Raw genomic sequence first — 60,679 nt, 5'->3', positions numbered from 1 at the left:
ATTCAATTTTGCTTTTAAGCTCTGATAATAATTATTGCGCAAAATGAATTTAATTAACCTGGATAGAACTTAGGGGGAGCTTACAAACCTCACCTTAAAGACTATCAGACTCAGGGGGAGTTGAGCTTACAAACCTCAGAACCCCAAAGTCAACTTGTTAATTAGATTAACAACAATTGATCAATTTTAAATACTTTTGTTTGTCATCATCAAAAAGGGGGAGATTGTTGGAACAAAATGTGTTTAACAATAAACCTTAAAGAGTTTTGATGATAACAAGGTATTAAAAATTGTAAATTGGATTAGCTAATATTTGTTCAAGTGTACAGGACCATAAGTATAAAGTTACATCATCATTGGTTCTGAATGAGCAAATAAAGAGCTATGGAAACAACAAAAATTTGAAGCTTGGACGCTCCTGAAGGCAACTTGCTCCTGAAGAAAAAGCGCTCCTGAAGTCAAGCTGCTCCTGAAGAAATAGCGCTCCTGAAGTAAGCTGCTCCTGAAGAATAGTGCTCCTGAAGACAAGAGGTCCAGAAGTCACATCATCAGAAGCTGCATCATCAGAAGCTGCAGAAGTCATCTCATCAGAAGCTGCATCATCAGAAGCTGCATCATCAGAAGCTGCCTCATCAGAAGTCATTTCACCAGAAGCTGAATATCAACTGGATTTGCAAAGAATCAAGAATTGAAGAATCATCAATGCAAAAGCTGTCTATTGGATTCGAAAACACAAACAAAGGATTAGTGGAGCTTGCAACGGTCATTTCAAAGGTGTTTGAAGGTATGTGTTTGCAATTTGGACGAAAGCGTTGACATTGTACTTTGTACGAATTGTACAACCACGTTCTCCACTACTCTGTTTTGTGTCTGCACTTCAAGACAAGAAAACAGCTCCAGAATACGGTCTCGCCTGCATAGATGTTCCTTTGGATAAGGAATGGATTTCAAATTTGTTCTTCATAGGACAACAACCAAATCAGGCAAAAGATCATTGGTGAAAGATCAAGCTTCAACAACGACTCTTTGGTGTGCTGGCAATTTCACAACGTCTCTTTCACACCTCTATATAAAGGAGTGAAGACCTAGAGATTTGGTAATGCAAGAACGCTGAACGAAAGACTCACAAGATTTTCACAAGTACCAAACCTCTGCTGAAATTGTTCTGCATTCACTTAGAATTTCTGTGTCTCAAAGTCATATCTTAGAAATTCTTAAGTCCATTGAGTCTGTATCTGATTTGTATTGCGAGCACCTCTGATTGTATATCAAGTGTTCAACCTTAAACAATTTTCTGTGTAATTTTGTTTAGTTAGGAAGTCTCTTGCAGTTGTGCTTGAGCAGGAAGTCTCTTGATTGTGTTCTTGAGCAAAGGAAGTCTCTTGCTTGTGTGCTTGAGCATTGGAAGTCTCTTGCTTGTGTGCTTGAGCATTTGTAATCAGATATTACTCATAGTGAAATCTCCTTGGAAGTGCAAGGGGGACTGGACTACTTCCGGATTGTGGAAGGAACCAGTATAATTGCTTTGTGTCGTTCTTCTTCTCTCTCTCTGTTTTATTCCGCTGCATTTAGATTCTGATCATCACTTCAGAAGCTGTCTCACTTAGCTTCTGATCAGTGTATTCAGTTGTTTAGAGAAACGAAGAATTTTTCAAAACACAATTCAACCCCCCTTCTTGTGTTTTTTTCTCACCTTCAGAGTGGTATGAAGTTAACTTTAGCATTAGCTAAGCCGACTCTAAACGGTTTAGTTAGGGTCGGTTAGGCTGACTCTACATAATTTAGTTGACTTTATGGATGCTGGATTTATTAACTCAACTGAGTGTAGAGTTGTGCTTAAACTCATCCTAACCGATGTTATAATATCCTCAGATGCCCTAAACCCGACACTACCTATTAGCGTTAACTTTATTAGCCTTGCCCCAACCCGAAGCGAATGCGACGCTAAATCTCGGTTAGCGTTCGTTTTAACCCTATTAGCATGGGTTTTCGACTGACACTAGAATGCAGTTTACTTGTAGTGATATATATAAATATAAAAATTGGAAAGTTTATTTTCATCATTCATAATTTTTAGAAACAACTCCTTATCGAATCTACTCATATGAACTAGAAAAACACCATACATTTATTTAGTTTTATCTTTCCGAATATAAGAAAAAATTATTTTATTTCTCTGACCAGATTGATAATTCTGAAGGGTGTAGTGTTTAAGAAATAAGTGGGGTGGAGACTAGGGTTAAGAGTAGTTCTTTTAAGATTGTTGGCCCTAAAAACCTAAGTGATACATATATGCACAACTACATAAGTTTTTTTTTAAGAAGTCAAACTAATCTATCGAAATTGACATCAGGTAAAATTGAATCTGAGACCTTGAGAGGATAACACTCCAAGGTCTCAAGCCAACACCGCCAGACGAACTCCAATGAGTTCAATTACGTAAGGGTTATGAAGTTCTAATGGGAGATAATGAAACATCGATATATTGTTCCATACATGTGTCATTGGAGACTTCTATCTGTGCATAGTGATTATTGTATAATAGATTGCCAACAAAAGATAATTTGGTAAAATAAGATTTCTTGGTGAATGAATCACATCTTTGAGTTGGTGGGTATACGGTAGTGAAGAAACTATTCGTCATCTCTTTTTCTTATGTCCAATTTTTAGTGGCTTGTGGAGTAATGTCATGTTGTGGTTGAGTTTAATTTGTATTGTTTTGCTTGATACTTCCTCCGTCCTAAATTATATGATGTTTTGAACATTTCACATGTATTAAGAAATGTAATTAGTTTTGTTTGGGAAAGAGATATTATGAGTTGTTTTGTTAAATTATCCTTAATATGATACTCCCTCTGTTTCAAAATGATTGTCGCTTTAGTCAATTGCACACGGATTAAGGAATGGAATAAAGTAGTCAAATGTCTTAGCAATTTTACCAAATTATCCTAATCAACTATTGGTTTTTTTTCATTAAAGAAAAAATAATATTTTGGAAGTAGTGTAACATAATATTAATTGAAGGGTACAATTGAAAAGAAAAAGTTATTATTGCATTGAAAACCGAAAGTGACATTCATTTTGAAACAATTTTTTTTTACTAAAGCGACACTCATTTTGAAACGGAGGGAGTATGAAAAATATAAATGAAAGAATTGAAAGAAGAGAGAGTAATAAATAGTCAATGATATAATAGGAAAAGTAACATTAATGTTTCATTGGTATTGTAAAGCGACATATAATTTGAGACAAATATTTCTTCCAAAGCGACCTATAATTTGGGACGGAGGGGGCAATTCTTTAAATTGTGTGTTTAATTCCACACACCTATGTCATAATAGAAATGGCATGATGAATATTTTTCCTGTTATTTGGTTAACTTCACTTAGAGCATCCACAATAATGAGGGTATTAATTGAAAATGTACATGTTGAAAAACATTGCTTAAATTTGTAAGGAAGAGATAGAACAAGACAATCAATGTTGTTTTTAGACGGCTATTGGTGAGTATGAATTGGTAATATTTTTTTAAAGGAAAATGTTAACGAGTGCCCAGGACACTGATTAAGGAAGTTAAAAGAAGAAAGTGAATGTCAAAAAAGACACTTTTTAATCTTTTAATGCATTGATTACACATCTTTCAAGACAAATATTATTATATTTGCTTCCTTAACCAGTACCCCAGAGGCACTGGTTAACAAGACCCTTTTTTAAATGCTCTGTTGAAGGAATTGAATATTTATTAAATTAACTTTAGGAATTAAAAGTTGAATGATGTGTACATGTAGTCTATATTTAGACATTCAAATGAAGAATGTGTTCTAGATGATTCTAGGCTATTTGAAAATTTCATAATGACATTAGTATTTTCGCCAAGAAGAATTCAATGCTTCTCTCTTATTAGAAAGAAAATGTTAAATCGTTCTTTGACAATGGTTGAAAGTTAAAGGCAAAAGATACCTCCTATGATTTGAATCAATGGTGCATTCAATCTTTAGTTTGTTTTTTCCTTTTTGTGCGTGTGCTTTGCGCCTATTTATTTGGTTTTTTGTGTAGGTACGTAGTATGATTTATCTACCACAATATCTTTTGTATTTTTTTTTTCAAGACTTTTGTATTTTTTTAATATATTATCCTCGGATTTTTCAAAAATAAAAAATAAATTATTCATTTGGTTTGAAATAGTCATAAAATATAATTATTTTAAAAGTGAGAGGTTCATTTTAGAGAAGAAAAAAAACAGGAATTGCAACCATGTACTCAGGATGGTTCGGGGAGGGAAGGAGACGGATTTTAACGAAGGGGAGGAGAGATATTTTAATTAAAAATGTGTTTGGTTCGCAAGGAGAGGGAAGAGATTTTAAAATTATTTTATTGTTCTACACTTAAATTTAATTAAATAAGGATAATAAACTAACGAAACAACAACGATGTAATCGATAACAACACGATATAGAGGACGAAATAATGGATTAGTAATAGGGTTGTTACAACTAGTAATAAAAGTTGTTACACGGATGATATAACCAAATAATAATAATAGTTGTTACAGGATATATAATATAACCTATAACATAATAATAATAATAATAATAATAATAATAATAATAATAATAATAATAATAATAATAATAATAATAATAATAATAATAATAATAATAATAATAATAATAATAATAATAATAAGTTGTTTCAAGGATAATCTTTATCTTTATCTTTATATAATACAAAAGGATACTTCTATGAGCATAAGTACACGTGGCGCCTCATTTTGCTTATAGCATTTAATGCTCCTCAAACAATTTTTTTGCAATGCATAAGACCTTTGATTACACCTTTGATCAAGATAGTTGCCTTAATTATGTATTATGTAAATATTTGATTAAAAAATGGTATCAAATATACAATATTGTTTTATGTACATGTGCATTTTACCTTAACAATATGTATTATATACATTTTAATCCAACCGTATTTTATGTTTATGGAGGAATCCAACCGTATTGTATACGTATGATATTATTATATACGTTCATTCCAGACTAAAGTTTTTTTTTCTTTTCCACTCTAATTTCGACTCTAAATGACCGATCAATTTTACATATTAGTTACCGATATTTGTTGTAATTACTCGGGGATAACTTAATTATTGTGTACTTTCTTTTTTGAAGGAATTAATTATTGTATACTCTTTCTGAAATTTTTTTAATCTTCGGAAATAAGATTTATCTTAAATTGGATCAACGTTATGTACATCGTATCAAAACAGAGTACCACTTTTATATATATCGTATCAAACTAATTTTTTAAGTCTCCGAAAAAAATGTCGTCCGTATATACGATAAACTGTTTTCTATAATTTGGTACCATTTTTTTCATGTAAGGTACGGATACACTGTTTTTAATCAGAAAAAAATAACAATTGGCAGTACCATTTTTTTTTTAGCAATTACTCTGTTTGGACTCCAATGTTTTTTATTTTTTCCATATTGTTTTTTTTGTTTCCGTTTTTTTATGTTATGATATCATGCTATTGCTGTAATCAATACATAATTAATTTGGTTTACAAATATGGTAACTTCTTTCTTAAAAAAATATATATATGGTAACTTCTTTACCATTTCATTACCGATTTTTCTACACCATATGGTGTTGCCCACTCAAAGCAATAATGATTTGGTCAAATGATCAGTGTTGCCGCACTCAAGGAGTTTGTTTTCTTATTTGGAAATAGTTGATTGATATCATGTAGTAGTAGAGTGTATATAAGGAAATAGTTGATTAATGGTTAACTTGCAATCAAGTGCTACAATAATGTATTAACATCTTTATCTTTATATTTATCTTTATATCTTTATATCTAATACAAAAGCTTACATCTTTGAGCAAAAGTACATGTGGCATCTTCATACTTCCCATTTCATTTAATGTTTTTCCATCAACCAATCAAAATGGATCTTGACTCATTCATTTTCTATTAGCCAATCAAAATTGAATCATGACTCACTTATTTTTCACCAACCAATCAAAATTGATCATGATATGATTTTTTTCCTTATATATAGACAATTTGGTTTTTTATTATTTTCATCTACCTCTTCCTCCCATAAAAAATCACTGCTTTCAACCTCATTATATTTTTGTTTTATTTTTTATTGTTTTATTGTTTATTTAACATTTCTTATTGTTATGTTCCTTTTTATGTGATTTCTTAGGTTGATGTTTCTTATTCATATTCTCTTTTCAATTTTCTTTTGGTGTTTATATGTTCTTTGTTTTTGTTCGGATCTTTATTTTGGACATGGAAGCCAATCAAGAGAAAAGAAGAAATGCATCACATATAAATTAGAATATATACGAAGGATTTCTATTACCACGTTCTATTACCACGTTCAAATATAATCACTTTCATCCCCCTTTTGTTTTATTTTAATCCCTCAATACTCACAACTTTTTCTATCTATCTATTCTTTTTTGTTTAATTTTTCTTATGTTTCTTATGTTGTTATTTTACTTTTAATATCTTGCTCTTTTATGTTATTTTGGTTTTTTTTTTTTTTGCTACTTTATGCTTGAGATGGAAACCAGTCAATAGACAAGAAGAAATGCATCCTATTTTCAAAAAATTGATTGAATCGATAACTTTGGAGTGAAAAAGATAAGAAATACATAATAGAAAATCGATTTTATGGCACCTTTGATTTTTGTTTTTTGAGTCAAAAAGTTCATTTTTCTTTAACTAAAAGGGAGCAAGGTGCTACCCTAAAATTTTAAGTGCATTTTCAAAAAAATAGTAAACCATACAATCATTTATATTTTATTTCCTTCATCCTAATTAAATATTTAAATGAGTTTATACTATTTTTAAAATTAATATCCTAATTAAAGATTATTAAATTATTATGTTTTTTAAGTGAAAAAATATTATGTTTTATTCAACGTCATATTTTTGTATCCATCATTCATTCTATTATTAAAATTAATAATCACCTATGCTTTAAAACTGCATTAATATTTTTATTAATTACCTTATTTATAAGTGGAAAGTTGTAAAAGTCTTATAATGACAAAACTAAATGAATTTTTGATTTCTTATTAATATCTTTCAATGACACTTTGCCCCCTAAAAAAAAAAAGTGTTTCAATGACAACCATCAAATTATTATCATTGTTTGATTTCTCAACCAATCAAATGGATTCATCCACCCTTTGTCTTAATTTTTGACCAATTAGATTTAACAATATCATGAAAGGTTTCAATCATACACATATTTTTTAACAATAAGCTAAATATAATTTTTTTTTTCCAACAAATATAATTCTTATAACAAGCAAATTATATGTTTTTCCACTCAACTTTCAACCATAACATAGCATGTTGACATGACATTTTTTTCTTTTATTTTTCTACAAAAGATGCAAAACCATGCAAGAATTTAATGTTATATCAATTGTCTAATTCAATGTATTTATTGGTTTGGTTTGAATGTGTTTTTTCATGATGTTATAGGTTTTTGGAACAAAATTGGATGAAGAAGAAAATAATTAATTTTGTTTCAGGAAAGAAAAAAAAATCTAACAACTAATTACTAACATTTGACATTAAAAAAGCATTTGTTTTATAGGATATCTTTTTTCTTTATTAAATATAAAACTTTTAAACTATGATAATCAATAAAATCTTACGTCTTTCATTTTAAATAGTATTCAAGACATTTTGCTAATACCCTAAAAAAAAGACATTTTGCAATTTAAAAATAGAAAATAATTGACATTTTAAGGATCTACACTAACAAGTTTTTTTTAAGATAAAAATAAAATTTATGGAGGAAAAAAAACAGTAGGGGACGTAAATCTAACCCGATAAAAAATTAGGGACATGAATCAAATCCAAAAAAAGAGTCATCACGGTCTTTTCTATTCATTTCAGTGATAGTCTTTGTCCCAATTGTTGTTTTGTTTTTTTTTGACAAAAATAAATGATATTCATTCATTCAAATTGGTAGAGTACATCGATACAATACAAATCCAAATTCGCTAAAAACAAAAAAGATGAATTTGTGAACAAACTCACAACGTCCATGTTAATAGCATAAAACGACAAAGTACATATGCCTACAAATATGACTAATATGACTATATTAAAGTCTTCGGAATATTCATGTCTCCGGATCTGCAACGTTGACGACGCCAAAGTCATTGTCATTGATCGGATCTGCACTTGCTCAAAGCTAATCTTTCAACCTGAATCAAATAAACACCGCATTAAGACGGGAAATCAAAAACACACCGCACAAAGATGGTAAATCAAAACAAACAGAGTCGTTCAGAGACGACGAAATCACAAAAACAAACGAAAGAAAACAGAAAATATGTGAAATCACTTATTCAATTAGGATATAAGGAAAAAACAACTCGGAGGGGTGATTTTTGGGTCAAAATTGACCCTAAAAGAAGAAGAAGAAGAAAGAGGGCGACGGCTAGGGTTTGAAAAGGAGAGAAGAGATTGAGGAAGAAAGGGGAAGCTTCCCAATTGTTGTTTTTATCATCTTGAATTTAATTCATTTGAAAATATTATGACATTTAATCAAATGAAATTTATTCATTGATATGACCACATATGCTAAAATTAATTTGTGATAAAATATTTCTAAGTATACAACAATGCCTTAAACTTTTGTAAAAAAATGTCTTAATTTTTTTACTAAAGCCTTAAATATTATACTATATACATTAAAAAAATTTAGCTTATTATAGAAGTTTCTTATTCATAGCACCATCATCACTAATTATAATTTACAATTTTTTGTCTTGGACCATGAGAATTGCTACAAAAAAAAAATTAAGCAAATTTGTTGCTAATTTTTAAAAAGTTACTTTGAAATTAAACCAAGATTGTATTCCCATTTTTTATTAATATGGAATTTATATTTATATTGTTAATATATTTCATGCAGTGACCTTTAACCACGTAAATATGATTAATACCGGTATTCAATTGAAATTAAATTTAAATTATAACATTTGTGAAGTAATTAATTTTTTACCTCTCAAAATAGGAATTTTTTTATTTGTGAAAAAAAAATATTTTTGTTGTAAGGGACTCTTTGTATACCGGAGTTTGATCGAAAGATTGTTCTACTGAAAAATCAAACTCGGGTTTCCTGATTAATTTGGAACTCACTAACCACTTGAGTTCAATCACATTAAAATCAATGCTTTTTTAGTAAAAATATTTCAAATAATTCTAATTTCATAATTCGTATTAATGCTCAAATAAATTTTACAGTCCTATAATTGCAACTCGGTTTGAAGCTCCATTGATATTGATATGCATGTGTCAATGTTCAAACTTATACCCTTCATTGTGTGAATTTAACCGCCGGAGTACTTGGGAGAAAAAATACAAAATATCTCATGAGCATATTTTTCTAATTGCTCTAATTTATATAAATGGAAAGGATATTCTCTCCAAAAAAAAAAATGGAAATGATATATTATAAAAACAATTTTTAAATATGAATGTCATGAGTGTTGTATGTTTTAGGAGTTTATGAAAATAGAAAGAAAATGCTAATACCAATATTGAATAAATAAATGTTAATTTTTTTAGAGGATAAATAAACGTTGATTAGTAATTGTTGTAGATTCAAACAAAATCACCACGATGTTAAATTAAATAAATAAAACAAGAAATTTTGTTCATGTGGTCAATTAGCTCCATCAACGACGAATTATTACGGAGAACATGAGTTTGATTCTAGGTGGAACAGTTAATGGTCAAACTTTACTAACCTCCCGACTTAACTTAAGATTACTAGGACCCCTTTAGCTTTAAAGCCACAGGGCTAACACCATAATAAACAGTGGTGGGCCTAATAGAGAATAATGTTTATGAAACGACTCTCTTCACTTTTATACAGATCTAATTAAATAAATTATTTTAAAATAAATAAGTGTTGTTGGGATATAACAATATAGTTATTTGTGGAACTCATTTGTTGAAGAAATTACATTCTTATAAAGTATTATTATTAAAAGATAAATGAGTAATGTGTATAAGCGACTCATTCAAAATCTCAAATTGGCGAGAGCTTTTATTCATACAAATTTAATTCATGTTTCATTTAAAATTAATGTTTGAAAGAATGAATTAAGAATTATTTGAAAGAAATACATGACATCTAAAAACTTTAAAAAAAATAGTTCATAATTTTCTTACTACCGGGGATCATACATTTAGTTTAATCATCACTTTAGACTAACAGAAACCACATAAGTGATATTGACACCACTTCTTCACCCTAAATCTTAAGACATTAGATATATTATGTTGCTCAATATCTACTCTTGAATTCAATGTTGAACTTTACTCACATTTGACAAAATAACAACTCTCCCACTCGATCTCCCGCTACAAAGTCGAACCGAGTTTTGTTACGACCGTTAGAATTTATGGGGGAACTCACGGTGGTGTGGATCGATCCATTGGAGCTAGAGCAATCATCCAAGTGAGAATGATATTACATTTTCACCAAATATTTAAGGTATTAAGTATATGAGTCTTCCAACTTATATGTTGTCCAACCTCCACTCTTTTATTCAATGTTGAAATGTAACTTACATTTGATACATACAACATTTTTCACTTAAGTATGGTTGAATTTTAGCCCGTGCTTGGCACGGGTATCCATACTAGTATAACATTATAATAATAAATGTTGTTATAAGTGTTAAGATAAATTCAAAAATCCCTTTTTAAATTATTTTAATGATAACAAAACATTTAAATTATATTTAGATAAATTCTGAGATTATTTGTTATTTAACATGTGTTCTTGAGTGATTTCTTAAAGATAGGTTTCAAAGCAAGAAAATTATTCCAAGAACATTCTCAGGACAAAGACTATCTTTCCTCCGTATACATGCCACGTCCAAGTCAACCATAGTAAAAAACAAATTGGAAGATATTGGTATTAATGGATACAAAGATCTTGGACTTTAAGGAAAAATTTATTCTGTTAAGAATCTTTAAGGAAATGAAGTACAAAAGAAATAAGAGTGATATGCTACAACATGAAAATATTTATTATAATATACTCTCAAGAATTGAAAGGAAATGAATAGATGAATATGCTGGAAAATTCCTATGAAGAAACAAAGAAGAACCTATGAGCATTAGACAACACATCAAGAAAGAAAGCAATGAACCTATAAGAAATGGACAACACATCATAAGGATAAAATCAAAGTACTTGTACTTGATTTCTTTCCCTCCAAGGCGTGAGGATTCTACAGCTCATAAGCAAAGCATTTTTGTTGCCAAACAAACAAACAAAATCTGCAGGTCACTATTCACGATGTCATACTTTATTGCAAGATGTCCAAGCAAATTTGTGAGAACATTCTCAGAATGAACCAGAACTTCAGCAAAACATTTTTTCACAAGAGTTTCTCACTTAAGTGAGTTGGCAAACTTTTCTCTTCCTCTTTTACCCTCAGGAGCGTGTTTTTATTACTGCAGCAAGGGACTCTCTCCATCTATAAATACAAGGGCTTACAAAGAGGAAATTTATTGAGTCATTTAAGCAAATACAACATACTTGATTTTCAAAGCATCAAGAACACTTCAAAGACTCTTTCATTGTGAGCAATAGCAAAATCCAGCAGCAACTCTTTTTTTTGAGTTCTTTACAAAGGCAAAAACATTTGTATATCAAAAGCAAAGATATTTAGGAAAATCACTAAAAGTGTCTAGTGATTTTTGTTTGTAAAAATCTAGTGAGTGAAACTAGTGAAAAGCCCAAAGGGGTGAAAAGAAAGAAATTGTATAGATCAAGGAAGTGATCTAAAAGAAAAGAAGGAGTTGAGGTTAAGTTATAACTCAACTACCAAGTGGATAATCTCACAAGTATTGTGGGGACTGGACTAACCCACATTGGGTGAACCAGGATAACTTCTCGTGTGTGATTTTCTCTTTCTCTATCTCTTTTACTTTAAACAATATCACACACCTCACAATATTATTGTTTTATTAACTAACGCACTAACCTAATCCAAGTATACACTTGAGAATTTTATTTGGTAATTTTTATTAGATCACAATTCAAACCCCCCCTTTCTTGTGATAATTTTATACTTCAATTGGCATCAGAGCACTGCCTCTAAGATTCGAGCACTTAACAGTGTACGAGGAAAAATCCAGGAAAAACAAAAATGTCTAAAGTCAAGTTTATGTCTGAAGGAGGATCCTCAACCAGACCACCTCTCTTTGAGGGAGCCGATTATTATTACTGGAAAGACAAAATGGAGTTATTTCTACGATCACAAGACAATAACATGTGGCCCGTAATAGAAGATGGAAATTACATTCCATATGATGAAGATCTAAACGTCAAGAAAAAGGAAGACTGGTCAGAAGAGGAAGGTAAACGCGTTCTATTAAACTTTAAAGCTAAATTATTTCTAACCATGGCTTTAAGCAGGGAAGAATTTGATAGAATACAAGAATGCAATACTGCCAAAGAAATTTGGGAGACGCTAAAAATACATCATGAAGGAACCAGTCATGTGAAAGAAACAAGAATTGACATAGGTGTACGCAAATTTGAACTATTCGAAATGAAGGAAACCGAAACAATAGATGAAATGTTTGGAAGGTTTACCATCATAACAAATGAGTTACGATCCCTTGAAAAGAGTTTTTCTGTCCATGACAGAGTCAGAAAAATTCTAAGATGTCTTCCAAAATCTTGGAGACACATTGTAACTGCTATAACAGAAGCAAAAGATCTGACTAAACTCAGATTAGAAGATCTTATTGGATCTCTAAAAGCTCATGAAGTTCTGTTACAAGAGGACAAATCCTCAAACAAAAGCAAAATGATTGCACTCAAAACAGATCAAGAATCACAAAATCAAGAAACAGAAACAAATTTTGAAAATCAACAACAGGAGTTTGATGAAGAAGACCATCAAGATCAAATCATTCTTCTCACCAGAAAACTTCAAAGAATGATACAAAGAAGCAATCAAAATAGAAGAAATTTCCCAGCTAGAAAAGAAAACATGAAAACAGAAATTGACAAAAGTCAAGTCACTTGCTACGGGTGCAACAGACTGGGACATTACAAAAATGAATGTCCACAAAACAAGAGAAAATCAAACAACCACCAGTCAAATCAAAGATCATTCCTAACCACGTGGGATGATCCAGATGAACCAACAAATGAAGATGAACAAGCAAATCTTTGTCTAATGGCAAAAACAGATAATGAAGAGGTAAATACTGAACCTTGCTCATCTTGCGAAAAAACTGAATATCTGTTTGATAATCTTTTTCATAGTTCTCAAATTCTTGAACAAACATGTGAAAAACTAAGAAATGAGAATAATCAACTTAAAAAGGAAAAGAAGAATTGGAAAATCTTCTTAAAACTTTTCAACAAAAAAATGCTCTTGATAAAATAGAAAAAACAAAAGAAGAAAACAGTATTTTAAAAGAAAATGTTCATCAATTAAAAAATGACATCACAAACTTTGTTAAATCTACTGAAACTTTTCAAAATATCATAGGAGCACAAAAAAATGCTTCTGATAAAAGTTGCATAGGTTTTAATAAGACTGATCATAAAATCAAGCTATATGAAAATCTCTTTATTCCAAAAAGGGGGACAGAAAGATATAAATGTACATATTGTAAAAAGTATGGACATCTTGAACCCTTTTGTTTTAAGAAAAAGAAAGAACAAGCCTTTAAAAAAACAAGAGGTACTTACAAACCAAACTTTGTCAAAACCTATAAAAGAGGATATTCTAACACTAACAATCAAGGACCCAGAAAGATATGGGTACCCAAGACACTACTAACTTCTACTGCAGGAATGTCTCATGACAGTCAAGAAAAAGCCTTGGTACTTGGACAGTGGATGCTCCAGACATATGACTGGAGACAAACAGAGCTTCCTATCCTTCGTTGAAAAAGAAGGAGGATTGGTGACTTTTGGTAACAATGAACAATCTCGTATTAAAGGTAAAGGTGTTATTGGTAAGATAAATTCTGCAAAAATTGAAAATGTCCAATATGTAGAAGGATTAAAACACAACTTGATCAGCATCAGTCAATTGTGTGATAGTGGCTTTGAAGTAACATTCAAACCTCACACATGCGAAGTAAGACAAGAATCTTCAGGAAAAATCTTGTTTACTGGATCAAGAAATAAAAATGTTTATGTTTTATACTTAGATGAACTCCCTGTTGAATCCTGCTTTATATCTCTTGAAAAAGACAAATGGATTTGGCACAAAAGGGCTGGACACATAAGTATGGAAACCATTTCAAAAATTTCAAAACTTGATCTAGTAAGAGGACTTCCTAAGATAAATTTTGAGAAGGACAAAATATGTGAAGCATGTGTCAAGGGAAAACAAGTCAAAAGTAGTTTTCCTCCAAAAGAGTTTATTTCAACAAAAAGACCCCTTGAACTGCTACACATAGATTTATTTGGACCTATCTCAATAGAAAGTCTTGGTGGAAAAAGATATGGCTTTGTAATCGTTGATGATTTCTCCAGATTCACTTGGGTTTTATTTTTAAAACACAAATACGATTCTTATGAAGCTTTCAAAACTTTTTGCAAACAAGTCCAAAATGAGAAAGAAACCAATATCATTTCTGTAAGAAGTGATCATGGGGGAGAATTTGAAAACTCCTCTTTTGAACAATTCTTCAATGAGAATGGAATTTCTCATAACTTTTCTTGCCCTAGAACACCTCAACAAAATGGTGTTGTAGAAAGAAAAAATAGGACATTACAAGAAATGGCAAGAACTATTTTAAATGAATCAAATGTTGAAAAATATTTTTGGGCAGAAGCCATAAATACATCTTGCTATATTTTAAACAGAGTTTCAATAAGAAAAGTTTTAAACAAAACCCCGTATGAACTTTGGAAAGGAAGAAAGCCAAACATTTCATATTTTCACATCTTTGGATGTTATTGCTACATTCTAAACAACAAAGATAGTCTGGGAAAGTTTGACTCAAAATCAGATAAAGGAATATTTTTGGGATATTCGTCTACATCAAAAGCTTACAGGATCTACAATTTAAGAACAAGAGTTCTTGAAGAAAGCATGCACATCAAATTTGATGAATTTGAAGAAATAGAAACTCAAAGAAAAATCTTGGAAGAAGAAGAAGATGAAGCTCAAAATATTTCAAATCCTGAAAATTCAAATCAAACATCTTCAAACGAAGAAACTCCTCAAAGTCCTCCAAGATCCTGGAGAACAGTTGATTATCATCCGCAAGATCAAATAATTGGTCAAACAACAGATGGAGTAAGAACAAGAAGATCTTTTCAAAATAATGACATGGCAATGATCTCACAAATAGAACCAAAATCCATAAAAGAAGCAATCATTGATAACTCATGGATAGAAGCTATGGAAGAAGAATTATCACAATTTGATAAAAATGAAGTATGGACACTCGTCCCAGCTCCTCAAGATCAATCAGTCATTGGAACGAGATGGGTTTTTAGAAACAAACTAGATGAAGAAGGCAAAGTTATTCGAAACAAAGCCAGATTAGTGGCACAAGGATATAATCAACAAGAAGGGATTGATTATGATGAAACTTATGCCCCAGTCGCTAGATTAGAGGCCATAAGAATCTTACTTGCATATGCATCTCATAAATGTTTTAAACTTTTTCAAATGGATGTCAAAAGTGCTTTTTTAAATGGTTATCTAAATGAGGAGGTGTATGTTCGTCAACCTCCTGGTTTTGAAAACTCTGAAAAACCAAATCACGTTTTTAAACTAACCAAAGCACTTTATGGACTGAAGCAAGCTCCAAGAGCTTGGTATGAAAGGTTGAGCACCTTTTTAATTAAAAATGGTTTCTCTAGAGGAAAAATTGACACTACACTTTTTCGAAAATTAGACAAAGATGATTTATTAATTGTTCAAGTGTATGTTGATGATATTATTTTTGGAGCAACAAATGAAAAAATGTGTGAAGAATTTTCAAATCTCATGCAAAGTGAATTTGAAATGAGCATGATGGGAGAACTCAGATTCTTTTTAGGTTTGCAAATCAAACAAAATGAAGATGGCATCTTCATATGTCAAGAAAAATATATCAAAGATCTTTTAAAGAAATACAAAATGAATGAAGCAAAAATGATGTCAACACCAATGCATCCTTCATCAAGTCTAGACAAAGATGAAACAGGAAATCCTATATCTGAAAAGGAATATAGAGGAATGATTGGATCACTTCTATATTTAACAGCAAGTAGACCTGATATTGTCTTCGCAGTGGGATTATGTGCTAGATTCCAAACTGCTCCTAAAGAATCTCATCTCACAGCAGTCAAAAGAATTTTTAGATACCTTGTTGGTACTACAGACATTGGTCTCTGGTACAAAAAGGGTTCACACTTTGATCTTAAAGCATACTGTGATGCTGACTATGCCGGTGATAAAATTGAAAGAAAAAGTACATCTGGAGCATGTCAACTTTTAGGAGAAGCACTTGTCAGTTGGTCGTGCAGAAAACAAAATACAATTGCTTTATCCACAACTGAAGCTGAATATGTCTCAGCTGCAAGCTGTTGTTCTCAGGTATTATGGATAAGAAATCAACTCGAAGATTTCTCTCTAAGGTACACAAATATTCAAATTCTTTGTGATAATACTAGTGCAATTAATCTGTCAAAAAATCCCATTCAACACTCACGATCAAAACATATTGAAATTAAGCATCATTTTTTGCGAGATCACGTAAATAAAAAAGACGTAGAATTAACCTTCATTGACACTGAAAATCAGTTAGCTGATATTTTTACTAAACCAATGGTTGAAGACCGTTTTGTTTTCATTAAAGAAAGATTGCACATTATGAAAAATCCAAATTAATTTCGTTTTACACAAAAAAAATTTTAACTCGTTTTACACAAATATTTATTATTATTACTTTAAATATATCCTTTCCTTTATTTTCTTAAAATTTGTTAATTTATCTCCTGATTTTATGTCACTTAAAATCTTTCCAGATTCTTCTCCTAAAAAATCGAAATCTTCTCTCTACTTACTTCTCTCTTTGTACGCACGTGTACCATCAGTTATTGATTTTGTCCATCAGTTTATTGCTTAACCCTTTGTCTCTTCAAGAAAATAATCATTCCTAGTCTCAATTCTCTGAAGAACAGCTTCGTTTCCTCCTTTCCAATGACTTATCAAATCAATACTTTTCTTAACCTTCTCTCTATCCTACACTCTACTATCTCTTCTCATTTCTTTTCTCCTCTAAACCGCATAACACCCTCCTCCTTCTTATTTCTCTATAAAACCACTCTCTCAATCCTCAACTATTCCACTTCTAAACTTAACAAAACTGAAACACAAACATGGCAAGAACTAAAATCACGCCTGAATTCCCCTCTGATCTCACCTCCTACCCAAAACCTAGATCAAATTCTCCAGCTATCTCTTCACCTCAGAACTCCCAAATCTCAACTCCATCTCCAATCAAATCAACCGAGAACCCTGAACCATTTTCACTATCACCACCAAAAAGCTCCACCACTTCCGCACCAACTCTGTTCAAACACTTCAAGAAAACCTATCAACCAAGAAAAACACAATCGGTTGAGACCTCTAAGGTCCGAAAATCTGCTAGGTTATCCACTAAGTCCTCCAAAAATTCATCTGATCCAACATTCGTTGATTTAAGTGAATCATCGGAAGAAGAAGGAAAATCGAAATCCAAAGGAAAAGGCAAAACAATGTCTGTGTCTCAAAAAACTCATTCTGTTTCTCTTAAAAAAGTCAAAGGAAAAGAACTCTTAAAAGACTTTTTTTCCAACAAGAAGAAAAACATTCAAGTTCCTGTCTTTCCAAAAATTCTTGACTCTATCTTTCAAGACAATTGGGGGTCTCGTTCAATCTGTGTAGGAAAGTTTTTTGATTTCAAAAATCTTCTCAAAGGAGGCTTCGACCTCTTAAGACCTGTTGAAACTCAAGGATGGACGAATCTACTCCAAATGCAGTGTGTTCATTACCCAAAATTGATTCGTGCTTTCTATTTCATGGCAAAATCTCTACCTGGCCAAAGCATTATTAAGTCTAAAGTCAAAGGAGTTGAAATCAAACTCACTCCTGATGATCTTGCGGACATTCTTGGTATCCCAAAAGATGGCGTTCAAGTTTTTGGATCCAACTGGTACTCAAAAACGTTTGCATGCAAAACTGACATCATTCGTAAGATGTTCAACAACACTCCTGAAAAAATCAACGAAATCCCAGTAGCGTCTACACTAAAAAGAGAGTTCAAAATTCTTCATAGCCTTTGTCTGTTCAATTTGTTGCCTCGCTCCGGAAGCAAAGATCGAGTCACTGACAACGATCTGCTTCTTATGCATCATCTCATTACTGGAACAAAAATCCATCTTGGCTATATCATAATTCAAAACATGATCATGGCTTCTAATTCCAAGTTCAAAAACAACACGGTGCCTTACGGTATGATTCTCACAAAAATATTTGATCATTTTCATGTCCCTGTCTCTGGTGAATACTCTGAGTCCATCGTAAAGACATTCACATGTCTCAATGTGAGTCACATGAAAAACTCTGAAGCTTCTGAGAAAATTGATTCCCCAACTGTGTCAACTGACATTCCAAATCCTAAGAGAAAAAGAAATGAAGAATCTTTCACTGAAATGCTCACTCAATCATTTCCGGAACAAACTCAGAATGTTCCAACTACTGCTGAAAATGACTCTCGCTCCTTTGATTTAAATCAAAATCTTCACCTTGAGTCTCTCTTTCCTGATTTCTCTGACTTTTCCCCAACCAAAAATGCTGCAACAATTCTCAAAGGAATGGGCTCGAAAAAATCGCAACATTCCTCAACCATGTCTCCCTTATTTTCAACAAGTCCCACACAAAATTCTTCCTCTCTTTTTGGCTCTGATTACCTCAACAATTTCCTAAAAACACCAACTCCTAGCACTACTGCCTCTGGCCCAAAAATGAACTTTGATACCTCTCTATGCTCTTTCAACTCAAACTTTGGATCTTTTGACTCTTTCTGTTCTACTGGTACTACACCTAAGCCAACTTCTTTCCAACAATTCAATGCTTCTGGTCCTAGTATCCCTGCTTTTGATCCATCCTCTGCTCCACAAAATGCTTCCCAGAACACTCAGTCTGCTCCAACCCTCTCGCTGATTTTGGACCATATTCAAACTCTGCAGATTCATGTTCAAACTTTGCAAACCATGGTCTCTTATGTCATGTTTGATATGGCAAAATTTCGCAAATGGGTGGCTGAGGAATACTGTCCAAGGAACGATTTGGTCCCTCCTCCTGCAACCATTGCTGAAGATCTTCCCACTGTTCCAGATTTCAGGGCTCCAGCAGATCGTGGCTAGAGTGTGTTCTGTGTTCTTCTTAGGCCACCCCCCTCCTTTTTGATGCGCCAAAGGGGGAGAATATTGAGAGATTATATTTTGGCTATTTTGAAAAAGGCGTTTTGTTATGTTTTTTTACTGTTTCTTGTTATGTTTTAATGCTTATGTCTTTGAATTTCTGTTCATGTCCTATGTGTGAAGGCTCTGACCTCACTTTTAAAATTATGTTTAGGATTAAGTTTTTTTTTTTTGTTGAACCATTCCAACTCTTTTGATCATCATGTAACATGCATCCTTAATGAATGAAGATTTCATGGTTCAAACAAAATTTGTTTTCTTTTTTTTAATATCATTCTCGAAAATTAAGGGGGAGCAATAAATTATACTTATGACTATTATTTCGTACTTAAAAACATGTTTGAAAGTGAATATTAAATTGAGGGGGAGCTTATGACAGAAAATTGCATTAGTCATGAAGCTTAAAAGACTCAGAATTTAAAACAATTCCAAAATATAATTCAAATTTTTGTCATCATCAAAAAGGGGGAGATTGTTAAGATAAATTCAAAAATCCCTTTTTAAATTATTTTAATGATAACAAAACATTTAAATTATATTTAGATAAATTCTGAGATTATTTGTTATTTAACATGTGTTCTTGAGTGATTTCTTAAAGATAGGTTTCAAAGCAAGAAAATTATTCCAAGAACATTCTCAGGACAAAGACTATCTTTCCTCCGTATACATGCCACGTCCAAGTCAACCATAGTAAAAAACAAATTGGAAGATATTGGTATTAATGGATACAAAGATCTTGGACTTTAAGGAAAAATTTATTCTGTTAAGAATCTTTAAGGAAATGAAGTACAAAAGAAATAAGAGTGATATGCTACAACATGAAAATATTTATTATAATATACTCTCAAGAATTGAAAGGAAATGAATAGATGAATATGCTGGAAAATTCCTATGAAGAAACAAAGAAGAACCTATGAGCATTAGACAACACATCAAGAAAGAAAGCAATGAACCTATAAGAAATGGACAACACATCATAAGGATAAAATCAAAGTACTTGTACTTGATTTCTTTCCCTCCAAGGCGTGAGGATTCTACAGCTCATAAGCAAAGCATTTTTGTTGCCAAACAAACAAACAAAATCTGCAGGTCACTATTCACGATGTCATACTTTATTGCAAGATGTCCAAGCAAATTTGTGAGAACATTCTCAGAATGAACCAGAACTTCAGCAAAACATTTTTTCACAAGAGTTTCTCACTTAAGTGAGTTGGCAAACTTTTCTCTTCCTCTTTTACCCTCAGGAGCGTGTTTTTATTACTGCAGCAAGGGACTCTCTCCATCTATAAATACAAGGGCTTACAAAGAGGAAATTTATTGAGTCATTTAAGCAAATACAACATACTTGATTTTCAAAGCATCAAGAACACTTCAAAGACTCTTTCATTGTGAGCAATAGCAAAATCCAGCAGCAACTCTTTTTTTTGAGTTCTTTACAAAGGCAAAAACATTTGTATATCAAAAGCAAAGATATTTAGGAAAATCACTAAAAGTGTCTAGTGATTTTTGTTTGTAAAAATCTAGTGAGTGAAACTAGTGAAAAGCCCAAAGGGGTGAAAAGAAAGAAATTGTATAGATCAAGGAAGTGATCTAAAAGAAAAGAAGGAGTTGAGGTTAAGTTATAACTCAACTACCAAGTGGATAATCTCACAAGTATTGTGGGGACTGGACTAACCCACATTGGGTGAACCAGGATAACTTCTCGTGTGTGATTTTCTCTTTCTCTATCTCTTTTACTTTAAACAATATCACACACCTCACAATATTATTGTTTTATTAACTAACGCACTAACCTAATCCAAGTATACACTTGAGAATTTTATTTGGTAATTTTTATTAGATCACAATTCAAACCCCCCTTTCTTGTGATAATTTTATACTTCAATAAGGATGACATTGAGATTTTAAATTAATCTAAGGATAATTTTGGGAGAGCAATAAAATTTGCTCCCCTCCTCTCATCATCTAAAAATTGAACCAAACACTTCAAATTAAAAATCTCCCCTTCCCTCCCCTTCCCTCCAAAACTCTCGAATCAAACGGACCCTAAGAAATATTGCTTTTAATCAATATTTATGAATTTTTTTAAAGAAAAAATCAATTCATGATTTCTCATGAACAAAACTTATTATACAAATAGTCACTGACTTCCGTAGATAATTCAAGATTTTGCAAATATGTAAGTCTTCTACTCTTTCATTTAAAATTATAGAAGACGTAAAATAAGTAAGTAGTCAGTATTCAGAATTGAGATATATATATTTTTTCAATTTATAATGTTTTTTTTGTTAGTATTAGGAGAAAAACTTATTCAAACTTGTGGAAATTAAGCTATTGGTGACGAGTGATGACATGAATCATGACGTCGGTAAATTGTTTGGACATTGACTGATGACATCAATTAAGTTTGCGGATTTTTTTTTTTGGGATGCAAAATATTTCTGAGTCACGTACGATTCTTGACGAAAAGAAAAGTTCAACTTTTCAATCGTCACTTCTTCAAAAAAAAAACTTTTCAATCGTCACTTATAAATACAAAAAATACTGGTGGTAAAGAATAATGGATGATTTTTTTTTTTGACAGAATATTAATGGATGATATAAAACGAGTTTTGAAAAATAAATAAGATTAGCAGTATTTTGAGTACTAATGTTTTTTTTTTACAAGAGAGTATTAATGTTAAATATTGTGTGTGTGACTGTGTAACCATAAATATATAGAAATTATCGTATAATAAATTGGTCGAAAACAAGATAAAGAAGGATAAGGTTTATAGAAATAGTTGTGATATTTGAACTTAAAAAACTTTGACATCCACGTCCTATAAGAACGCCATATCAAAATACACCTAAAATAAGTATTAATTTGATTAAAAGAAAATTAATATGATATCACAAAATTTTTGTGTTGGGTTAAATTAACTTTGCACTGTCCTTGTGGGCTTATATCAGTTGGTAAAGACAATTATATAATATATATAAGGTTTGGGGTTCGCACCCCGACCATCACAAAAAAAAAAAAAAACTTTGCCCTTGTCCTCATGTAGGTCCGAGGTTCAAACCTCGGCCACAAAAAAAAAAAAAAACTTTGCCCTATAAAAATAAAGTTAATTTGTGTAGAATTAAATTTTATAGATTTGACAAAAACAGTGTTGCAAACGTGTTGGACACCACAATGCTGTATACAAGTTTCTCTTGCAAGACGAAATATAGGAGAGAAAGAAGAGGAACCACAAGAAGGAAATTGCTCTAGGGGCCTTCGGTTTTTGTCAAAATGTTACTTCTCATCACATAAAACCTACAAGAAGATACAACTTGATTGACATTTTTTTAGATCGAATGTTATCTTTTGATGAGTTATTTTAGAGGTTGAACCATCCACGTGAGACATAAAATAGTTTCCTGTGTGTTTGGTTTAAAAGAGAAGTTGAGAAGAAAGAAATAGGTAAGAGAGAGTATGAGAAGAGAGAAAAACGTGAGAAATATAGTAGATTTGATGTATTGTTTGGTATAAAGAGAAAGAGAGAAGAGAGAAGTATAATTGTATTTTAAATTGACAATGGTATCCTTTAACTTGTAAAACAAAACAATTTTATATTATTTAATTTTTGTCTTTTACGAGGGTTAAAGTGGAAAACCTTAGGCATGAGCACTTTCTCCCCTCTTTCTCGCCATCAATGGAGAGATTGATTTTTATGTGGGACCCATCTACTTTTAGCCTTTCTCTCTTGTATCTCTCTTGTTCCAAACATGGTGGCTTTACACTCTCTCCTCTATTTCTCTCTCTCATTGCTCTCTCTCCCCTATCTCTCTTGTTCCAAACACAGTGTAAAAGAAAAGCTGATAACGAAAAGGGTTCAGAAGAGACTAAGTAAACTACAATTAATGCAACCAGACTAACACATTAAACTCTAGCTGCTCATTACTAAATAAAACATATCAACAGATCAATAAGCACAATTAAATTACAACTCACATGCATCACAGAAACAACCGAAACAAACAATTCAACATTTAATTAATTAATCACTAACAATTGAAAGGCATAGCAATTACTCACTAACAATTGTGTAACTGACCGAGGCCCTTGAAGCATGTGGCCGGGAATTCGATTTATGCCTCATGTATATAAAAAAAATCCGATTGGGAGGGTAGAACCTACCTTGTATGTCTCACAGGTTCCTCAACGGAGATTAATCACTGCTGCGCAGTGGTTGAAACTTTGTACTAATATCATGGTAAAAAAAAAATTGTCATAGTCATAGGTATTGTTTTGGTCATTTGATATGATAACTATCTGTAGAGTATTCTCATGCAATCGAGGGAGCTCATTTTGATGGAATATGCCTAAATGGTGCCTCTGTAAAACTTTCCTGTTTCTGCTACTGCCATTATAGAGTCAAAGTGCAGAGCTTATAAATCAGTCTTATAAGATTATGCTGCATATGGAGAATTGAGAACCGAACAACTTGTGTTAATACTTAATATAAGTCATAGGGGACCATGAAATGGATAGTATTGGATTTTTAAAATATAAGAAATCACTACTATGATACCAACTACCAACAAATCTGAAAGAAAATGTTTTGTATTTTTATGATTTTTACATATCCGAATTTTAGCTACAATTGAACCAGGATAAATAATAAATTAACAGTGGCTAAACCTTTTAACTTTCTAAACGGCAACCGTGGCTAAAGTGACGATGACTAATGCTTTTTTACCTTTCTAAACGGGAGGCTTCTCATAATAATCCCTTGCATTTTAAAATCCCTTAAACACACTTCTAATTTTAAAATCCAGGCTCACGATAGAGGGGTATTGTCATGATTTCTAGGGCGCGTGTTAAGGGTAGAAAAAGAATTTCACAATATTGAAACATGGGATTTAACACAAACACGTTATTGGACAAATATAAGAACCAAAACGTAACAAAATTATTGTTCTTATTCTTCTAAAAGCCCCTAAGATCATAAGCAAGTTTTTCACATCATAAGAGATGAGTGAGTTGACATCAACTTATCAGAATAGATCCATAAAGTAACTTAAGAAAACATCTCATCTCATCTCAATATAAATGTTAAGTAAGTCTCAAAACCTTAATTGAATTTAAACCCTAATCTCCGAATCATTTTCCCTCAAAACATAATTGCATAGTACTCTCCATTTAAGATAGGTCTTAATCATTATCAAGATTTATTGCAAAGCAAAACTCATTTTGAACTCACTTATTAAGATAGACTTTAATCATTATCAATGTTTTTTTTGCAAGAATTGGCTTTTTAGGCTAGACAAACTCACAACTTAAATCTTTTGGAAATATAGGAATGGATGATATCCCTTAAGCCATACAAAAAATGAAACATCAATATACAAATTCATATAATATAGAAGCACTTGAGTATTAACTATTAAAGTCGACCCAAATCATTAAAATATTCTTACAAGAATTGTCTTTAATTTGTAAGCTAGACATGCCAACAACTTTCGTACACTAGTGCAAAAGAAAATATAATTAATAATTCCATTCTACGTCACCTTTTTTCAACATCAAAGAAGATATCATATAAAATACAAGGGTATTCTACTTCGCCTTCATGATATACATGAGAAATTAAACTTGTTTGAAATTTCCAAGATTATACCTTTTATTTATTTATTAATTATTGACTAAAGACTAAACATTTTATAGAAATAAAATAAAATGAAGACCAAACAAACTCAATCATGGTATTTTTTTATGTGAAAATCGTTTTCTCAGCATACAAATCCAACAACTTTAGTAGTAGCTAGGGAACGTGCCCACCAACCTTCAATAGCATTTGGGACCCTCTTTAATAACGTCCGTACTCATTTGTTCACGGGATTGAAATTATCTGTTGCATTTTTTGTATAAAAAAACGTTTTACACATTGATATTTGCAAATATTTGTAAATATCAACTAATACTTGTCTAGCGGATATTCATAGGAATATGAGATATTCATAGAACAAAAGTTTGACTTGTGTGTTTGGTTCAGCTTTGAATATAATTGATTCTGACAGAATTGATTCTGACAGAATTGATTTATGTTTGGATACAATTATGTAGAATTGATTAAACAAACTGATTTATGTTTGGATACAATTATGTAGAATTGCTTTTGAATGTATAATTACTAAAATAGACATAGCTAAAGGAGAAATGATAAAGAAGGAGAATTGATAAAGGGCAATAAAGGAAAATAATAGGTTGTAATAATAAAATATAATATTTACTATTTATAATTGATTCTAGAAAAGCTAGAAGCTAGGATTTGTAGCTTCATGGAGAATTGCTTTTTGAGGATAAAAGCAATTCTGAAAAGACAAACCAAACACGTTGTTTTTGGCTAGAATTGCTTTTGGCACTGTAGAGAATTGCTTTTGGCTAGGCAGAAGCTGAACCAAACAGGCCCTTAGGAAGATTTTCAAAGAATGGAAGTTAGTCATAGGAAGATTCTCATGGAACGGAGGTCGGTATTTGAAAGACTCTCATAGAACAATATTTAGTATTTAGAAGATTTTTATAAAACGTAAGTTAATTAGTCTTATAAAGATTAACTCGTAACGAAAGTTAGTCTTAAGAAGATTCTCATATAGAACACAAGTTAGTCTTTGAAAGATTCTCATAGAACAGAAATCGGTCTTTGAAAGATTTTTATAGAATAATAGTTAGTATTTAGAAGATTCTCATAAAACGGAAGTTAGTCTTAGAAAGATTCTCATAAAACGATAGTTAGTGTTCAAATAAAAGATTCCATTAGTGTTCGAAAGGAAGAAAGAGTGAAAGATAAGTGACACAGCGTGAATCAAAAGAAAAATTAATTTGACTAAAGGAGTTGGAAGAAAGTTAATTTTTTTTAAGCTTTTGATTAATGTGAAGTTGAAATAATTTTTATATTAACTTAAAATAATTAAAGAGATGTGCAATATTTAAAAAATTGACAATTGCTTGTTATGAGAGGGAGAAAATGTGCAAAAAAAATAAAAATTTGTTGAAGTAAAAGATAGTAACTAATAAATATTTGTTACGAGAGAAAGATAACAATATTAAATTTATTGGAAAAAGAAAGTGTGTGAAAAAATAGGAATATATTGGTAGATTAAAACGAGTGTATAATAGGAAGAAAAAGTGCAAAAATACACTTCGCTAATTTGATGTTAATATTCTAAAACGACATTTAAAAATGAACGGATGGAGTATTATATTTGCATAATTTTCGTCATCCTTAATTATATGTCTAACTCAACAACATCTGGTAAATACACTAATTGATATTTGAAAAACTAACCAGATTTTTTAACTTCTATTTTCGTTTAATTAAAAATATTATTTTAGCCAGCAACAAAATTTCTATCAATTTAGACTAATTCATTTGTTTTCCCTCCTACTAGCTGTTGGAACTTGTGTTGGGGGTCTGCTGCAATAACTTGATCAAGAAGATGATGAAGATGAATGTGATGAAGTGTGCACATAAATTCCAAAGATTGTTGTATATCTTGATTGTTGGGAAGAGGCAGCTGCACTTGAAACCTGAAAAGTTTAATGGTTATGCATGTAAAACTCAAAGCGCATGGGGTTGCCATACTAACCTTTAGGTTCGATTTGCCCCCACCAATAACTGTATATTGGATGCAATATGGAATGACCGGCGAATCCCCTTCAGAATACTATGAGTTCCTTGACGTGTATTGCACAACCACACCAAGCGTATCTCCTAACAGTATTTTATAGATTTATGGTTCCAGCAATTCACTCATGCATTAGAGAATTGATGGATGATTTAGAGTAAGAGAACAATGGAGAATTATGTTGTTAATGTAACAAAATTCTGTCCAAATTGTATGTTGTTTTTGCTGTCTCAAACTAATGCCCAAATGTCAAGCATTTATAGTGCATTATATGACCCTTCACATGAGAGAAAAGCACCCCTTTGACTTGAATCAATGCTATGGTTCATTAAGCAACCCTTTTTCAAAGGTTATGATCATATACACTTGAATCAATGCTATGGTTCATTAAACACCCTTTTGCCAAAGGTTATAACTATGTACACTTGAATCAATGTCATGGTTCATTATATATCAATAAATAATAATGTTTCAATGTATATGAATGGTTCCCATGATGAGTTACAACTCTTGTTGAAGAGTTAAAACTTTTGGTTCTAAAGTGATTTCGTTATTTTGGAAATCACCAACAATCCCCCACCATTTTCAAAATACTAAATCTCATAAATCTGGAAATTCCATGTCTTCAGATAATGGTATCTCGCGATTTGAACCATTACTTAGTAAGTTAAGTTTTCGCTCGTTCCCAAATAGTATGGTAGGCAAGCTTTGAACCAACTATCCATTAGAACAAGTGTGCATAACTTACACATAGAATCTCGGTACCGTTGATAAAGAGACTTGTAAAATGACACATTAAAAGGCTGTGTGTCATATATCCCTTTCCATGAGAATTTAAGAGTCAAACCCTTGAACTCCGTGAAGCGGCCAAACTTCATTCTCACATGGGTAGACTATATCGGGAATGCCCATAAGTATGCATTCCAGCAATTATATGATATATGTCCATTAAGAGGAAAACCTCATCCTACCATTTTTCTTCTTACTGTCCAAGTACTTTTTCCCCTTGGGATGTATCTATTGTCAAGTACTCAATCACTCTAATAGTGTACTTTCACCATTGAACCCAAGACTTGATGCTACTCAAGTGTGGGTTGAGTTTCCACCATTGGTGATCAATTAGATTTGGGTTTGTACCACATCCCTAATAATGTCTTCAATGTATTCAACATCATTTCCAAAGACATCATTCCTTGTCAATCGTTTCGTCAAATAATTGCAAGATTTTCTTTTAACTTTTATAAACTTTGAATATTCAATTCTTCACATAGATTTTGTATTCTCATAGCTATGTCTATGAATCAACTTATATACTCTTGATAGTATTCACCAACTATCATCAAACCATGACTCTTTTGTCAATTGAGTATATTGTAACAATACACAAACTTTTATGTCATTACACCTTGGCTATAAGGGCCGTCTTCAACAATTCGGAGGCCCTGTTGTAATTTAAAGATGAACAATTATATTTTTTGAGAGGCTAAATTGGAGGATAAATTAGACCCCAAATTCAAATCTCCTCCATGTTAAAAAAAATAAAACACATAGTGCCTATTACTTAAAGCTGAGAGTAGTTTTTATTCGTTAACATGCGGTTAGGCCGAGTGGTAATGGACTCGGGCAAGGCCATCTTCAACAATTCGGAGGCCCTGTTGTAATTTAAAGAAGAACAATTATATTTTTTGAGAGGCTAAATTGGAGGATAAATTAGACCCCAAATTCAAATCTCCTCCATATTAAAAAAATAAAATAAAGAAAATTAAACAAAAAAAATACAATCCCTGGGTGTTGAACCCAGGTCATCAGACCAAATTGTGCTCTCCTCTAGTGTTACTTTGTCAGGTAACAACTCTAATGCTACCTCTAATTCCTCTATGACAGACTTTGCAATTATAAAGAAATTCAAAGTAAACATTCACCCTCCAAGAGCCCCTCAGATCAAGGAGGTTTTGTGGCAACCTCCTCCCAGAAATTGGATTAAAGGGAACACAGATGGATCAGCCTCTGCAGCAGCTTCTGCCTGCGGCATTGTTTTTAGAAATTCAGATGCAGACTGCATTCTTTGTATCTCAGAAAACCTTGGTATGGTCTCTTCTTTTCATGCTGAACTAATTGGTGCTATGAGAGCCATTGAGACATCTTTTCACAGGAATTGGACAAATCTTTGGTTGGAATCAGACTCAATGTTGGTGGTAAAGGCACTCTCCAATAATGACATTGTCCCTTGGCCTTTAAGAAATAGATGGCTTAACTGCAGGAAGCTTTTGTTTAACATGCATTTTGTTGTTTCTCATATATTTAGAGAGGGAAATCATTGTGCTGATTCCCTTGCAAACTTTGGCTTAACTATTCAAGGATTGTTTTCTTGGGAATCAGCTCCTCCCTTCATTTCTAGTTTTTTGGTTCAAAACAAGTTAGGTATGCCTAACTATAGATTTGTTTCTTTTTGAGGGTATTGGCTTAGTCCCCCTTCTATTTTGTATGTTTCCTCTCTTTTAATGGTATTTTGGTTGTAGCTTTTTGCTGCAGCCTTTTTGAAAAAAAAAATAAAAAATGTACCAATACATGAAGTTCATTTACACGACTGGTATATATTCACTTTTTTCTGAACTTATATATTAAAAAAAAAATTGGGCCCCCAAAATTTGGAGGCCCTATGCCATGGGCCTGGATGCTCTTGCTTTGGGTCGGCCCTGTTGGCTATAATAATATTTAATATGCATTTCAATTTGAACTTCAACTTTTCTTTTATATCTAGCCAAGATATATCATACATTGAATGCATTAAACATACATAGCAAAATAAAACTTGATCATAAAAGAATGTCATAACCAAACTTCATAAGATGGGATTAAACATGCAAGTCATATACTCCACATAAAATTAAATATAACACAAACATTTTGATTTTAGTTATCAGATAACTAATACATATATCATAAATTCATTGTGTTAAATTCAAGTTTATGTTTAAATATGTTCAAGGCTAAATTTTAATAAACAATCACATAGAAAAATAAACAATGAACCAAAATCATTAATATTTTCTATGACTTTCTTCCATGAACATATATCAACTTACAATAATTCAAAACATACCCAAATTATTTTAATATCATGAAAAACAAGAAATTAAAAATTACTTTTCATATTATCATGTACATATAATATAAACACAATATTAATGATAATAATTTCTTACACAAAGTAAATAATATCATTAAAGCAACCACTTGATATTTTGACAATTTACTGCACTACTTTTATAAATAAAATAGTGTTTAAACATTCTTAATATATTACTATAGTCATCGAAATTCATATACTTGAACAATTTCTAAATCATGCATATATAGTTCACCACATGTTAAATCTTACATATTCATATTTTACTTAGATACTATACACATGCATTTAGAACACCAAATATTTCATAATACGTCATCACTTATATGCATATTATCTCATGTTCAAATTAACATCACACGGATTTCAAACGATAAATTTCATACATTTCAAAATTTATCATGCATATGTTATCTACAACCACATGTAAACTTAACACAGACACATCACATATGAAATATTTATCCATAAATTTCCATAACAAATATTCATAAAAGGAATTTGTTTACCGTTCACCGTAGTCATGGATGAAAATGCAAGCTTTCATCTCTCCCAAAAATTCTAGCCATTAATCACAAGTAAATCATAAATCGAACATAAAGATTGTTGGAACTTGTGTTGGGAGTCTGCTGCAATAACTTGATCAAGAAGATGATGAAGATGAATGTGATGAAGTGTGCACATAAATTCCAAAGATGTTATAGATCTTGATTGTTGGGAAGAGGCTGTTGCACTTGAAACCTGAAAAACTCAAAGCGCATGGGGTTGACATACTAACATTTAGGTTCAATTCGCCCCAACCAATAACTGTATATTGGATGCAATAAGGAATGACCGGCGAATCCCCTTCAGGATACTATGAGTTCCTTGACGTGTATTGCACAACCACACCAAGCGTATCTCCTAACAGTATTTTACAGATTTATGGTTTTCCAGCAATTCACTCATGCATTAGAGAATTGGTGGATGATTTAGAGTAAGAGATTGATGGAGAATTATGTTGTTAATGTAACAAAATTCTGTCCAAATTGTGTGTTGTTTTTGCTGTCTCAAACTAATGCCCAAATGGCAAGCATTTATAGTGCATTATATGACCCTTCACATGAGGGATAGCACCCCTTAGGCTTGAATCAAAGTTATGGTTCGTTAAGCACCAATTTGTCAAAGGTTATGATCATATACACTTGAATCAATGCTATGGTTTATTAAACACCCTTTTGCCAAAGGTTATAACCATATACACTTGAATCAATGTCATGGTTCATTATATATCAATAAATAATAATATTCCAATGTATATGAATGGTTCTCATGATGAGTTACAACTCTTGTTGAAGAGTTACAACTTTTGATTCTAAAATGATTCCGTTATTTTGGAAATCACCAACACTAGCCTTTTTCCTTACATTGAAATATATTTTGGTTCAATTACAAAATCACCTTTTTTATAATTATGTTAGAAATTTCCAATATGTATGTCACACTGCTTTCAATCAGCACAGTTTAATTAAATATAGATATATTTAATGGCATCTATTTATTATGCAAACCTTCTTTCCAAACTAAAAAAAATTGCAAAGCCTCTCCACGCGTACGGGAGAGCTCCCATACTAGGTCTATGTTTCGGAGTTTGGATCGAGGAGAAAGGATGTCTTGTAAATTTTTGTAGGGGGTTTAGTTTTATTTGTAATATAAAATATTTTTAATTTGAATAACTAAAAATTTGTATTGGAGGAAGAGACCGAAGGGTTTGGATAAGTCCAATCTATATTGTATAAAATTTTAATGTTAAAAATACATTAATCATAAATATTAGTTTATTATTCGCTACAAAAAAAATAGTCTTTATTAAAATTTGAAAAGTTTCTTTCTTTTTTCCTCTAATCTCATCCCTGCAAATCTCTCCCCCTCTCTTCCCCTCCAAACTCCCAATGGGAACATAAGGGTTAGGAAGTTGGAGAAAGATATCGACTCCGTCTTTGGTTCGTGTTTGGTTGGATTGGCCTGAAAGGGCGTTTAACTTGCTTCATCTAGAAGGGAGTTGTGGACCTTGGATCGTTTCTGTGTTGGCAGACGATTCATACGCCTTCTCAAAAGCTCTGAATGCTCACTCTGCGTGTTTTTTGCAATTCGGTTTCGTGCTCACACGTGGGTTCACTGGATTGTCCGTGGTTGTGATTGTTTAGGGTTGTTTCTTTTATACCACTTTTGTACCTTATTGTTGTATCACCTGTTTCAGGTTGTTTTGTGGTTTATTGGGTCAGGTACATGCCCCCCCAATCTTGTACTTCCTGGTTTCTCTTTTTAATTTAATTTCCTTTTGGCTTAAAAAAAAAAAAAGATAAAGGACAAAATATTAAAATATTAATCTAATAAATCATTACTAAAATTTGATATTAAAAAATATATACTAGTTTATCTTTTTTTTAGCTTATTTTCTTTTTTATATTTACCCCCCACTTGTACCAAAACATAGAAATAGTATAATATTTACCGATCACTTGAACTATATATATATTTTTTAGCTCATTTTCTTGTTCAGTGGTTTTTATCTTTATAATCGATCGGTCTATCACGCTTCAAATGCAGTTGAGACTCATTTACGATATTAGAGTGATGCATAAGATTTTTATTTTTTTTAAAGAAGAGTGATGCATAACAATAAAATGATACCTTCTTCCATCTATAGTTTTCATCTCACAAGTCGCGAGCCTCTCTCTCACACACACTGAATTTTTTTAAATCTTCCAAGTTCTCTAAACTTTTAACTTTTCTCTCCATTCCTATATTTTATCTTGCTCTTATTTTGGCCAATTTCATAACAACTAATGCAATATATCATAATAACAATAAAATGAATAAGTATTAAAATGAATGTGTTTGGTTTGGTTTGATTTGATTTGAGTTTGTTGTGAAAAAATAATCTAAAATCTGATATCAATCGAGGGATTTTTACAACATCAAAACACATCTAATCTAATAATGTTTAGTTTTGTGTAGTTTTCAGTTTTTTTTTTTTTTTATCGATTTACAATTTTAATTTGTTTTTTTTTAGGAAACAATTTTAGTTTGTGTTGATTTAGATTTCAACACCCCTAATTCTTAGCCACATAATAAATAAACTCGGATGAAAAAAAGAAAAATCATTGCAAAAGCTCAGAAGCTACGTATGACAGGAAGCATAGTTACACAATTTTTATGCATGAACAACCTCATAAAAATTGTGGCTGGGTATGTTTGACCATCTTAAGATTTAATAGCTTTGAAATTTTTCAACTATGCAAAAAATATATTGGAAGAAGTCATAGATCGCAAACCAGAAATTATGTACGGATTAGGATTGTCACATTCCTTCATTGGAGATGCGGTCCCTTTTCTGTTTCAATTGACAAAGTGACTTTCATAACAATATTAATCCGAAAATAAATTATTATTATGAATGCCGTTCAAAACAAAAAAACTATGACGTATAAAATAAAATATATATACAATACAGCCATGTAGATAAAGTTGCAGCCAAGATAATTTGACTGTACAAATAAAGAGTTAGCAGCCAGACATGTAAAGACAACGACAAACCTGTACGCATACATTAAAGTTATTTAGTACTACAGTAACTGCTTATTTTGTTTGTACACTCTGAATGTTATCAACGTACATCCGTGACCAGCCTTCATCGCCATGGGTATATAGTACTATTCTTTATTTTGTAGCTACCCTATTTAAGTGGTTTCTTATCACGCTCCACTTAATTATTTCATTCTATTTTATTCATCCAAATTGCAAAAACTAGTGTGAGGAAACAAACAAAATTCTACAATAGATATTAAGAAGTACAAATAAAAAAAAAACATAAAAACTTCTATTTGAGAAAATCCAGATGCACAAAGTTATACATGATCATTACACATATTACAATTATTTGAGCACGCAGTGTATTTCCTGGATTTGACAAATTACAAATGATATGGTATGATTATTATGCGTACATAATATATATAACATTGGATAACCTTTCGAATGGGGCACAAATTAATTACTTGAAAACTTTAGACAAATTTGTTATGTTTCAGATTTGATTGACCGACCTTAGACGAAATCACTTGAAAACATTGTTGACGATCGGGCGAGTCTTACACATGGCCTTCAATGGTACTAACTTTGTCATAGTGAATCCATCTCGTTCTGACATATCAATTTTTTCATCGTTTATACGTTTCCAATCAAAGCATTGAACCAATAATGCCAAAGTCATGCTAATTGCTCGAAGAGCTAAACCTTCTCCTGGACATGCCCTTCTTCCCATTCCAAATGCAATCATCTTCTCCAACTCTCCTTTTTTGTCAAACCTCTCTGGCTTGAAAGTGGTGGCTTCACTCCATGTTTCTGGGTCTCTATGAATGGCCCAAGCATTGATCAATACTATGGTGTCGCGCGGAACTTTGTATCCTCCCATAACACACTCATCTCTAGTTGAGTGTGGTAATAACAATGGAGCAGGAGTATACAATCGAAGGGTCTCGTAGATGACATTTCTAAGGTAAGTGAGTTTGGGAAGGTCTGATTCATCTACCAAACGATCTTGTCCTACATGAGTATCCACTTCATCTCTTACCCTTTTCAACACCTCTGGATAGTTCAAAATATTTGACATGCTCCACTCTAATGTTACGGCAGATGAGTCTGTTCCAGCAAGGAGCATGGCCTAAAATTTCAACCAAATTCAATCAATTTTATTTTAAATAAAATATATTAATAATACAGTTTAATACGGATATATAACGTATGTGTAAAATAGTTGTACACTGACATCTAACGAGATATCACCTTTTTCCATGTCATACACCACTAATTTTAAAAGTACCTTAGCAAAAGGATGATGTGACGAAATGGTAGTTTTCATTGAATGTAAATGTAAAACTTTATTGCATTGACAATATATATCCCTTAAATCCTTAACAATATAGTTATATGTGTATATGTGTAAAATAAGATTAAGCTAAGGTTAGATATATTATTGTCAAAATCGCTATTTAAATCCCAAAATTCAGGATTTTGCGACTTTACTCATCTTCATGGATCCAAGTCCATTGCAAAATTAAAAAACAAGCAAAATCCTACTAAAATCCCATCGAAATCGCATAAAATCGTGAAATCCCTGCAAAAACGCAGGATTTTGAAGGATTATGCAGAAAAAATTACATGTCAATTTTGACTCGATTCACATAAAATCGCAGGTTTCTGGTATATAGGTTATGAGTCATTTATGTATAAGTATTTGTGGACTTGAAACTTTGATTCATTTAGGACCATATGCAATTTATAACAAATATTCAGCGTTATTTTTGTATCGGTAGAATCCATTGATTTTGATTGCAATTTTACTAAAATTTTGTTTTTGACAACCTTGGTTAGATAACTAGAAGCCTATAAACAATTATTATGTACTTACCAAACAAAGGCCTTTGATGATTACATCGGTGTAGTACTCTGGCTGTGATTCTTGCATATTTAGAAGATGATCTATCATGGTATTTGAACGTTCTTTCTTGTTACGTTGCTCTTGAAGGAGTCCACTCAAGAAGACATCATTTTTTTCACCAATACGCTTGACTCTCTTCTCCAAGTTTTCAAAGTCAAGAAACTTAAGCAAGGGCATGAAATCAGTCTTATTGTTTGCACCTGATAACTGCAACAGTTCTGATACCATATCCCTAAATTGACTTGCTTCTTGAACCTCAGATATGTCACAATCATCACCATAGTACCTCTTTCCAGAGATCATTCTCATGATGTTGTTGAAAGTCATATCGAAAAACCTGGAAGTGAGTTCTACTTCAGCAAATTTAGTGGATGAATCTTCAGCCAACTTCTTGATCAACCTCTGAGTCTCGTCCCTTCGGATAGGAGCGAAGTTGTTGATACGGTGGTTTGAAAGGACATCGAGGGAAGTGATACGACGAAGGTTACGCCAGTGTTCACCGTAGGAGGTTGATCCTAAAGTGGTATAATTGTAGAAAATGTATTTTCCGGATAAAAAGCGTGGCCTATTTGCTAGGACAACGTCGTTTTTTGTAAAACATTCTTGAAATTCGGATAGTGAAGAAACAACGACAACAAGACGTGATCCAAACCAAAGGGAAATCACGTTACCATACTTTTCAGAGAGTCCCTTAAAGGTACGGTTTAGAGGACGTTTGAGATGGTGAAGGTTACCAATTATGGGAAGAGAAGTTGGACCTGGTGGAAGGTTTTTGAATTTTCTTGATTGGAACAAAAGTCTAATGATGAAAAATATAGAAAGATAAAAGATAGAGTAGCACAAATAGGAAAGGATCCCCATGGTTGTGTGTTTTAATGTTTAATTTGGTTTTGGCTACCTTAAATTATTATTTGGAGAACGAGTGAGTAGTGATAGCATGTTATGTTAGGTCTTTAGTATTTATAGAGTGAGGTGAGTAGGAAGGAGGCAAGTGCCAGGTAGTCTTTAATTTGAGGCTGCTCTTGACTCGTGCCACTTACTCAGTAGGTACAGTAGTAGCCACCAAAATCAACTTCAACGATTTTGTTGTTCAACGAAGGAAACTTTTCATATAGTATTTTATTGGGTTAACATCTTCTTGATCCATATAAATATACCAATTTTTTTGTTTTAATCTTTTTAAAATTTTCCTTCAACTTTTATTCCTTCAAAAAATTTCCATCTTAACTTTTGGTTCCTCTTTTAAAGTAAACTTATATGTAGAATTCATATTTTTGAATAAAATTTTGTAGAAAAATTCATAATATTATAAGAATCTCTCCCAAAAAATATTAGAATTTTTTAACAATACTTGAATTTAATATGAATTTTTTTACATTAATATTCTACACATTTCTGCACAATTTCATTAAAAAATAAAAAAATTAACTTAAAAATAGGGACCAAAAGTAGTGATTGAAAATTTTATATGGACTAAAAGTTGAAAGAAAATTTTAGAGGGATTAAAACGAAAAGTTGGTATATTTATAGGGACCAACATATTTAAGAATTTTTTTTCTGACCCTAATGCCAAAAAAAAAAATGAAACATTTGACCCTATTTGAGAATTATATACCAAAATGACCCACTTTGGGAATTTTTTGTTTTGTTTTGTCTTTTTCCATTACACTAACGAAGAAGAAAGCCAGATATGGTCTGCAAACACATATCTCATTTGTTTCGAGGTGGTCGAAAGACATCAGACAAATAGAGTAATGCTTCAATTTGGCTTACCTCAATATCCACCTTCCATACCAGATGATTTGACAGATCTCCACAAAATTTGTTGTCATAAGAACAAAATAAAAGGCTCGTGGGGAGATAAACATCAGTATTATGTCCTTAAGTGGAACCAGCACCATCATTTAGCACTACCAGGAGTCAGATATACCCATAATGTTCATCCGAATCGTATATACTTTGAATGGTATTGGAACTTTTTTGGAGAACGTCTGTATCTTTCTAGAGAAGCACTATTGGCAAATCCAATGGCACGCTGTGGAATGATTTTAGGAGGCTTGCCGTCATACTATCCCGCAGCTCCAGAAACCAATATGATGCCAGATGCAGACATGTGGTCAGATACACATCCACCTAACAGCCAATTCATTACACCTTCACCCCCTTACTTTGACCAAAGCTTTAACCCATCCACCAACTACAACTACAGCCAAACTTACCAATCACCACCGTAACCCACAAACCCATTCTTACAAAACTCCCCAATTCCATATCCAACTTATTCTCAACATATTCATCATGGAGAAAGCTCCCAAATATCAAACCATTCATTTGATGACTTTAATCCAACTCAAAACAGCCCACAAACCAGTTACCGAGACCAATCACAATACACCTCTTTCAACCTACCAACCCCTCCACAAAGTGTACATTATCCCCAAACAAACTACGCACCCCAATGGCCACCACCACATACTAATACCATAGAAAGTCTGGCTGCAGGGTTTAACGAAGATGATTTCATCAATGAAATTTGGACGAACTCTGCTCCACAAGTGCAAAATGACGTCACTATGGAAACTAATGATGAGGAGGTCGAAGAGGAAGAGCCTGAGGAAGTGGAAGAGCAAAACCAACGACCCGTACGAAGAAAAAAAGATAAATTATGTGCTACGGGAGCTCACAATTTAAATTGGGAGATAAATTATGCCCTAAGACACAAGTTATCATGACCCTTAAATATATATACCCATTCAAACCGTGATATTATTTTTAAGGAAAAAAAGGCATATTTTTACTCGTAATTTATGTATTCTGCAGCTTTGGTCGATTATATATTTAAGAAATGTTCATGAGTGCTCTAATGATACTTCTTAATCTAGGGTTGGAAATGAGTCGAGTCAAATCGAATTTGTCTGAACTCGACTCGATTCGATAAAAATTGACTCAGCTAGAAACTCAACTCGAGTTTAATAGAACCTTTTTTTAACTCGAATTCGCTTCATTTATAGTTCACAAACAACTTGGTTCGAGCCGTTAGGTTCAACTCGTTTACTCGAGTAACATACATCAAAAGTTTTGTTTTTTGTCAAAAATGTATTTCTTAACCTTTTAATTAATTTAAAAAAACAACTGAACTAAAATAAAAGCCTGAGCAAATACATGCACGTTATAATTACTTACGGGAAAGTACTAAAAAAAAAATTTACTTACGGAAAAATGTATTTGCACTTTATAAGCACTTAAGGTCCTATTCATGCACTTCTATTCCGTTTGAATTGAGCTTATTTTGAGTTTATGCAAAACAAATTATGCAAATAAAAAATTAATATTATAAAGATTAGTAAAATAAAAAATTGATGCAAAATATAATATACTAATACTTTTTTTGACAAATAATATACTAATACTTAACAATTAGGAATGAAAATAATAGATTATCTTTGAAAAATATGGAATAGTGAAGAAAAAAAAACTAGGTTAAAATTCGACTAATAATTACTGTTAAAAAAATTAAAACCAATGAATAATAGATTAATGAAATATATTACACTAATAAAAAAATTAAATTATTATTAATTTTTATGCATGCGGTTTGATTTTGAAAAATCAATTCAAAATTCGATCTCATCTGATCAGTTGTTGCGTAACACATTCAAACATTCAAAGACATTTAATAATTTTTTTTTTTGTTTTGAATATGTGTCTGGTGTTATTTTGGATCAAAACACATTCAAATTATTGTTTTTTTTTTATATAAGAACACTTGGTAATTGGTGTTATTAATATTTTTTTTTTCTTAGATTCTCTCCATTGAAGGTAATTATTTTCATTATTTGTTATATATTCATACTATATATAAAGAAAATAGGATATTTTGGACTGACTTTTTTATTATCCCAATTATATCTTTAAACAATTTTTCCTATAATAATGATTGTTGTTGGTGTCATTAAAAAGATAAAAATTTATATTATATATTTTTTTTATATTGTTTGTGTCATTAAAATAGATAAACATGGTTAGCTTGATTTGTTATAATTTGAAACTAACAAACATTTATATTTATATTTTTAATCAATATCAAAATTTCATAAAAGACATTGTTAATAATTTTCAAATTTTAGCGCAATGAAAAAACGGAAAGATAGACGCATGAGTGTCCGTCTTCGCTAGTAAATATAAGTATCTTGTACCCAAAAAAATATAACTATCATCCGCTATAGAAGTTTAAACATTAAATTTATCATGTTATGTGAGTATGGGATCTTATGTTAGATCCAACTCTCCGATGGTGGTATTATTATCAATATTACGTCAAGAAAATTTTATCCACATTATATTTACAGTAGAAACATGAAAGTCGTCATTTTCAAATTATCAGAAATCAAACAAATAAGTTTACATAGAATAAAAGTAGAAATTATCCAGTCAAAGAAAATTGGATATTTTATGTTCAAAAATATAGTATGGTTGGTGGCGTCTATGTACTGATCCTTAGTTTAAGCTAAAATATGGCACCCATTAGCCGCCAATATTTATATTTTATTGATTGATTAGTTGTCAATATAATGTGGTAACATATTTTATTGATTGATTTATAATGTGGCAATATATTTTATTGATTGATTAGTTGTTGGTATAATGTGACAATAGAAACTGATCCTTAATTATTATATTGTGCCAATTTGAACACACACACACACACACAGATATATATATATATATATATATATATATATATATATATATATATATATATATATATATATATATATATATATATGACAATATTTTGTTATTTTTTCAATATAAAACTGAAGTCATCAATGGAAAAGAAATGCACGTAAGAATTTTTTATGGAAAAAATTTATAGTACAAAGAATGTACTCCGATCTAAGGTAGAAAAAATCTTGGAACTTAAAAGAACACTTATAAAGATATTTATATACTCCAAACTTATAAAGATATTTATATACTCCTGTAGTTTTATTTTTAAATGATTATTGTTTAAGTTTTGTTACATATATTAAAAAATACTTTGTAATAATAAAACCATGGGAATTAATATAACAATTTTACAAAATTATTTTTATTAATTATTGAGCTTCAATTATTATCACAATTATGAGCCACACCAGCTACCTCATGTAAGTCCTAGATAAATTTAATGTAATTTATATGAATTTTACATACTTACAGTAGATATTGTAAATAAATGTGTTTTGGACAGCGTCAAACTCACCCGGATAGTTGAAGCATTGTTCTTTAGTTAGGGATATATAAGCATTGTTGGTGGCTTATCCCGTTTGTGATATTAGGCATTAGTTAATAGTTATTCTTTCTTGTTATTCTTGGTGGCTTGTAATTATTGTATAGATACTGTTTGAACTTTGGTGTTTCTTCCTTAGCACACTTAGTACTAAGAAGGTCATTTGGTTGTGTTAATATAATTCATTTTAGCTTCTTAAAAAAAAAAAGATAATATTGGAACAAACTATATAGATTCGTCGAATTTTTTTAGAATTTGTGACAAGTCAATGAAATCTGAAAGAATAAAAATGGGTTTATTTTCTCCAACCACGTCCATGTCGTCCAACATGGAATTTATCCCCAGCGTTCAGGATCAGGTTATTCTTACCACTTATGTTTATGGTAACCTTAAACATATTAAACTGCAACAACTAATGCAAAGTGCAAACTAACATTTCTTGATCCTGCCTCGTTAGGGTTGTTATAACGGTGGATGACTCATTTATTACTAACTCGAGGGGTACAACGTATGAATTATTGGTTAGAAACTCTCATGGTCATCTCTTCTGAAGATTCTGTAACAAGCTTGGCTTGTAACTCAGTTTTGGCAGAGTTGTGAGCTCTCAGAATTGGAACTCAAGCAGTTCGAAATTTGGATTTAAAAGGGATTATAAAGTATATTATGGATATGGTCCTTTCAAAGTCTTCCAATTGTTTCTCTTCTCTAATGTTTTAGAAAATGTATTCCTATCATTTTTTTTTAAATAAAATTAAAAAAATGCACGAATTAAATTAAGGTTTGTTCGATATGACTCATAGGTACTGAAAAGTAGGCAGGGTCGAATGAAGTTTAGGAGTATTGTTGTAATCTGGACCTTAGTATTTAATCAGATCGGTTCTTAATTTATACTCTGAGACATGGACATACGTCATCAAACTTCGTTACCAAACATTGTGTTTCATTATTTGCATTTTATGAGTTTGTTTGTCTTTTGTACAGTTATGTCCGAACAATTGGTATCATATGACTTTTAATCCTGGTGCAAAATTTGAAGTGGCATGGTTCGACATAGAGGTGTCAATAGAGCCACAAATTTCAAAGCCCACTTAAAAAAGCCCCCACCAAGCCCACTAAATTAAAACCCCCCTAATTGAAAAGAATTATTTGGGGCCAAGCCCACTATAAAATCTATTTATTTGTGGGTCTAATAAAGCCCCATGTTATAATTTTTTTGTTAACAATTTATTTATGCAAAACAACTTATTAGAATAACTTTTTAAAAACCGCTTATTCAAAACAACTTATTTATGCAAAACAGCTTATTCCGATCTCATTTTAAAAAACAACTTATTCAAAACAGCTTATTTATGCAAAACAGCTTATTCGAAACAACTTATTTATACAAAACAGCTTATTTGTGCAAAACAGCTTATTTATACAAAACAACTTATTCTGATTTCATTTTAAAAAACAACTTATTCAAAACAGCTTATTTATGCAAAACAGCTTATTTGAAACAACTTATTTATACAAAACAGCTTATTTGTGCAAAACAGCTTATTCAAAACAGCTTATTTATACAAAATAGCTTATTTGTGCAAAACAGCTTATTCAAAACAGATTATTTATACAAAACAGCTTATTCAAAACAACTTATTTATACAAAACAGCTTATTTATGCAAAACATCTTATTCAAAACAGCTTATTTATGCAAAACAGCTTATTCGAAACAACTTATTTATACAAAACAGCTTATTTATGCAAAACAGCTTATTCGAAACAACTTATTTATACAAAATAGCTTATTTGTGCAAAACAGTTTATTCAAAACAGCTTATTTATACAAAACAGCTTATTTGTGCAAAACAGTTTATTCAAAACAGCTTATTTATACAAAACAGCTTATTCCGATTTCATTTTAAAAAACAACTTATTCAAAACAACTTATTTATGCAACACAACATATTTATGCAAAACAACTTATTCAAAACAGCTTAAATATGCAAAACAGCTTATTCGAAACAACTTATTTATACAAAATAGCATATTTGTGCAAAACAGCTTATTCAAAACAACATATTTATACAAAACAGCTTATTTGTGCAAAACAATTTATTCAAAACAGCTTATTTATACAAAACAGCTTATTCCGATTTCATTTGAAAAAACAACTTATTCAAAACAATTTATTTATGCAAAACAACTTATTCAAAACAGCTTATTTATGCAAAACAGCTTGTTCGAAACAACTTATTTATACAAAATAGCTTATTTGTGCAAAACAACTTATTAGGATCACTTTTTTTTAAAACCGCTTATTCGAAACAACTTATCTATGCAAAACAGCTTATTCAAAACAGCTTATTTATGCAAAACAGCTTATTACGATCTTATTTTAAAAAATAACTTATTCAAAATACCTTATTTTTTTTAAAAACAGCTTAGTTATGAAAAAACAGCTTATTCAAAACAGCTTATTTGTGCAAAACATCTTATTTATGCAAAACACCTTATTCAAAACAGCTTATTTGTGCAAAACAGCTTATTTATACAAAAACAACATCGTAATAAGATGTTTTGCTCAAATAAGCTGCTTTGAATAAGTTTTTTTTGCATAGATAAGTTGTTTCAAAGAAGCGGATTTAAAAAAAAAAAGTGATCCTAATAAGTTGTTTTGTATAAATAAATTGTTTTGAATAAGCTGTTTTGCATAAATAAGCTGTTTTGAATAAGCTGTTTTGCACAAATAAGCTATTTTGTATAAATAAGTTGTTTTGAATAAGCTGCTTTGCACAAATATGCTATTTTGTATAAATAAGTTGTTTCGAATAAGCTGTTTTGCATAAATAAGCTGTTTTGAATAAATAAGTTGTCGAATAAGCTATTTTGTATAAATAAGTTGTTTTGAATAAGCTGTTTTGCATAAATAAGCTGTTTTGAATAAGTTGTTTTGCATAAATATGTTGTTTTGCATAAATAAGTTGTTTTGAATAAGCTGTTTTGCACAAATAAGCTGTTTTGTATAAATAAGTTGTTTTGAATAAGCTGTTTTGCACAAATAAGCTATTTTGTATAAATAAGTTATTTTGAATAAGCTGTTTTGAATAAGTTGTTTTGCATAAATATGTTGTTTTGCATAAATAAGCTGTTTTGAATAAGCTGTTTTGCACAAATAAGTTGTTTTGTATAAATAAGTTGTTTTGAATAAGCTGTTTTGCACAAATATTCTATTTTGTATAAATAAGTTGTTTCGAATAAGCTGTTTTACATAAATAAGCTGTTTTGAATAAATAAGTTGTTTCGAATAAGCTGTTTTGCACAAATAAGCTATTTTGTATAAATAAGTTGTTTCGAATAAGCTGTTTTGCATAAATAAGTTGTTTTGAATAAGCTGTTTTGCACAAATAAGTTGTTTTGTATAAATAAGTTATTTTGAATAAGCTGTTTTGCACAAATAAGCTATTTTGTATAAATAAGTTGTTTTGAATAAGTTGTTTTGCACAAATAAGCTATTTTGTATAAATAAGTTATTTTGAATAAGCTGTTTTGCACAAATAAGCTATTTTGTATAAATAAATTATTTCGAATAAGTTGTTTTGCATAAATAAGCTGTTTTGATAAGTTGTTTTGGATAAATAAGTTGTTTTTTAAAATGAAATCGTAATAAGTTATTTTGTATAAATAAGCTGTTTTGAATAAATAAATAAAAACTTTGAAAATAGTTTTTTTTTTTTGAAAAAAACTTTAAAAGAAAATGTTTATAGAAATTTTGGGGCTTGGGGGCTTTTGATTTGTAGGCTTGCATGAATGTGGACATTTTAATCTTGTGAATTTTTAAGCCCCATTACTATGTGGGTTGGGGTCAAAACTTCAAGGCCCTATGATATTGACACCTCTAGTTCGATAGAACGAGAAAACTTGAATCATAGAAATGAAGGGTTGAGGATTTGTTGGTTCAGCAAAATTTATAGAGGCCATTTCATGAGACGAAACCAACAGACATGGAGGAAATCGATTGGTCAAAGATAAAGGAGAAGGCTGCATGAATGGTACGTCTTTCTGTATCACAAGGTGACATATCATATCCCAAATTTGAAATATTCAAAGGAGGTTTGAGATAAATATATTGGACGGTCAATATATGTCTAAGACGTTAACAAATAAATTATTCACAAAGCAGTGACTATGCAGTTGAAGATGTAGGAAGGATGTGATATGGAACTTACAACATAATCACTAATCTGATGAGGCAGGTCGGAGGTATATGTTGAGAAATGATATTTTGACAACCACTTTTTGACAACTTTTGGACAATTTTCTCTCTCATACTCACATAATGTTGTTATCCTCTCTCTTCCTTTTTCTTTCTCCATTGTTTTTGACCAATAAGAAGTGAGAAAAACAAGGTTGTCAACAAAGTTGTCATCAAATGGATGTCAAAATATCATTACTCATTGATGTTTTAGGTATTACAATACATTGGAAGTTACAACTTTTTATTCAACATTTTTCACCACTTTTTAACAAACTATTTCTATTTATGTTTTCTTAACCAATGCCCTAAAGGCACTCTTTAACTTTTTCCTATATTTTATTCATAATAAATTTAGTCTTCAAGATATATAATGATTTTGCATATAATGTTCACAATTTCTAACTCAACTCACAAAAATACCAAAATTTTAGGTCCATGCTTTGACTATGGTAGTTTCAAACCTCGGCTCTTCCATATATATATATATATATATATATATATATATATATATATATATATATATATATATATATATATATATATGAATGCTCAAAATCAAATGACTATTTTTTTTAAGGAAAAATCAAATGACTATTTTCATTTTTCTTTTTTCAGGGAAATGACTATTTCATTTTGTCTGCTTAAAAAAACAGTCTAGAAATAGTTTGGTGATAGAAAAAATACTATACAACTTCTAGAATAAATAAACTGAGTTAGCACGCCAGTAAAGACTACGTACAGTTCTGGCATCATAGTTTTTTCTGCTTTCCTTACTTTTCTCTACTTTTTTAAAAGAGAAATTGCTGTCGGATACAGATATATATTGAGAAATGATATTCTAACAACCATTTTGTGACAACCTATGTGACAACTTTATCTCTCATACTCACATTATCTTTTTACTTTCTCTCTCTATTGTTTTGGTTTCCGTGTCACTATCTACTTTTCCTTTGAAAATTGGTGGTTGTCACAAAAGTTGTTGATTTTTGGTTGTTAGAATATCATTGCTCATATATATTTATGTTGCTATATGTGTGTGTGTCTTTGTGTGAGGGAATGAAATCAATGACGGTGTACAGTAAGCAGTCATGCTTTGGTAGAGTAAGCCACCATCTCCCCATGCATGGATGCCATATGTCTCTTGGTCAAATGTGGTTCGAAAACTATTCAAAAGTAAAAGAAAGACCAACTGACCAAGACTTTGAATAAATGCATAAAAAAATAATCACCAACTGTTTAAAAGTATTTACTAAAGAATTAAATAAAAAATTCTTTAAAGACAAAATACTACACCATTGTCAAAACCATGTTGTCAAAAAAATAATATTATGTAGCCATCGATAGACTCGTCACAAGTAAAAGAAAGACCAAAGGATTAGAACAAACGAATTAAATATTTACCCATAGGGTGATATAAAAAATAACTTTATTAATAAAGTATAATTTATTATGTTTCAAAAAAAAAAGTACAATTTATTTATTTTCTGTAATTATGTTGTCAAAAGAAGTTATATATAAAGGTCATCGATTTGACTTTAAGAATGATTTTTTAATGCATATGTCCTTCATTTAAAAAAAAAATCTTCACATCACACCTAAAATATTATTTAATTTCACGATTGATCCCTTATTTTATTATGCTCACAAAAACACCGCACTATAACCGATAATGAAAAACACACCGTACAAAGATGAGAAATAAAAACAAAAATAGTTGTGCAAAGACGACGAAATCACAAAATCAAACGAAATAAGATTGAAAATACGTCCCAAAAAAAGATTAAAAATATGTGTAAATCACATATTTAACTAAAAAAGAAATAAAAACAATTCATAGGATGATTTTAGATCAAAATTGACTCTAAATTACCCTTATTTGATAAAGTGGTGACGTATAGGTTTGAAAAGGAAGAGAGAGAAATCAATTTATTCTTTAATTAATCTTAAGCTATATTAATTTATTCATAAAATAAACCGCAAATTGAGTTAAATAAAGCCCCAAACACTGTTTCAAGGTGGAAAACATGCAGTGAGCTAATTTAGCAACAATAGATGGACACAATCAGTGACGGATCTTGGCTGTCACTACAAATCAAGTTTCTTGTATTGATACAAAGAAAGTATGGATTGAGTTCGGGCATGTGCCCAGACTTGCTGGGGTAAAACCGCCCCTCTGGAGGGAACTTGCATATCCTTAAATTACGCATATACTGATTTTGGCTAACATGGTATTGTTTATTTTTAGGTGTAAAGACAAACCATGAGTGGTTTCACTGCCTGGCAACCCTGGGCACTTGCCCGGGCTCGATCGGTACTTTCTTTATATATGACACAACCCAATAGCCCATTAACCCACTTAAAAAAAAATTGGACAAAATCTGAAAATTCTCACACGTAAAGAGGTGTCGGAAAAGACATTTACCTCATAATTTTATTTAGAACACTATTGGTAGGTTCATGTCTCTTATTTTAAAGGATTAATTGTTCAAATTGACCATGTAATATACACTATGTCTGAAAAATGACCATGTAAAATACAAAACATATATTCTAGCATTGTTACTTGAGTTTCTTCTTATTTTTGACCAGCCTATAATATACGCGTAGTCTAAAAACGTGACCTACAAGTTGAATTTTTCCACACATGTTTAGCACGTTAAAATATAGCTTTACACAAAAAATTAAATTTTTTCGACCAGTGACAAATTAATTATGAATTTTTATTCCCCCATAATTATGAATTTCTTAAACAATTTATAACTAATTTGCATCTCGTTTAAGAACTACAAATTTCATTGTGAAGGTTCTTATCATGTTCTAGTCATGTGTACAAAATTAGGGAACTAAGTATACGCTTACTCGGAACGAAATTTCAATTTTGCACGTTTTAGTTGAAAAATCAAAATAAATTTAAACGACTTCAAAATGCTATGAAACTTAACAGATCCTCTTTATGTATTTTTATAGATGTCTTTGCAAAAAATGAGCACAAAATTCGATTTATAGGTCGAGATTTCCGTTGTTTTATTTTTTGAGTTTTTGACACTTTAAAAATTCATAATTAACTTGTCGTTTGTCAAAAATTTATAATTTTTTGTGTAAAGCCATATTTTAACGTTCTTAGCACGCCTCTAAGAAATCATGAAAAATTCAATCTCTTGGTTGCTTTTTTGGACTTCGCGTATATTACATGGTTATAAATAATAAGAATTTCGAATTACAGGGTCAGAATATGTGTTATTTAGTTATAGGGTTATTTTTCAGACTTCACGTATATTACAGGGTCAGTTTCAATAATTAAGCCTATTTTAAATTGTACTTTTATTGACAAAATGAGGAACCTCTTTTATTTCGATTTATGATTGTTTATATATTATGTCACATGTGAATTTGCGATAAATTTTTTGCCCGGATTCTATAAAATTTCTGGCTCCGCCACTGAGACAAACTATGATGTTAATTTCATTATGTGATTAGCAAATAGTGTAACTCACTCTTTAGTAAGGGAGACAAACTAAATAGTAAGGACTTCAAGGTTTTGGGTTTAAATTTGGACATAAGAATCAAACAATTTTTTGAAGAAGTCAAACTAGTCCATCGAAATTGACACCGAAAAGAATCGAACATGGGACATTAAAAGAAGTACACTCCAATGGATCAAACCAACCTTTACCTGACAAACTCAAATGAATTAAAAAATAACCTAACAACTAGTTATTAATATTTGTCATTCAACTAAAACACAATAAAAACAACAATTACGACTATTCTCAATTGTTTTTATCATCTGCAACTTGTATTTCTCTCTTCTATATTTTAATTTTTTATTTTATGATTCTTGTATTTCTCACTTGATCTTGAAAAAATGCATTCAATTATTAATGTAAACAACTGAGTGACCCAAATACTGCTACAAACGAACACCCTTCATTTCGGTGGAGGTGACCGGTGGTAAGCTCAAAATTTTGGCGTCCCCAGCTACCACGAGCATTTCCTTATGACTACTATAGATTAATTTATTTATTTTAAGGAAATTATAGATTAATTTATCGTCAAAGGTCAAAAATCAATATAAAGACAGAAAATAATTTATAATGCATAAGATCAATCAAGGATAACTATGAAAAATTGAGGTTGTATTCCAGTCAATAATATTTATTTATTTTTTTTAACAGATTGCGGTCAATAATTAGTGATCTTTCCTCCTTCAAAAAAAAAAAATTTAGTGATCTTTCCTTTTTTTTCAACGTAAAAATTTTTTTTTTTAAGGAAAGGGAAAGTAAACAAAAAGTTGGGGAGTTGAGATTTATATTCATGAAAAAAAATTAATTGGTCGAGAATTCTTTGATTCCAATGAAAAAATCTATTGTCAATATAAGAAACTTGATAGCCATCATTTTTCCATAATTAACCTTAGTTAGTTGAGTCAAGATCCTCTCCTTTTTGAATCTTCTCCATTTCTTTTTTATTTGGAGAGATAAAGACACAATAAAATCTGAAAATAATCTCAACTCTAGTTGATTTCATAATCTCTTTAATTTAATGGGCTTAATTTTTTTTTTTTTGAGGAATTTAATGAGTACAACTTAATCTTTAAATGTGCAACAATTGTCAATTTTTGTTTAATGGACATTAAAAGTAATAGCAGAAACAATAAATTGCTTGCTTCTTTTTTGGTGTTACAATGTAACAAAGTAAAAAAAAAAAAAAAACTAATTAGTTAGTTTGTCTCCTACACTACAATAAAATGTTGTTTTAGATTCAGCAGGAAAAATGGATGCTAAAAGGCAAATTGTGGATGCTAACTACCTTTGAGAGTCATTATAAAGTCTAAAAAATTGACGATAATAAAAGCTTGAATGCTAAACACTAGCTTCCAACACCTAAAAAACGAGTGCATCTTTGCTCCATTTATGAGGGCTCCATTTACACCTGTTCAATGCATAGATGTATGACACGTGGAAAAACAAAATTAAAGGCTCAGATTGAAAGATTAAAAATAGGCATTTGTTCACTGGAAAAAAAAAAAACAAAAAAAACCTATGCGCTTCAGCTTCTTTCTCTGTCTCTCTGAAACAATACCTCCTCCTCCTTTTTCCTCAGAAACAACATCACCGCATTTTCTGAAGATTAACAAACTTCCTTTAATCTTCTGTATGTTTAAACCATACAGTGACCTAGTAAATTTGTTTAATCAAAACAAGCATATGTTGGGATATTCTTAAAACGGTGATATCAATCGAAATTCAAATGCTGCAAATTTATCTTGCAAAGAATAATTCCCTCACCTTTTCTTTTCTACTTTTGTTGTTATTGGAAGATTTTGTAGATCAATTCCTGTTTCACAGTTTTCAATTTCAATATCTCCGTTGATATCAATCTGGATCGTTTTGTTTTTATTTTTTCCCTGTTTATCTCGAAGTAGTTAATTTCATCAGATGGAGACGATCGGATGGCGCCGGCGAGAAGGAGAGGCAGCGACCATGTTGTTTCAGAGAAGAAGAAGGAACGTGGGGCTGTTTGAGAGAGAGCGTGTGTATGATTTTTTTCCAGTGAACAAATGCCTATTTTTAATCGTTTAATATGAGCCTTTGATTTTGTTTTTGCCACGTGTCATAAATCTATGCAGTGAACAGGTATAAATGGAGCTCTCCTAAATGGAGCAAAGATGCACTCCTAAAAAACATTGTTAGAAATTTTATATAAACGGAAAAAATAGAGAGAATCCCACAATTTCAATGAAACATTGATTGAGTTGTAGAGCCAAATATATGAGTCATTTCTGCTTCTATATCCTACTATTAAAGTTGATGCCCTATGAATTTCCCATTTTGTCCTTAGGAGGGACATTTTTGTAATTTTCTAATTGGTGGAATTGTGTTGTTGCCACCTCACCATTATATGGGTGCATTTCCCATTTTGCCCCTCACAATTTTTTTTAATTATTTTATAATTTTTATATTTTTAATAACTTTTAACTATTTTTCAATTTTTTCTTCCAAATTCAGTTGCTTATACATTGCCGTTGTAGGAGATTAAGGTATCGCTTGACCCGGCTTTTTTCCAACTTCTCTACATTTTTAAAGAGATGTTAGGTCAAACACAGTATCAATTAAGTACTTACTAAAAAAAGTAATTTTTTTGAATGCATAAAATTGAATGTAATGAGCTTTGGCCAAAAGTTGTTGAATGTTACTTTAAAAAACTACTTCTCGACAATTTATTTCACAAGCACCTCTTTTCAACTCACGCTGGGAACCTTTTCTTTTATTTTTTAATATTATATTTCAACATGTTTTTTTCTTCCATTTAACTTTTTTTTTGAACCGTTCCATTTAATTTTTTAAGGAGGTTCCGTTTAATTTTATTATCATTTTTTCAAAGAAATTTTATTATCATTTTATCACTTATATATTTAATTTCAATATCGTTTAATCATCACAACCTCACAAATATTTTTATTCACGATGTCATTTAATGATACCAAATATTTTTATTTTCTTTCTTCAACCTCGCGAATATATATACACACACATTAACGTTTAGAGTAATATTTTATGTCCCTCTGTCTGTTTTTTTGTTACGCTAATGCATATAATTTTTTTTAGTGTTGCTTGGTTGAGTGCTACCTCGCCGATTTTTATTAACTATTTTCCAATTTTTATATTTTTAAAAACATTTAACTATTTTCCAATTTTTTTTATTTCTAACTATTTTCCAATTTTTTCTCCCAAATTCAGTTGCTTCTGCACTACCGTTGGGGGAGATGAAGATACCGTTTGACCCGATTTTTTTTCAATTTCTCTACATTTTTAAGGAGAAGTTAGGCTAAATACAACATCAATTAAGTACTTACTAAAAAAGGTACTTTTTTTTAATGCATAAAATTGAAGGGAATGAGCTTTGACCAAAAGTTGTTGAATGCTACTTCAAAAAACTACTTCTAGACAATTTATTTCACAAGCATCTCTCTTCAATTCACGTTGGGAACTTTTTCTTTTATTTTTTAATATTATATTTCAATATGTTTTTTTCTTCCATTTAACTTTTTTTTGAACCGTTCCATTTAATTTTTTAAGGAGGTTCCATTTAATTTTATTATCTTTTTTTCAAAGAAATTTTATTATCTTTTTATCACTTATATATTTAATTTCAATATCGTTTAATCATCACAACCTCACAAATATTTTTATTCACGCTGTCATTTAATGATACCAAATATTTATATTTCCTTTCTTCAACCTCACGAATATATACACATACATTAATGTTTAGAGTAATATTTTATGTCTCTCTGTCTGTTTTTTTTTTTGTTACGCTAATGCGTATAATTTTTTTTAGTGTTGCTTGGTTGAGTGCTACCTCGCCGATTTTTTTTTAACTATTTTCCAATTTTTATATTTTTAAAAACATTTAACTATTTTCCAATTTTTTTATTTTTAACTATTTTCCAAATTTTTCTCCCAAATTCAGTTGCTTCTACATTGTCGTTGTGGGAGATTAAGATACCGTTTGACCCGGTTTTTTTTTCAATTTCTCTACATTTTTAAGGAGAAGTTAGGCTAAATACAATATCAAGGTACTTTTTTTAATGCATAAAATTGAATGGAATGGGCTTTGACCAAAAGTTGTTGAATGCTACTTCAAAAAACTACTTCTCGACAATTTATTTCACAAGCATCTCTTTTCAATTCAGGTTGGGAACCTTTTCTTTCGTTTTTTAATATTATATTTCAATATGTTTTTTCTTCCATTTAATTTTTTTTGGAATCTTTCCATTTAATTTTTTTTAAGGAGGTCCCATTTAATTTTATTACCTTTTTTTCAAAGGAATTTTATTATTTTCTTATCACTTATATATTTAATTTCAATATCGTTTAATCATCACAACCTCACAAATATTTTCATTCACGCTGTCATTTAATGATACCAAATATTTTTATTTTCTTTCTTCAACCTCGCAAATATATACACACACACATTAGCGATTAGAGTAATACTTTATGTGTGTCTGTTTTTTTGTTACGCAACTGCGTATAATTTTTTTTGGCGTTGCATAATGCGTATGATTATTTTTATAAAATTTTGATTGTAATTAAAAATAAAATTGTAGATGTCTTTTCTTCAAAAAAGGTCTAGATGCCTAGAAAAATTATACTATTGATATATATATATATATGGATAGTGTTAACTTGTGCCCTCAAGGCACATGTTAAGAATTTAAAAATGGAATTAAATAATAAATTTTGTCTTGAAAAGATAAGATTTCAAATTTCTAGAATATTGAATGCACAATTTCCAACAAAATATTTCTATATTTAGCTTCTTAACTTGTGCCTTGAGGGCACAAGATAACATTTCCCTATATATATATATATATATATATATATATATATATATATATATATATATATATATATATATATATATATATGGGTCAGGATCAAATGACACCATGGTGTCAAAATTAGTTTGACACCAAATCTCATCCATTCATTTTATTTAATCCAAAGGCTTGAAACTATCATCAAATTAATTAATATACACCAAATAATCTCTATCACCTAATTAAGAAACATATCTATCATCATTAATTTATAATCAAACATTCCATTTTTATTTCCCCAAATTTATTTGTTCCTCTTTTTTATTTCCCCATATTTATAAATTTTCCCAGATTTTCAAACTTCTTTTCTAAACTTTTTTATAAAATGAATGGTAGATAGAACTCATATACCTATGGTTGTTTGAGTCATCATCACCATCAATTATATTTCTTTGTCTTTATCTCATATACTCATTTTTTTAATAATTAATTAAATTGTATTAAAAAAAAAGCTCGACTAATGATTCTTGAATTGTTCATGCTATTTAGATTATTTTGTCACTCATAGGTCTAATTTTTTTAGAGGACTCATCGTGTCTCATGTTTAACTGAATTAAGATTTATCATGATTTTATAAAAATTATAAAGTTTGAGTTTGTGCTTATGGCCAAAAGAAAAAAATTAGGGGAAAATAAAAAGGGTTTGAATCTACCAAAAACAAGAACTGATTGTTTGATTATGAATTAATGATGATAGATATGTTTTTTAATTAGGTGATAGAAAGTATTTGGTGTATGTTAATTAATTTGGTGATAGTTTTAAGCCTTTGGATTAAGTAAAATGAATGGATAAGATTTGGTGTCAAACTAATTTTGACACCATGGTGTCATTTGATCCTAACCCTATATATATATATATATATATATATATGGGATAGGATCAAATGACACCATGATGTCAAAATTAGTTTGACACCAAATCTCATCCATTCATTACATTTAATCCAAAGGTTAAAAACTATCCCTAATATAATTCTCCTAAACCAATTTCTTCCTCTATCATCTATTTAAGAAAAAATGGAAAACATTTATGGTCATAAATTCATTATCAATCATTCTTTTTTTCTGTCATTTTTTATTACTTATTTTTTTATTGAGCATTGTTATGAGTGACACGAAAAGGAAGAATATAACATGTGTAGTTTTTGTACCAAAAAAAAAAAACATGTGCAGTTTTTAAAAAATAAAAAACTAATTTGTCCATTATGTGTGGAAATCAACGGACTACATAAACTCAGCATTTCGTCTTTTTACTGTTGGTAGCAACCATCATTTCGTCTTTTTACGTTTTAATTTAATTTTTTTACAGAAGACATTGAAGCATACCGTTGTTGAGAGGTAGTTAAGCTTAAACATGACGAGTGGTAAAACAATTTAATTAGCAGCAATTTTTTGACAGGTAGTTAGCAACAACGGTGAAAGAAAAATAATCATTTTAGTGTTTTGATTAAATGGGTGAATTTTTTAATACAATTTATTTAATTATCGGTGGTGATGGCTGATGACTGACCCAATCAACCGTAAGTATGATTTTTTTTTTAACCCTAAGCAAGAATAATAAGTGGTAAAAATGGGGAAAAAATGGAAATGATTGATAATGAATTTATGATAAAGATTTTTTTAATTAGGTGATAAAGAGAGAAATTGGCGTAGGAGAATTATATTATGGATAGTTTTTAATCTTTGGATTAAATGTAATGAATGGATGAGATTTGGTGTCAAACTAATTTTGACACCATGGTGTCATTTGATCCTATCCCTATATATATATATATATATATATATATATATATATATATATATATATATATATTCATATATTTCAAACATAAATTCTTGGACAGTTTAGTTTTTCATTTCATACACATGTACGTGTGTGAGACTGTTTTAATCTTTTATTTTTCTCATGACATTTAATACACATACAAATTTAATAGTTAATCTATATGATATAAACTTTAAATTTAAAGGTGAATTTTGTAAAATTTATATTCGCTAAACGTTATTGAGCGGTGTAACATTACTCAAATGTTACACGCTATAATTTGACCTCTCCACACACACATCGATGAGGGCATAATTGTTCAAAATACAAGTCAAGCAATTCAAGGGTTAGGAGGATCAGTGACGGCATGCATCAAGGAAGCTATGGAGGCTCAAAATTAAATGATGACCAGAATCATTTAAGCGAAGCCAATAATAAAGGAATTGGAGGGCAAAATGGTCACATACAATCATTACCAAGGCCGGACCTTGGGTGTGCAAGAAGCTCAATGGAACCGGGCCTCCTCAAGGTATGGGCCTCAAAAAAAATTATAGCCCAGTAGTACTACTAAGTACTACCCAACAACAACAACAACAACCAAGTCTTATCCCACTACGTGGGGTCAGCTACATGGATCAAATGACGCAATAGTGTTCTATCAAAAACCATATTTGGATCTAACTCATTGACCTCTAAATCTTTTCTAATGGTTTCTCGAATGGTTTTCTTAGGTCTTCCTCTACCTCTTTTAACCTGACTCTCCTCTATTTGATCTACTCTTCTTACAACGGCATCTACGGGTCTTTTCTCGACATGTCCAAACCATCTAAGTCTATTTTCTACCAACTTTTCTACTATAGGTGCTACCCCCACTCTCTCTCTCTAATGGTGTCATTCCTAACCCTATCATGTCTAGTCGTACCACTCATCTAACGCAACATCCTCATTCCTAATCCTATCCTTACTACTAAGTACTACCCAATTAAAAAAATCATTATTCTCTTTCTCTCTGATACCACACGTTCCATCACCATCACTCCATCAGACTTTCCTTTTCTTCTTCCATGATTTGATTTCCTTTTCTCTTCTGTTGTCTTTTTTTAGGCCTATTAGAATTGAATTCTCTTGCTTTTGTTGTTAGGTGTGTGTTTTCCTGAGAGGGTGGTTTGAGGTTCCTCATGTATACGGTAGTGATTTTCATCTTTGGGTGTATCGCATATATACGACATCTTGTATTTATCTTTTAAAATTTTTAAATAGAACATTGTTCTTTTAAAAAAAATACGTTTTTATTTTATTACGAGCCTCTTTTCACTTATAGAACCGAGCCTCCGGATTCGAAGGAACGGCCCTGATCATTACGCATCAAACCCTCGAGAGATGGGTTGGGCGCATGCCATGATGCCTGTTTTATTTTTATGGACCAATTTGCAATCTAATAAAGTTTGAGGGACCACTTTTGGCCCAAAAACAGTTGTTTTAATTTTTGTGTGTTTATCCATTTTAAATGGCATGTGGTTTATTTGAATTATTTCCCATTTGAAAATGAGTCTTGAAGACAAAAGAAAAGCAAGGCATTAAAGAACAAGACTTTATATGATGAACCCACATTTAATCAGAATCATTTTTCACGCTTTTGATAGCTTTAGCTCTTTACAAAAGTAACATCTCCATTGATTTTGATCAGATGAGCATTGATGTTGATGTTGAAATAGAATATAAGACCCAACAAAATAAATTTGTTTTTTTTTTCCTTTATCTCGCATCATCAACTAAGACATTTCCTCCTTCTTCTTAAAAAAAAAAAACTAAGACATTTCCTCCTTCTTCTTAAAAAAAAAAAAACTAAGACATTTCCTTATCTCAAAAAGAAAACTAAGACATTTCATAACGTAAACAAAAAAACTACATTTCTGCTCTCAAAATGAAGAAGATTAAAACATTTTTATTTTTCTCTTTTCATTATTCAATGACGTCCTTTTGTTGATAAATTGGAAATTTCTAATATCTCTCCACTTGTTTCAAATTTCGTTCACGTTCAGTTTTCACTATTCTCAACTCAACTATAAAACCATGCATCGATATCTCTAAACTCAGCTAAAAACACAATATAACCAATATAATACAATGTTAGTAATGACACCATTGTTATATTACTCACTCCTTTCCCTTAGTTTCATTGTAACCTTGAAACTTTTAATCCATAGAAGAAAGTTCAAAAACCTTCCACCAGGTCCATCAATATCTCTTCCCATAATAGGAAACCTCCATAACATAAACCTCCCACTCCACCGTTCCCTTCACAACCTTTCACAAAAGTACGGTAAAATATTCACCCTATGGTTTGGTTCAAGTCGTGTTGTTGTTATCTCCTCCCAAACCCTACTTCAACAATGTTTAACTAAACACGACGTTGATTTATCGAACCGACCTCGCTTCCTCACCGGAAAATATCTCTTCTACAATTACACAAGCTTAGACTCCGCCCCTTATGGCGACCACTGGCGTAACCTACGTCGCATCATCACCCTTGACATCCTCTCAACGCAACGTCTCAACTTCTTCGTTGACTCACGAAGGAATGAGACGTTGAAACTTGTAACAAAACTGGCTAAAGACACGAGTGAGAGGTTCACTCGTGTTGAGTTGAGGACGAGGCTAACCGACATGACGTTTGAGATTATGGCAAAAATGGTTGCTGGTGATGCGGAGGAAGGGAAGAAGTTTAAAGAGATGATGAATGAGATGATGCCGTTGTTTGGGGCGAGTAATATGGGAGATTTTGTGCCTTTACTTAGGTTGTTTGATTTTGATGGTTTGGTTAAGAGGATGAAGGATATTGGGAAGAAAGGTGATTCGTTTTTGCAAGGAATTGTTGAAGAGATTAGAAGTGGGAAGCATGGTGGTAATAACATGTTACAACATCTTTTGACTCTGCAGAAATCTCAACCTGATTATTATTCTGATGAGATTATCAAAGGGCTTGTTCAGGTAACAACTCAATTATTCGATTTTTGAGTCTTTTTTAAAATGTTTAATTGCACATTTCCCCCTATCTTTTGTCAATTGTGCGATTTTGCACCCCCTCTTTTTTTTGAGCGATTTTGCACCCCATCTGTTGCCAATTGTGTTTGTGTTCAAAATCATCATTTAAAGAGGGGAAAGGGGGCAAAAGATGTGGTGCAAAATCGCTCAAAAAAGAAGAAAAGGGGAAGCAAAATCGCACAATTGACAAAAAGATAGGGGTCAAAAGTGCAATTAAACACAAGAAGGTCCATCTAACCATAAAGGGGGCAAAAGATGGGGTGCAAAATCGCTCAAAATAAAAGAGGGGGTGCAAAATCGCACAATTAGCAAAAGATAGGGGAGAAAAGTGCAATTAAGCCTTTTTAAAAAAGAGAAACATACTTCTATTGTTTGAATTTAGCTTCCAATTTGATGCAGTTATTGATTTTAATAGTGAAGATTATTAATGGTCTAATTTTAGTGTGAGCTGACGAATCTAATATAGAACACTGAGATGGATTAATGCGTTTAATTACTGGCCAAAAGTAAATATGAGTTAATCACAGTAAAATCTATCCCTTTTATTTTAATAGTAGTATATGTCATTTACAAATTATTTGTTAGTTGCTACTACGATTATATCGATCACTTCTAAAGTATGAAGTCTGAATACTTCAATCATGGAAACGCACTTGTATCGTATATCGATGCTATGTACCTGCGAAGTATCGTAATTATATATTTTTAAAAATATTTTATTGAATACTTATATGATATTTCACATATACATATTTTTTTAAAATATTTTATTGAATACTTGTATGATATTTCACATATATATATATTCTAGAAAAGGTAAAAATGAGACAATGTTACAAGAATTTACTCGAGAGTTATATGATTCAATTTAATATGTATCGTAGGCCCTTCTTTTTCGGTCGTTATTTTTCTATTAGACGGTTGTTCAATAGACACTTCAATATTGCTCACTTGACTGGAAAAAAAAAAACCGATTGGGAGTTACGACCTGATCAAATTTTACACCCTAACACAATTGATCAGAATTTAGTTATTTACTACCCGACCGTGAGCGAAATTAAAAGGTCTATTGTAATAAATATATTTTATTGAAAACTACTCTTTTCACTTTTTAAATTTTCTTTATTGGTTTTCTGCATTTATTGAATAAAATAAATATTTTATTTCAATTGAGTTGTAGGGTATGTTCCTAGCTGGAACTGATACAACAGCCATGACTCTAGAGTGGGCGATTGCTACTTTACTTAATCACCCAGATATACTGAAGAAAGCAAAGGATGAATTGAACACACAAATAGGGTATGATCGTTTGGTAGAAGAGTCAGACATTCCAAATCTCTCTTACCTTCAAAACATTATCTACGAGACACTTCGATTGTACTCTCCAGCTCCATTACTATTGCCTCGTTTTTCTTCAAACGAGTGCAATATTGAAGGATTTAATATTCCACGTGACACGATAGTTTTGATTAATGCATGGGCCATTCAAAGAGATCCCGAAACTTGGAGTGATGATGCTTCATGTTTTAAGCCAGAGAGATTTGAAAAAGAAGGGGAAGCAAACAAGTTAATTGCATTTGGTTTTGGAAGGAGAGGTTGCCCTGGAATAGGTTTGGCACATCGTACAATGGCATTGTGTTTGGGATTATTGATTCAGTGTTTTGAATGGAAAAGATTAAATGATGAAGAAGTAGATATGACAGAGAATAAAATAGGAGGGGTCGTCATGCAAAAGCTCAACCCACTAGAAGCTATGTGTAAAGCAAGACCTGTCATCAAGAAAGTTATCCAAGAATCGATTGTGTAGCTTGTGCCTACAATAAAATCTACAATAGCACAATATATACATGCCTTTTTTTTTTACTAATATATACAGGCTTTTTCTATGTACGCACAAATAATAAAAATTATGTACAATATTTTAGTTTTTTAGGTTAAGTAAACTTTTGATCATGTAATATACGCATTTTTATTTTTGGTATAATATACTAATATATACAGGCCCATATGCATTTTTTAGGTTAACACACTGGTGCCTTTGCCTAGAGGTTTTAAGACTCTTGAGGGAAATCAGAACGAATTTCACAAATTACAGTTGTTCCCTCTAATTGATATAAACAACTTTTACGTGATACTCCTCTCTCCCACCAAACTCTTTACAAACTTGGGCATACAGGGAAGTATGTTTCAATGATAGGCTCCACTGG

General features: G+C 31.0%; 2 protein-coding genes and 1 pseudogene across 2 annotated transcripts; 2 read left to right on the top strand and 1 right to left on the bottom strand.

Annotated features, from left to right (window-relative positions):
• Positions 1–34,125: 34,125 nt before the first annotated feature.
• LOC146932926 (isoflavone 2'-hydroxylase) lies at positions 34,126–36,701 on the bottom strand. Its single transcript, XM_085704644.1, has 2 exons — positions 35,738–36,701; positions 34,126–34,990 (listed from the first exon to the last, which is right to left on the bottom strand). Exons 1-2 carry the CDS (start codon positions 36,626–36,628, stop codon positions 34,385–34,387), a joined length of 1,497 nt encoding a protein of 498 aa, XP_085560770.1. The 5' UTR covers positions 36,629–36,701; the 3' UTR covers positions 34,126–34,384.
• Positions 36,702–37,386: 685 nt separating this feature from the next.
• On the top strand, positions 37,387–38,499 carry LOC146932925 (uncharacterized; annotated as a pseudogene).
• Positions 38,500–57,307: 18,808 nt separating this feature from the next.
• Positions 57,308–60,477, top strand: LOC146932924 (isoflavone 2'-hydroxylase-like). Its single transcript, XM_085704643.1, has 2 exons — positions 57,308–58,418; positions 59,653–60,477. The coding sequence occupies exons 1-2, from the start codon at positions 57,555–57,557 to the stop codon at positions 60,277–60,279; spliced, it is 1,491 nt and encodes a 496-aa protein (XP_085560769.1). The 5' UTR covers positions 57,308–57,554; the 3' UTR covers positions 60,280–60,477.
• Positions 60,478–60,679: the final 202 nt, after the last annotated feature.

Source organism: Medicago sativa, chromosome 4 (genome assembly GCF_051527215.1).
Source record: "Medicago sativa cultivar Bolivia chromosome 4, Bolivia_mono, whole genome shotgun sequence".
Lineage (NCBI taxonomy): Eukaryota > Viridiplantae > Streptophyta > Magnoliopsida > Fabales > Fabaceae > Medicago > Medicago sativa.
Note: the sequence above shows the minus strand (reverse complement) of the source record. Positions and strands in the feature narration are given on the sequence as shown.

Bases quoted from the DNA above. Each gene is read 5' to 3' on its own strand.
- LOC146932924 (XM_085704643.1), top strand. From the start codon at position 57,555: ATGTTAGTAATGACACCATTGTTATATTACTCACTCCTTTCCCTTAGT. The intron at 58,419-59,652 runs GTAACAACTCAA...ATTGAGTTGTAG, and splicing joins TTATCAAAGGGCTTGTTCAG to GGTATGTTCCTAGCTGGAAC.
- LOC146932926 (XM_085704644.1), bottom strand. From the start codon at position 36,628: ATGGGGATCCTTTCCTATTTGTGCTACTCTATCTTTTATCTTTCTATA. The intron at 34,991-35,737 runs GTAAGTACATAA...TTGAAATTTTAG, and splicing joins TCATCAAAGGCCTTTGTTTG to GCCATGCTCCTTGCTGGAAC.